General features: G+C 39.4%; 3 protein-coding genes across 6 annotated transcripts in view; 2 read left to right on the top strand and 1 right to left on the bottom strand.

The window, feature by feature from the left end:
- kcnj19a (potassium inwardly rectifying channel subfamily J member 19a) overlaps positions 1-22,505 on the bottom strand; it is a 24,809-nt gene extending 2,304 nt beyond the window's left edge. Inside the window, exons 1-3 of the mRNA XM_085157245.1 lie at positions 21,287-22,505; positions 6,588-6,804; positions 1-3,711 (exon numbers count right to left, since the gene is read on the bottom strand). The exon at positions 1-3,711 is cut by the window's left edge and continues 2,304 nt beyond it. Of these exons, the coding sequence (XP_085013371.1) occupies positions 3,047-3,711; positions 6,588-6,804; positions 21,287-21,952 (1,548 nt within the window). The 5' untranslated portion in view covers positions 21,953-22,505 and the 3' untranslated portion in view covers positions 1-3,046. The remainder of the gene's footprint in view (positions 3,712-6,587; positions 6,805-21,286) is intronic.
- Positions 22,506-29,515: 7,010 nt separating this feature from the next.
- On the top strand, positions 29,516-42,080 carry znf281a (zinc finger protein 281a). Of its 3 annotated transcripts, none has more exons than XM_085157232.1 (7): positions 29,516-29,669; positions 31,444-31,897; positions 33,521-33,622; positions 34,130-34,253; positions 36,148-36,231; positions 36,356-36,474; positions 36,588-42,080. In XM_085157232.1, the coding sequence occupies exons 2-7, from the start codon at positions 31,493-31,495 to the stop codon at positions 38,172-38,174; spliced, it is 2,421 nt and encodes an 806-aa protein (XP_085013358.1). In that variant the 5' UTR covers positions 29,516-29,669; positions 31,444-31,492; the 3' UTR covers positions 38,175-42,080. The 3 variants fall into 3 exon arrangements, with proteins under 3 accessions (XP_085013358.1, XP_085013356.1, XP_085013357.1); XM_085157230.1 differs by having other exon boundaries at positions 34,127-34,253; XM_085157231.1 differs by lacking the exon at positions 29,516-29,669 and adding an exon at positions 29,688-29,954 and having other exon boundaries at positions 34,127-34,253.
- A 6,651-nt stretch (positions 42,081-48,731) lies between these two features.
- On the top strand, positions 48,732-70,300 carry LOC146519666 (uncharacterized). 2 transcript variants are annotated; one of them, XM_085157224.1, is made up of 14 exons: positions 48,732-48,961; positions 59,859-61,583; positions 61,834-62,013; positions 62,274-62,372; positions 62,497-62,606; positions 62,690-62,748; positions 62,846-62,976; positions 63,069-63,203; positions 63,904-63,946; positions 64,106-64,143; positions 65,605-65,692; positions 66,350-66,545; positions 67,225-67,257; positions 67,603-70,300. In XM_085157224.1, the coding sequence occupies exons 1-14, from the start codon at positions 48,910-48,912 to the stop codon at positions 67,729-67,731; spliced, it is 3,018 nt and encodes a 1,005-aa protein (XP_085013350.1). In that variant the 5' UTR covers positions 48,732-48,909; the 3' UTR covers positions 67,732-70,300. The 2 variants fall into 2 exon arrangements, with proteins under 2 accessions (XP_085013350.1, XP_085013351.1); XM_085157225.1 differs by lacking the exon at positions 67,225-67,257 and having other exon boundaries at positions 48,733-48,961.
- The last annotated feature ends 1,789 nt before the right edge of the window (positions 70,301-72,089 follow it).

The following is a 72,089-nucleotide window of genomic DNA, read 5'->3' as shown; positions in this document are numbered from 1 at the left end:
TGAGCCTCTCATTGCTTCGTCTTGTTATTAAATATTAATGTTCCTGTTATTTTTAACACGTGGAGACATCAATTTTGGGGGTCATTATAGCAGAGGCTCAGACCCTCACAAAACACCTCTGACTGTCTAAAACTGTGTGCCCAGATGTTACTTTAAATAACCAGAGGAGGTGGCAGCGATGACAGTGCCACTGCTGGAAGGTTTTTACATTGGCCTGTGGCTGTGATAAAAAGCCTGTTGATCTATGCGTGTGTTAAGAAGGTTATATATATTTAACTATATTATTCCCTTCTCTTTTTATCCTGTGGAACATTCTTTTGTTTTATTTGTTGACTTCATTTTGGTTTTATATTTTTCTTATATTTCTTATTGCTTTTGTAGGAGCTCTTCATCTTCCCCGGTATAAATGTTAATTTCCAGTATACTGACGAATCAGGATTCAAGACGTGAACCATACTTGTGACTTTAGCAGTGCTGGGGAATTTGGACTGCTTATTTAAAACACGGTCATTTTGATTTTTTCACCCCTCCTCCTCATCGTGTTGTGACACAGAAAACTAAAATAAATCAAATTTTCTGCTTAGTGACATGCTGTAACAGTTGTCAGGCCACAATACACGTATCAGCTGTTTAATCGGCAAAATTCAGGTAAGCTTCAGTTTGTTGGACTCAGATGTTATTCTCTGCTGTTTGATTTGGGATAACAAAATAAATAAACCGCCATCCAAACAAGATGTCAGAATTGATCACTTTTTCCACTATTGATGGGCGATCTGTTGCCTACCATAAATCTATGGTCGTTAACTGGCAGGTTTGAAACCATAAGCGTCTGATGAAACTTTGATGAAGCATTTTGGCAAATGAACTTGTTTATTCTTCCAGTTAGCAGCTTATGACACTCTATTTATTAGTAAATAGAGTGTCACTTTTGGTTTTGGCCTTGGCTCGGTGCTGAATTTGTTGGTTTTCAGATTTGTTGCTATATAAATATAATTGAATTCCCCTGAATTAACTTATGGAGCACAAAGAGAAGTAGTAAACCAGCACATAACGCTGCGTAATAAAAGCAGTCTGTCACTTTTGGACATTTCTGGTCTAGTCGCACTTCGTATGGTATTTATCTGTAACCAGACTAAAACCAGCTCAATGTGGTAAATGTTGTTTATCTTTTTGTTATTTATCTGTCAACCTGTCTTATATTTTCTTTTTTTATTTGTTAGGGAAAATGTTGACTGGAAGTTCTAGCCAGACTTTCCAAATGTAAAAGTGACGATATCATGGTGTATTATTGCTAACCCACGTTTGTTCTATGCAGAAACATTGATAAGGTGTTAATAATCCCTTAAAAGTCAGAAACTGGATTAGTTCATTTGAGTTTGACTATTTTTCTCAAACTCGCACATAAAACTATAAATGGTCTTTCAATTACCCCCTTCCAAATTTCAGTAATAATTGCACTATGGGTGGCTCTCAGCTGTTGGTGGAAAAATGATTGCTAAAGAATGCATGAATACGATATGAGGTTATTAATATTTATTAGCCTATTACATAAAAAACCATAATACTTCAACTTTATTGATCATTCAATCAATAGATTGTGAAATAAAATGTAAAAAATGAACCACAGCTAGCTACATAAAACTGTCTCACTCTCATCAGAACTTTCTTCTTTCTCCTAACTTATCACACTCTTTCTTTCAGTAAAGCTATTATTATCCACTTCTGGCAAATCATACACAGCATGAGAAGAGTGGCAAAGCACATGCGTAGTTAGCAAACATACAAGCGCACTCAAAGCTCTCAGTGCAGCTATATTACAGGAATAGAGTGTGTGAAGCATATGTAGGCTCTGTGTAAAGTGAGTGGGTGGTCGAAGCTGCAGATTGATGGGGGACCCCGTGCGTGCTGTTAAAGCCAGTCAAAAATCCTTTTCCCTCCCTTCCTTCCTCGCAATAGGAAATTTGAGGTCTTCTCTGGATATGCTGACTCTGAATTTAAAGATGATGATTTTGTTTTTGTTCTTTAATTGCATCCATGCTGTGTTGTGTGTTTGTACTTGGATTTCATTAAGCCCTATGTGTTCAGGGTTGTCCTACACTTTCAATCTACTATTTCACCTGCTTTTGGTACAAATGCTGACCACATGCAGAACAACAGTTCAATAAATCTATTGTGTTGGCATAAGTTGATAAAAAACAATGAGCCCCACTAACCAAATTGGTGTAGTCGTGTGTTCTGACATATACTGGCGTTAAGACGGTACACTGCGTTTGGATATGCTTGTTAAACAGGAGGCCTCAGCTGACCACATTCCTCCTCAGTCTGCAATAACAAGTCATCTATAATCAGCTTCCATTCTCCAATAAACACATATTTATATTTTCCATCTTAACAGCAGTGTATCTCATTATCATCTCCCTCTCTCTGATATCCACTTACTGCACCACGGAGTTATGGGATTGTTCCTGCATAGTGTCGCTTGCCAATGTGGTAAAATTAGGGGCATTAACAACAGCCTATTAAAGCTACAATTGCATCGCACTGCTGGATTACTTATTGATATTTGGCAGAATTGCAGCACTAAAAAATTTAATGTAAACATAATAAATTCTGGGGGGACGGTAATAAAAACGCAATAAAGAGAAAGATCAAACGGCATTTATTATCATCGTAATATAATTTATATTTAGATAAAACTAAGATTGACAGTTAAGTGTAGTGGTGCATACATTAAACAATGGATTTAGTGTATACATGCACAACTCTCGCAGAATAATCAAGTTTGCTTTAAGCTCAAGGTTTGTGTTTTCTGGTTGTGTGTGTACCAAAGCGTAAATTAATAATAGCATAGCCTCTGCTAAGCACAAAATCACAGTAATTCCAGTAAAGATTTAGTCTCAAGAAATAAAAATGAATAAACCTCTTGGGTTTTTTTTTGTTTTAATCAAAGCCTCCAAGGGTAAAGTACATCTTTGACTCCTGTTTTCATGTGTTTGTGGTCACTGTCACTGTCTGTATGTTGTTATAGTCCAGGACTGTCTGGATTTCAGCGGTCGGCATTCATCTTCCTTAGCTTTGGTGGCAAGTTATCCTCCAACCTCCCACTGGCTGAAAGAAGTGGGCTGTGCATGGGAATCGGAGCAGGGGACAGCGTGGATGGCAGGCTGTGTTGGTACAGGTCTCCAGTTGACTGGGTCATGGGTTCAAAGCCCACCTTGAGAGACTTTAGCCCTAGACGATTTGCTGCCTCGGGACCAGGTGAGGAACTGAGACGTTGCAGCTTTAGGGGGAGGTCTCCGGTGCTGCAGGCCTTCTCTGAGTGCTGGGAGCTAAGCATAAGCACTTTCCTCTGAAGGTCCTCCTTCCCCGACGAACTCATCCTCTGCAATTTGCTTGGAAGTCGAACCCCAGTCCCTACATGATGGCCCCTCTCCTCAGTAGTGTTAATACAATCCACAGAAAACACGCGGTCACGTCGGGCACCGTGGCTCTCAGTCAGTGCGGGGGTGGGAGTGGACAGAGGCGAGGGGAGAGAATTCTTCTCTTCATGCTCCTTGACACTGTACGGTGGTGTCGGCACCTCGAACGTGCTGTGGAACTGAGAGTAGTCGACCCTGAAAAAACCCTCTTCCAGGGACATTACTGGCAGGAAACGATGGCCCCATAAAACCTCATCCTCAGTGTATGACGTTCTTGCCTGGCATGTCATACCTAGAAGAAAGTGATGGCAGAAATAATTTTAATAACTGCTATTAAATGGGGTTTCAGCAAAACAATTACAGGCTGATAACGAGGAATCTGTAGGATCGGCATCACTGCATGCTATCTCTTTTCTCTCTCGTTTATTTCTTGTGATGACAGCTTCATGCTTTGCTCTGTGTGATTATCCAGTTAAGTTTAGTCACGTACTAGAAGATTTAAAATAAACCCACATGAAAGGGCTATTGCATTTTCCAGTTCATAAAAGTAACAAGAGGCTTTTACACCCTAATGTTTTTATTTTCAAAGCATGCCACGTTCCATTACTGATGTACTGTAATGAAATATGTGAGATCATTATATATATATATGCATATATTTCTTTCCTGGATTTCATAAGCTTTGTAAGTTTATCTTTCCTTGATCTGGTAAATTATTTTCACATTTTCTTCCATTAATGGTGACTAAAGTTGGCAGATGGTTTTAGGCAAAGCTGGTTGTGATAATTGCTAATTTAAATCTGATCATCGTGATGCTCTTACATCAAAACAACATGGCATGTGTTCTGTCTTTGTCTTTATTTAACTCTCTGCGTTGATTGCAGCTTCAGTCTTCGGCCAGCTAGAAGAAAATCATCTGTTGGCAAACTGGGATCAGTTTTCATCATGCTCTGGTGGAGGCCCTAAATTATAGATGATGTATTAAGCAAAGATTTCTAGTAATGGGGGTGCCCGTGTGTCTGCTTTGTGTACACGTTTTCCATTTGACCTGAAGCTTGTAAAGTAATTTTCTTGACATTTGGATGTTTGTTGGAGGTCATTCGCGATCAATAATCACTTAGTTTGAGTTTTTTTTCTGATCCAATGGCTTTGCTACAACCTGAGCTCTTCTATGAAACACTACAGGCTAAAGAGTAGGAGTCTGATCCAGTCCCTCTGAGGGATGATATGTTCTGTGTTATGTCATAACCTGATGCTATTCCAGGCACACGACTCATCTTCATCCACAGAAACTCTTCACCATTTCTGTATTTTTTTTTCCTAATTGCTTTAAGGCTCAGCTTTAATTGCAGTTGCAAGTTTAGGATAATTTTCCAGCATTTTCTCCTCTCTTACCAGTAAATAACTGAACTTCTGTTGATTATAGTTGCACAAGACGACAGTAATATCAATGCAATGGAAGCTTTTGGATCGAGTTTGACAGGCATGCTAGTTAAGGTTCATCACTTAAGCATACTTTAGGTATTCTGGTTAATGTCTACTGCTTTTTGCATAAAAATAAAAGCCCTCGGCACATCAAGACTTTATGTAAAATTCCTGACACTGGCAGAGGTTAGAGATTACATCAACATCATTCGCCGAGTGTTATGTTAGGGTCAGTGAATTTACATAGTTGCACATCATCTGCATATTGTCAAGGGGCAGCCTAAAGATGGAGTCAATATACCATTAAAAGGACAAAAAAAATCTTATGCCATGTTGACTGCCCTTTAGTTTTAAAGTTTCTTTTTTATATAGAGCTAACAAATTCTGCCATTCTTAGTTTTCATCTCATTAGGTTGCCAGAAGTCAGCACCAGCATGGATCTTGTGTGATGCTGGGTTCAAGCGACAACCCATGTGATCCTGTTCTATTGCCACACAGAAGAAACTAACTATAACTCGTTGTTTAAAATCAGATCTAAATGAGAGCTTGGAATTGATTTTAGCTGTCAGAATTTTTTTTTATCAGCAATGAAATTAAGTAGTTTTGTCACATTGTTGAAAACAGAAAAAAAAATGCCTTGAAGACACAAACTAAAACTGACAAGAATTAGAGCCACTGCACGGTAATCTGTCAAGTCTGGTTGAAATAAAGTGAATGAGTAGGAGAGACGATCAACAAGCTGAACAGCTGTGTTAGCAGCAGCTGGATGTACCGGGAAGCTGTTAATGTGTTTGGGGTAATAGGATGTGGGTTAGTGTGAAGATGCACATACGGAAATGACATTTTAAAAAATATGCTTATTTTTTATTATTGTTATTATTTTTAAGCATTCCTTTTCCATACAGTTGGCAGCATATTGTGGACAATTGTAGGTGACACTTCCGGGGCTTTCCTCTTCTACTCCTCAGCTGCGAGTGCTGTGCACTGCGACACTAGACTTCTAGCCGCACCCTGATTTAATGGTGTTATCAACAGAGCACAGCCGTGTTGCCTGCCTGGCTTCTCGCTTCCCGCTGATCCTTCCCTTCTGCTCTAAGCCTATTCAGCTCCATGGTTTCTCCTACAACAGTGACACAGGCAGGGTTATGAGGGGATGCCTAGAAGCACGGCTGAAAAGAAAAGAGGAGGATGGATTTATTTGTATTGGACTTTTGGGATGAATCATTGTGTTAAATATGCAACAGAGAGATCTGTGTTGTTGCTGAGGGTACTCCAGCATGGCTGCCTGTAGCGTACATCAGCGGCTTTATACCAGTGTCTCACACCCTCTGAATTACTTCTGCCCTCAGCTGTCATGTGAAAAATAGAGTGAAACTTCAACTAAAACCTCATTCATCAAAGTGACACACGCATCTATGACCACAGGGTTTTATTATGCATAGAGTAGACGTAAACTAATTCTGCAGAAATAAAATATCCCTTAAATTCAATCAGTGCGTCATCCTCATGTGTTGATGTCATCCTTGGTTTCTCCAGTTCTCGTGCTGTTCAAATATGCAAAACTGGGAAGATGGGGAAATTAGATTCCAGATTATGAGCATCTATTTGATAGGAGCGTTACGTGGCTTGTTATTAATGTCGGACTTTACATTTAGATTGGGAGTGAGTAAAGCGGGGAGATAAAACAAACAATGGGAATGGGGGAGGACACAGTTTAAAGAAATGATATGTAAGATTGCTCACCGGTAGTTTCAACGATGCCCTCGAGGATAACGACAATTTCAAACTGTTCACTCATGAGAGAGCGCTGGGATAGGTCGAAAAAGGGGCTCTTGGGATTAATTTCATGACAAATGGTGAGAGGGGATACCAGAAAGAGCTGGTCTGCACCCGTTCCAAAGCCTACATCCAATTCGCACTGGTCCAGAGGCAGGAACTCGCCCTCAGGTGTCTGACGAGACTGAAAGATAAAAGTCACACATAAGTAGACGGAGACAGAGGAAAGTGTAAAGGAAGCGAAATAAAAAGGTACAAAAATAAAAGAAAGAGACAGGGAAGTGATAATTACATTCATGTAGTCTTTAAAAAGTCAATTCAATTCTTCTGTCCACCTGTAAATGAAATATTTTTCTGTTCTACTTGGATATAAGTACTTTATGACATTGTTAAAATGGCCAGTATTACAAGTCCAATGGAAAAGTGTCCTTTGTGGCAAGTTAAGTACCTCATTTGTAATTAGTCCCCTGGAGCTGTATGTGAAAAGCTATTTAAGCTGCTTTAGCCCATCTGCAAACTGCTTTGCAACCCACTTCTGCTCCAACTACTCCTTTCATGCTGTTCTCAATGCTGCCTGCTTTCTCCTGTGCTGGGTGTTGTAGTTGATGTCTACCTTCAAATCTAAAGGACAGCAGATTTAAATAACATCAATTAATTCAAGTATAGTGGTATTTTAAAAGCAGACTGATAGAATATAGAAATATTATTACTTTCATCTAATTAATAAGTGTTCCAAATTTTCACGAGTCAAAAGGGGAGAAAATGCGTTTCTCTTAAAATATATAACTCGTGAAAAAATGATGAAAGAGATTTCTCTCTCACTCTCTCTGTGTCTTGTTTGCCATGTCCACAGACTTTGCGCTTCACATTGATTTCTAGGAGAACTTGCAGGCAGACGTATGAGACAGCTGTGTTTGGACAGGACTTGCCCACAGAGCGTTAACTGGTGCGGAAGCATTTAATTGCCCAGATGATGTTAGAGCTCAGCACCGGGGTCCTGGATGTGTTTTCTTCTTTCCTGTCTTATTCTGTCTAATCAATCTGTTCACCTTTTCTCTTCACATTTTCTCAATTAGCCGTCTGTTTCACCTGTTATTACAAAGTCTTTTAAATTTCAAGACATTTTCTGACATCCTGCTGCAAAAAAAGGCTTTCCGACTTTCAAAAGCTTCAATATATAATTAATGTGAAATATTTTCATAGCTATAAAAATGTAGGAAGGGAAGATAAAAACAGGTGTGGGTGGGGAAAAAAAGTCTTGAGAATGGCAAAAATCCACATTTAAGATAACAATATCTTCTTTGGCATCGTAGAGCTCAGTTAAAGTCAGTTATCAAAAAAGATGCTTAAAGTAAACTCCTTTTAAAGTAAATTAATGTCATTAACTCCAAAGAAAATAATCTGCAAAAAGATGATTTTACTCTTAACAGATTAATTTTTAGATTCTTTAATATGACACCCTGCCTTCTCTACTCTTCTCTCTTTTTTTGGGTCATTTTTTTTTTTTTTTTTACCTCAAACCAATTATTTGGATGCGTCACTCACCAGCCACCCACCTAACAGCACACACTACTCCTCCACCTCAGCTCCACGCAGCTTCATAATGAACTCCCACACAGACTACCACACAGCCTCACCAGCTTCTCTGTAATGCTTTCTGCCATTTCTGGATCTTTTGTTCTTGTTGTGAATCTTAATAATAATCAACACACTATTCCCTAAAACACAGTCCCCTCTTTCACCCCTGTCCAATGAAACTGGAAACTGGCCATTTGTAGGCTGCTTAACACACCCCTAACCTAGCTGCGTCATCTGTTTACTGATCTAAGCCATTCTGTTTTACTCTGACCCAAATGAGTAACCACTAATTTTGCTCTGGCTAGAATAGAAATTATCCACTGGAGTTAACTAGTTAAGCAGATGCTTGCTCCATGATTTGGTTAAAAAGCCAGTCTGCAGACTCATTGTTGATGTTTTCAGCCCACTGGTCACCAGCTGATTGAAGAGAGCACATTAAATGAAAGACACAGCTTTTGAAATATATTTGCATGCTTAGCCTAAGCACTTATCTAAGAGAAAGCTTTCTGCTTTCAACTTGCAATAGAAAAGGAGTGAGAGATGAAGAGGGGCTGTAGTGTTTGGAATGTAGCTAAAAGTAGCTGAAGTTGCAGATATCTAAACCTAAGCCCTAAATCTGAGAGCAGACAGCTGCTGAAAGTTTCAGCGTTCAGGGAATACTTCTGGTAAATGGACTGGTTCGTATATAACGCTTTTCTGCTCTATCTGATCACTCAAAGTGCTTTATACAACTAATTCATTCACCCATTCACACGAGCGTTTTTTCTAAGCTGTTAAGTGCTCCCTATCTAACATTCATACACATTCACACTGGATTGGAGAGCAACATGGGGTTAGTATCTTGCCCAAGGATATTTTTGATCGAACCACCAACCTTCCGGTTAGTAGCTGACCTGCTCTACCATCTGAGCTACAGCCACCCCACTTCTTAACAATAGGGAAATAAATAATGATGTGCTATTTGGCCTTGAAATAAACCAGACCAGGTGATGTGCTGATGCCGGTTTTGCTACAGGGGCTCGACAGAAAACAGCAGTTGGAGACCACAGCACAAACAACCTTTATTGTGACTCTGTGCAATGAACTTGCAGTCATGTTTCCTTTGAAATGGTTGCTTCAAAAATGGGGTCTATGACCACTTAGAGAAGAGTTGCCATATTTAAAGCGACTGTGGTGCATTAAAATGGCAATAAAGTGGTAATAAGAGACTCTGCCTCCTGATTGAAGGAGTCGAGTTTGCAATTCCATTCAGTTTTTTTGTGATAACAGTGATAAATCGGTGGAAATTTACAAATCTCTTGCTGTTTGTTGCAATTTTGTTGCCGTTTGCATACGCATTGACTACTTACATTCAGAGTCCAGCCAGAATCTCAAAGATTTGAAACAGAAATAAGTGATGTCATTGCCCCAGGACATCATTTTAACAGCAGAATCAGACAGGAACTCAAGCAGCTTTGCTTTCATGTAAGAATATAACTAGAATACGACCAGTTGAGTGGAGTCCCCATATTACATATATTGATTGCAGAGTGTTTGCAGTCTGTTATAAATCAGCAATTACTAGCAGACCTTCATTAGTCTAAAGGTGACTACAATCAGGCCCAATCCAACCACGACTGTTTGGAGACAGTCTACCTTTTACCAGGGGACCTATGCTACCACACTGCGACTGAAAGTGGTTGCTATAGTACTTTTAGATTGCTAAATGTGAAGAAATTAATTGGAATCATCTAAAAACTACAAAGGAAATTTCTGTCCTCTTTTTTTTATTCTCCTGTGTCTGGGCCTTTAGATGAACATGTCTTCAAGAGAGCTTAAACACATAAGCACACTTTTTTCATGTATAGTATAAAGTTTATGGAATAAAATACACTTTGCTTGAGCGTTTCTCTTGGTTTTTGGTACCTTCTTTAAATGTGATGAAGTTTAAAGTTAACTAGGCTATTTTTAGGCTAGCTAAGCTATAACTGAGCATGACATGAATTAGGGATGCACGGATACCGATACTGGTATCGGGTATCGGGGCCGATACTGTAAAATGTTTGTACTCATACTCGTAAAAGTTTACAGATACCATGAACCGATACTAACTTATTTCATTAATCAAAGGGTGGCTTGTCATTTCTGTTGTAGTTTTTTAGATTGGCCACTAGGGGGACATCCCGCGCTAAACAGGCACAGGGTTAGGCGAGTGAGACTGGCGGCTCCAGATAAAAAAGAGAAACTGGAGGCTGCTGTAGCTAGGCTAAGCAAAATGTCAGCAGTGTGGACCGGAACAGCCAACTTTAACTCAGGTTTTGGAAAAGCGGTGAAAAATGGTCCTTAGTCCTTAGTTTAACGGCACAGTGGACTGATGATCCACAGGCAGATGAGGAGTTCGTTCGTCAATGCCAAATACTTTCGTTATTTTGTTTGTTTGTTTACAATATGGACACTCTGCAACAATTTAAAAGTTTATTTTATTCTCAAACCTAATTTGTATTTATTTTATTCCAAACAGAAGTGTTTATTTATTATTCTGAAAGCTCGAGACAGTGCCAATACTTCAGTGATATTTTGTTAAATTACAATGTGGAGACTCTGCAATAATTTAACAGAAGTGCTTATTTTTCACTTGAAATTTTTTTGAGGACATTTTTATTAAGATTTTATTTTTTATCGACAGAGAATAAAATAAAACCTGTCTTCCAATTCATTGCATTTGTGTGTGTGTGTGTGGTAGAAGTATCGGTTTTTGTACTCTGTATCGGCAAGTACTCAGATCCAAGTATCGGTATCGTATCGGTTTGAAAAAATTGGTATCGTTGCATCCCTAACGTGAATGTAGGTAATCAAGGCATTATACCGAATGGGAAAACGAAAAGTAAACGCAGAAACTGTTTATAAAATAATCCAAAGACGATACATCGGCCATCATATTTATATGAAACACTGATGCTGACTAGTTTAACAAAATGTCATCAGGTAATTTTTCTGATACATGCACACAGACTGCATATTAGTCTGAGCTAATGTGACGGTGCACAGAGGTGGTTCTGCATTTTTTTCCCTCGTGTAAATTATCTCAAAATGTTGCAGCAGGTAATCATTAATCCGAACTCCAAACAACCGTGCATATTAAACAGCACGTCTATAAACATGATTTATTGTTAGAATCTGTATTTGTTTTACTAGATAATAAAGTAGCTACCGCTGAGTTTGAAGTGCTGCATAAATAAGTTTAATTAATGAAAATTTTCTTTTAGTGTGCTTCTTTGTACTTCCCGCGCTACAGTTACTAGTCCAAGTCCGATTTCATCCTGACCTGCAGGTGATATTGTCCTATCTCCCAGATGCAAACTGTGAATAAGGTGCGAGTAAACAGGTTTTGCATTGCCAGAAAACACTGCATTCTATTTCTATCTCCTGTGAATATCAATGAGATGCTCGTCTGGATTTATGTCGGGGAATGACTTTCGTGTCGAGCGGGCATTGTTCACTTGTCAGGTGCTTACAGGCTACTGAATACTATTTGGCATTGTTCCTCCTTTGAGGGTTATCTCATGTTAGCTTAGGGAAATTCTTCTTTTCACTTTCTGTCTTGGTCGCTTAAGATTAAAAAGATGGATGACTGTATGCAAACATTGACAGGCAAAGCTTCTTACAAAGGCCCCCTGGCACTCTCCTAGACTCCTTCTTGCACAAAGATCCCGAGATAGCTGAGCGTGTCTGCTTTTTTTTTCTCTCCTGTAAATCTGACATGCTGTTTCAACCAATCAACAGATTTTTCTCTCCAAGCTCTCACATAGTCAGACAGGAACTGTTTTTATTTCTTCTCCGCAATATTTTTGGGGAGCAGAAGCACTGGATGAGCACACAAACATCTCTCTTTGAATTTTTACCTGTCACGTCTGATTGCTCACCATGCCCATCAACGACTCAGCTACTCATTATCATTAGAAAAGCGAGGCGTCTTTTCTTTTTTCCCCCTCTGTGCTTGCAGTGGAAGTGTCTCAGTGGTGTGAATGATGCTCATGGATAAAGACAGGTGATAAATAAAACTGATTAGACCTAAAGGGTTCTGGTCTTCCTACTCAACTCCACTCCTGCTCGGCCAGACCCTCATCAATCAGCAGCCTCGGTGGAGATGGGGGTGGAGGTGCTTATAGGCAATCAGCTCGACCGGCCGACAGTCCGACCAAATCACGCGCGCTTTCAGGCTGCAAGTTATGCACAGCCTAGTCATTAGATTTAGAAAAGATAGCCTTGGTTAACATTTCATCCAAGCCAATCCAGCCAAGACTGAGTGAGATTAATTAGAAAAGTTAAATAACAAGTTCAATTAATTGGGAAAAACAACCCGAGGTAGACTGCATGGTGTTCTTCTGCTCTTACAAACGAGACCGCAACTGCAAACAACTGCTTGTGTTTACTGCTTATGGTTTAAAATGAATGTCTGCATCTTCCTACACTTTCAGCAGTTGAAAGGCAGAATCGCTTAATGTAGCCAGCCTCTGGTAAAAACATAAAAGACGGCTCTGTTTCTCTGCAGCACCTTTGTTGCACCATCGTCACCAAGATGTGTTCCTACCACAGCAACTCAAGATTTCATTTTCCCCATTTAAATGTGTTACTTTTTCTCCTTTTATATAACCGAACAACACTTACATAGAGCTTTCATTGCTTCGCCTAAAAGCTCCCTTTAAGCAGTCAAGCAGCCATTTCTGCTTTACTGTAAATCGCTTTTTACATCATAATCAAATACAGATTAATACACCTCTGCACGATCTGTTAATGAAAGAGCTCAGAGGGGAAACCTCACTGAGCTGAGCAGGCACACAATTACACAATTGAATTGTGAGACCAGCATTTGGTGGATTTATCCACTTTAGAGAGCGTTTGTCTAAAGGTGCTCTTTTATGAGTGTGGAAATGTCAACTGAGAAGAGGCGAGTTTACCTATTTAACATGTTTTACCGAGGGTAAGGTCCAGGTTACTTTTCTTTGAGACTGCATATTTTTGTTGTTGGTGTACTTTTTACATAATAGAACTGAAAGAAAGCTATTCAAACACACATGGGCGCATTAATCGGACACACATAATTGAGTCTTGAGGCACAAGAAAAATGCGGCTCATCCTGATAACGTGAGAGGGGGCCAATGGCGCGATATGGCACAGATATTGTGCACAGATCAACTGAAAGCTTCCAAAGATGACACCTACTCAGGGCTGTACAACAAAGTTATTCATTATAACCAGACTTTGCTTTCTTTAGCTGATTCAACAAAACTTGAAGTTGTTTTTTTTTTTTGTTAATAGAGGCTCTCTTAATAATAATGGATTGGATTTATATAGCGCTTTTCAAGGCACCCAAAGCGCTTTACAATGCCACTATTCATTCACTCTCACATTCACACACTAGTGGAGGCAAGCTACGGTTGTAGCCACAGCTGCCCTGGGGCAGACTGACAGAAGCAAGGCTGCCATATCGCGCCATCGGCCCCTCTGGCCAACACCAGTAGGCGGTAGGGTAAAGTGTCTTGCCCAAGGACACAACGACCAGGACAGAGAGCCCAGGGATCGAACAGGGGACCTTCCAGTTACAGATGCGCTTCCCAACCCCCTGAGCCACAGTCACCCCGCCCCTCTTCTACACAACAGGGGGGAGATAAATGATGGCAGAAAGATGTTAATCTTGAAATTTCGTAAATGAATGGTCTTATTTTTACATCTTTATGCTGCCGTTCATTTCTAACGTGCACATTAGCGCCCAAAAACTTTAAGCTCGGGCCAGTTAAACATGAAACTTAAAGAAGCATATTTAGGTCTAACACTATCCTTTAATGAAGGAGACGTGGGAATCCATTTAGTTTTGGACGAGATCAAAGTAAAATTAATTTTATTGACTGGAAATTCTCTGCAGTACATACTAATAGACTAATCAATCTTCTAATCTGTGTTCTGTTAGTTGCAGCAGTGCAAGATGGGCTTTGCTGCTAATTGTGAATCCATGTAAATTCCCATGACAACATAAGCAGTGCGTTTGCTCTGCTCTAACTTTACTGCACAGCTTCATTCGTGGCATAATTAACATGCAGCTTAACGGGCTCTGCATACAAGCATGAGAAATTATATTGTTAGGAAATTAATTCCTTTTAGTTATTGAAAATGTGGCGCTTACACCTGATTTTAATCTGGTTAGAGGTGCACGTTGGTTAAGCCAAATTAAGAAAGAGCCACTTTTGTGACTCATGTAACCCATCAATGTTGAACTGCATGGGTGTACTACAATTCAACATTGTAGTACACCCATGCAGTCCCTCAAAAACCAAAAATCTTCTGAGAGTTGAGATTAATTTTGGGCGATTGTTGAAACATGTTCACGTTTTTGAACATTCCCTGCAAAAAAAGTGGTATTTATATTTTTACGCTGCATCTGCATGTGGCTGCTCCACTGTACACTGTGCACCGTTTAACAAATAGCTCACTTTAATTAGTTTTGGGATCCAATCTCAAGCCTCTGGCAGTGAAGTCAGACACAGCGAGACAACATGACCTCCACTGCTCCAACACTTCGCCTCTTCTCCAACTTCCCACACTAGACTCGGCACACGGCTTCATAATTTGTTTATTGCTAAATCTTAACGTGGAGATAATACCAAAGGATGCTTTTGCTGCTTTCTCGGTGCGTGAAAATATGCAGTAGTAGTAGTAGAGAGCGTACTGGAAAGTAACAACCTGCCACATTTGCCTGAGTACAGAGGCATGTAAAGTCATACTGATGAGGTCGCTGTAGAGGCTTACGCTCCGCTAAAATTAAAATGAGACAAGATTAGGTGTAGCTTGAAACGCCGAGACCAGGTTGGAAAGCGATTCAATTCTCCATGTGGCAACTTTGTGACTTTGGCAGATATGGTGTCACAATGTTCTTGGCCAAACTGTGTGTTTGTTGTCAGCGTGCACCCTGTGAGTTCTTCTTGTGTGGAAAATTCTTTAACGAGGCTCATGCTTTTAGGATTGTTAGGAGCCTAAAGATGCTGTATTTATGCAAAAATAATGACCCGGTGCTTCACCCCTGATAGAAGAAAGAAAAACTTCACATTACAGATCCGGAGCCATAACAAATACCTCAGAAAGAAACCTTAGGAATCCAAGCTGTACATCTATATGTTCTTATGTATATTTGAGTGAGTGATATGTTTTTATTGATTAGCATTCAAATATCTCAGTGAAGACAGAACAAAGATTTACCACAAAGCAAGAAAGCATGAGACAAGGCTAATCAAAAGGTATTGGCTGAAGCATTTGCTTATTACGCCAACCCTTTTAACAAAAGATCTTTTAGCATGCAGCTCCTGTACACAGGGCTCGAAGCAAATAATAAAATTCAATTCAATTCAATTCAATTTCATTTATATAGCGCCAAATCACAACAAATGTCGCCTCAAGGCGCTTCATAGATACAGAGAAAAGCCCAACAATCATATGACCCCCTATGAGCAAGCACTTTGGCGACAGTGGGAAGGAAAAACTCCCTTTTAACAGGAAGAAACCTCCGGCAGAACCAGGCTCAGGGAGGGGCGGCCATCTGCTGCGACTGGTTGGGGTGAGAGAAGGCAAACAAAGCAAAAACAAAACAAACAAACAAACAAACAAACAAGAAAAAAAAAAAAAAAAAAAAACTTTCCACCTTAGTAAGTAACTACATCAAAGCAAAAGAATCAAGAGGTTTTTTTGTTTTTTGTTTTTGTTTTTTTTCTGCTCTTTTCATTCTTGATATATATATTTTTCTAATACTCTATTTTTAAACATATTTTTAAACAAGGAAAATGAACTACACCTTTTTAAATCACTGTCATAACTATTCCACAGGTTAACTCCTCTAACAGAAACACATCTCTGCTTTATATTTGTCCTTATCTTGTTTTTTTTAAAGAAATCTGTTCCCCTTAAGTCATATTGACTCTCTCTGACTTTGAACAGCTTCTGAGTACTGGGGCAAAGCAAGTTATTTTGTGCTTTATACATTATCTGTGCCATTTTATATTCAACTAAATCATAAAATTTCAGGGTATTCAGATTAATAAACAAAATGTTAGTTGGTTCTATATAGTTTGATTGGTTTATAATTCTTATAGCTCTTTTTTGCAACTTGAAAATAGGAAGAGTGTTCGTTTTATATGCATTACCCCATATCTCCAGACAGTAAGTCATATATGGAAGCAACAGAGTACAATAGAGTGTGTATAATGATTTTTTGTTCAGGACATGCTTTGTTTTATAGAGAATAGCAATGGTTTTTGACATTTTTGACATTCACGTATTTGAGAATGCACACTCCTACATCAGAATGTTCTGTCCTGTGTGGACTGAATTATTTAAGTATAGAATACAAACACAAGAGAAACATGAACAGAGCAGACTTTCCAGCTCTTGGACTCGCTCATCAATACATGCAGGGATTCCAGGTCTTTTTTTCCAGCCCTCTGCAGCCTGATAGTATAATTGAGTCTTTTCTTATTAGAAAAAAAAAATGAAAATCAATTCCAGTCCTAGTGCCTGTGTAACCTGCTGTGCAATCCTCTGAGGAGATATACAGCCACGACTATTTTACTCCCTTGTATATCTCTGAAATAGAAGGCACCATTCAGACAGTGAAAATATTAAGAAAAAAAATCTGCCAGGCTCTACCCAGCTGTTTCTCTGCTCTCCATCTCTTTCAATCAATGTCCTACACACTCACACCCGCCTCCCGCTCTCACAGCTACAGCAGAGTCATATTTTCAGCTTGGATGTTCCACCAGGATGCCCTCTGAAGCTGCCGTGGATGCCTTCCAAAGCTGCATTTCAGCTGCTTATGGTGGGACTTTAAATGTTGGCTGTCACTGGTCAGTCTTTTCCTTATTTCTTTTATAATGCAGGGATTCAAGGCCTTTTTCCATGTCCAGTGATCATCCACAGCAGTACTGCAGGGCTCTTTCCAAACACAGCAGCAACAGCAAGAACTTTTTGCAAGTTGAGCTGAATCCCTTAAATTCTCATTTTTAAGAGATGAGAAACAGCATACGTGGCACAGGATAATCACAAGGCTGCTTCCTGTCTGAACATCACAAACACACTGTGTTAAATGTTGATTTTTGACTTTATCTAACAAAGATTATGCTAGATTGTCCCTCAGTGCGGTGCAGATTTCTTCTTGGCTTAAGAAAGCAGCGAGCAGTGTTCCCCTCAGCTAATACGAGCCACAAACCTCTCTTTGGCTTCTTAGGCACGACCAAAATGAGAGGGAAAACCAAAGATTTTGCATGTAGGTGTGAGCTGATGGCCCAAGGCGCTTTTCAAATGAAGGCTCAGTGTGTCCATGAATTCCAGTAGGAGGTGAGACAGACTGATATGCGATTTTTCTGTGTGGTATTTAGTGTGTTTTAGTTGGCAGAGTACAAAAGGACAAACAAATAAAGCAGAAATAAGGTTACTTATTACTTTACGTTTGTTCTTTGACAACTGGGGAGTCTGACAACAGGCTACTCTACCTTTCTTTTTACATATGCATGAGGGGTACAGCCCAATTCCCTTGATTGTACCCGTGTTTCAGTCAATTGCGTCATTCTCTTGCATCTTATTTCCTCTTGTGAAAACACAAGGCGGGAAAAAAAGGAACTGTCTTTTTGTCTGAGCCTTCATCTCAAGGGACGTCCATTTTTTATTTTATTTTTTTACAGTTTTGTCTAGTGACAGGGACACAGCTGGTCTGTCCGTCACTCTGATTTTAAAGTACAATGGCGGCTTTTGTTCGTTTAGAGTTTGCACAAATAATGTTGCGGTGCACAGATGCTACTATCAGCGCAGCGGCCACAGCACACGATATTTGAATGTGTTACCTGCACTGCATTTATATTGTGTTTATCTCTGTCAGACTTCACTGGTAGCATAAATAATGGCGACAAATAACTAATTTGAATTTTAAATATATTCTCTTTATTATTTCATATTAATCCCAGTTGTAACCTTAATATTCTTTCATTTTTGGGCTAATAAATCAGTTCCACCAACTGTCTGTGTAATATTTATGGTAAGTGATTAAAAGCATTACATAAGAACACTAGGGTAAAAAAATCTTTATTAAAATGTATGGTTCTTTTGACAGTCAGACCTGCAGTTGCATGGTTCTAAATTTAAATGATGAAGTAAATAAAAAATGTTATTGATGCTGACTTTTCTCTTATTCTTCTATTTTCTCATTTTAATGAGCTGACAAAAGCACTTTCAATGTGGAACGATTTAAGAGTAAAGTGAAGACTGAGTCTGTGGATTTCCCTAAATTCTCTTATTTAATTGTTCTCCAAACACTACAAACACGAGAAGATGCTATTTAATATAATAGAAACCTTGAGAAATGTGCTGGTACAACCCACCACTGTTTAAAGACATTAAAAAAAATGCCTCGCAGCGCTGGATGAAGGAGTTGGTTCAGCTTTGTGCAAATCTCGTTTGATGCTTGTTTTGATTCCCACAGGAAACGGAGCTGCGCAGGTGTTTTCAAATTCAATTCGGCTAAAGTGCTTCATGCAGAGCGGAGGGAAAGCTGATCGTTGTCATCTGTGGTGTCCCACTTCTTTTTTTGTTTTAATGAGTTCGGTAAGAAATACTGCGCAATGAAAAGATTTAGTAAGGAAATGAACTTCTTTAACCACACTGGTGGCAGTGGGAGAAAATACCCGCTCAATTACATCTGTGCATGGAAATGAGGCGTTGAATGCTTTATAAGTTTGCAAGTTACAGTTTATGAGAAGCAAGAGGAAACGCCTCAGTTAGAAAGACTGACGAGTAACGAACATCGTATTGCAGGCACAAACTTTCTGGGTTGATTTATATAGATGTCCAAAGCTTATCCAGATAAATCTGCAATAGTTTTTAGTATTTGAACCCCACTGATACAACTATGTTTCCGCTTGCAGTTCAAATGATAGAGATTTACAGTTGAAGTTGAATTTTGATGCAGTGTAAAAACATTTGTTTTGATTTCTGTTCGCGTATTCCACTTTAGTTTCTTAAACTCTGCCTCTCTTTTAAACTCTTTCTAAACAAGTTAAATGCTTCCACTGCCACTAATGTCTTTGGGTATCTTATGATGAGGCAAGACTTTAAAAAAAGGCTGTAGTTCAACAGCACCACCAACATTTCTATACAGGGACTGCACTAAAAGGCATCCAACTTAAAACAATACAACTATGGCAGTAGTTTAATTCAGCATCGTATTTGATGATAAATATTTACACGTATGTAAATCCTAAACAAGGCTTGTGGTCTGTGCAATGACTCACCAGACTGTTATTTTTTTCTTTGTGTGTGTGTACTCTGGCAGGGCTGCTACAAATATTCTGTCTTGGTAAGAGAGTCTTTGAAGCGAAAGAATAAGGTTAGACCAGAAAGCCCTTGAGCAAAAAAAATCTAAGAAGCACACAGTGGATGCTGTGTTTATTGTATTTCACAGAGAGGGGGAGTGTAAAGAGGATGTGGGGTTGGCATAGGTCTTGGAATATATACTGATTGTATTTCTGGCAGTCCGGAAAGGAAGCAAATGGGTTTTACCTCAGCTCCATTTAAAAAAAATAACATTAAAAAAGGAGTTTCCATTATTTTTAGTGATTTCATGTCTGTTCAAATCGCATTGACACTCCTGTTTGTTAAGTTTTGGATACCCATGTTATTAAAAAAAACTGCCTTCAGTTTCAACTTGCTTAATTTAACACTGAGCTCCAGTGTACTGATGTACTGCAGTTCACACTACCACTGGTGTATTACGCAGGTGGAGAGAAGCCTATGGTTCAGTCTTACAAGGGAGGCGAGTGAAATCATCGCAAACATGTGCAATTTTACTTTCTGCCTATGGGGTTGTTCACCTTCTCCATGCTTGTAACTGTGGAATAGCACAGTCCTCCCTGCCTCCCTCTTTGCCTGCATGCATCATTAAGCTGACCAATGCTGTGCTTGATGTAGCTGTGCGGAGGAGAACACACATATAAACAAGCTCCAAGCACCTCTCTAATGCTGTTTGTCTTCTTTATGGCCCATTTTGCACATTGAACATGGATGTGGCTGAATGGAGCTCTATTACGATAATTAACACAGGGGGGGCCTGTCAGCCTTGGTGCTGTTTGTGGCAATTTTCTGCACTGCTGCCTGTTTTTAGAGTTTGAGGTTTATTAGCTGTATTCTCCCAAAATCTGCTAAGTTGAAGCCATAATGGCACAAACCCACTTCAACAATGCATAGGCTTCTTCTTCTTCTTTTTTGCAGCTAAATTCAAACACTGCAGTGCTTTCTAACTATTTTTAAATTTCAGAAAGGAAATTTAAAAATAAATGCATCACCTTAAATACTTTTTATGTCTTAACACTCTCTCTCCAGAGCATTGTTTTACTGAGTCCAGTGATCTGCTGTGGTGTGTCAATCTCAGCTCCCTACTGATTCACTGAGCCTAACTTTCTATTAAAACAAGGGGGAGGGGCATCTGTCTGTCACATCTGCTTACTGATACACTTCTATCTGCCCATGTGTCACCAGTTGAAGCGGAGCTGATGCTGGGCACAGTAGGGACCATGCACACTGCAGCCCTCCCCACAAAGACAACACAGTCTTTTCTCTCTTATTTCAGCGGTTTGTGAGGCACCCATCTGGCTGCTGCTCAGCTTCACCATATATACTTGACATATACTTGAGCAATTTGCAGCTTGTCTTTGGCCTCGTGGGCTTAGGTTAGAGATTCAGCGATGCAAGCTGTCATTCAAGTGTGCAGTCATGCTTAAAATAAATGACCGTGGAAGCTTAAGGAAAGTAAAAAAACAAACAAAACACGGGATGCCAGCCTTCAAAGAAAGTGCTCCACGCTGATGAGATAAGGCAGTGCTGCTGAAGCTCCAGTGTATCAGCAGGGAGTCTAATAAGTTAGTGTAAGTTAACTACATTGCATCTATTTCAAAGTCATGATTTGCTTTACTGATGAAAGGAGATGTGGTTTAAAACGAACTGCTCTTACTCTTGCAGATTTAGCTTCTTTTTAAATTTATTTTAATGTTATTAGCTGAGTGTATCGATATTAAGCTTACCTTTATAAGCTTGCACCTGATCTGTGCGGACACCATGTGGCTGTTCCGTAGGTTGCCCACACGGAACATGAGGCACAGTTTGCCGTCTCGCAGAGAAATCACCGCGTCCTGACTGAACATGAGCGTTTCTGCGCGTTTCTTGGGTTGGGACATTTTTATGAACATACAACCGATGAGAAAAGCGTCCACTATGGAGCCCAGCAGCGATTGGAACAAGAAAAGGATTATGCCCTCCGGACACTTCTCCGTAATGTACCGGTAGCCGTAACCAATTGTGGCCTCAGTCTCGATGAAGAACAGAAAAGCTGAGGGGAAGTTGTAAACATTGGCCACACAGGGGGTGTAGGATGAGTCGTGGCCATGATTTAAATCTCCTCTGATGTACGCAATGACCCACCACATCGATGCCATGACCAGCCATGCGATGGTGTAAGTTAGGATGAAGATCAGTAGGTTCCATCGCCACTTTAAGTCTACCAAAGTGGTGAACAGGTCAGAGAGGTATCTGCTGGTCTCTCCACCGAGGTTTCCGTGCTGCACGTTGCAGCGACCGTTCTTCTCCACGAAACGCTGGCGTTTTTTCTTGACCGGAGCAGAAAAAGATGAAGCCCGATTTGTGTTAACCACCTGATAGTCTTCGCCAAATTTTCTACGAAGTGCCGCCATTTCAGCTCTGCTGAAGAAAGTGGGGGAAAATACTTGCAGTTTAATCCATGCTTTTGGTTGTTTTAGCCTCCAAAACACTGGTTACCTGTAGTGCGTAAAATGCGCCATGGCCACTTTAGCGCGCACATGAAATCCTATGAATAAAAAAAAGAATCGTGCGTATTTCAGTGCTTTTAAAGCACAGTCATCATCCTCTCAGATAAAAAATTCCCACTGTTCTGCCAGTTACTTTACATGATATCTGAGGATCGCTGACTGTAGCTGTGCGCTCTGCTCAGCCTCCCCACACTCTGACTGGTGTGATACTCGCCAGTGGAACGAAATACGATGAGTTGTCTACCATTCACAGCCTCTGGTGGGCTGTAAAGAATTGGAAAAAAAACGGAAGAGGGAGAGATGTGAAGAGAGGGAGGGAAGGGGGCAGGGAGAGAGGAGGATAGAGTTACACAAGAAGGCGTTTGTGTGTAAGAGAGAGATGGAGGGAGGCGTTCAGTTTGACTCTTTTCTGTCCAGTTCATTCATACAGGTAGTCAGTGTGATATATTCATCAAAGCTTTGGTTAATTTATTCATTGATTCCCTTTGAGTAGTCATATTGCCTTTATATTACAGCTGCTTATCCTGGTCTGCACTGAGACACACAGCCACACAAAGTAAAGAGACTGGAGACATTTTGTGCTTTAAAGTTAGATTGTGCCATCTACTGGATAGATAACATACATGCATATTTATTTTAGTGGACTGGGCAACATGGGGGCTAGGGTATCACTAACATAGCTGCTGATAAAACTTGGTCTTCTGCTAGCCTGTGCCAAATTGCTAAAAACCTAATAATCTGAGATATAATTAGTAAATTAAGAGCAACTTAGCGGTTTATGTGTTAAATATTCTTCTTGATGGTCAGTTTTTATACTGAAGACATTGCATGGGTTTGAGAGATGACCATTCTTGGTTCCCTTTTGGCCTCAATCAAAGCCACAAAAGGTCTGCACTTCATGCAAGTGCCATTTTCATTATTAACTAATGCATAATCACACTTTGAGTCACACAGATAGCATAGTCCTCCAACCAACCCTCACCTCAAGTGTTTTTGTTCAGCCCTTTCATTCGTGTTGAGACCCCAGTAGGAGTATTTCTGATATAAAAGAGCCGTGCCCTCTGAAAAACAAGATCTATAATCACTTTGTTCCTCTTTCAATGTATTTTTAGCACTTAATCAATAAATGATGTAATGGCCTGATTTTTCTGGAACTTGATTTTTTTGTTTTTTGATCCCTGTGGACTTTTTAGTTGTTGCTTCGGGTAGGCATGGCAGCAGAACAAAAAAGATTTTTTAAAAATATATGGCACCAGACAAAAAGTGCAATTTTAAGTAGCTAAAATGAATCCAGTCTAAGGAAACCGTCGAACAAGAAATCCTGCTTTAAATATTGTAAGTTTTCAAGTAGATGTAAGTGTGTAGCATGGAACAGAGGGGTGTTTTGTGATTTTTCCCTTCAATTATTTTGAGAAAATTGGATAGAAAAAAGCACAACCTGCTCTTGCTCTGACAGTTCAAAGATTTCTGTTCAGCCATAATCAGTAGAAACAAGTACTCGGAGCAGAAATCTGACTGCTCAAGTTATCATTCATCACAACCTCAATAAGAGACTGAGATAGCATAGATGCGCTTGTTCTAGCTCATTTGAAATTACTGTGTCACTGTAACATGAGTATATTTTTGCCCAACACATGTTCTGTATCTGTTGTTTGTCTTTGTATAAGTCAATCCCCTTTAATGATTTGTTAGGTAACAGCTTCTACAGCTTCATTTTTCTTTTATGATCTGTTCTTTTGTACTACGGGTTTACCTGATGGCTGCTGTTTTTTTGTGGTTTGTCAAAAGCACCTCTATTGTCCCTTTGGTGACAATAAAAGTTCTCTCATTTTGAAAGCAAAGGTAAGAAAAGCTGAGGGGTTTTATTATGCCAAGTTTAGACAAACACAATATCAGCTCGATAATGGCCCAACTTGAGAGATGTAGGGCCCTCGGCAAGACGCAAGACAATTCTTCCCACTATTCTCACCTCACAGCACACTGACAAATAGACTCACTTTTTTTCTACCTTTCCCTGCCCTATAAAACAACATCTGCAATGTTGAAATGCAAATTACTATCCCAGATGCTAATATACATGGAAAAGTAAAAGATAAGCTGATGAAATTAGGATCATGCTGACAGCCCACAGCTATTCTTTATTTTCTATTACTTTTAGATTGTTTTTCAATTTTAAGGCAGCCAATACTTACTTTGAACATCATTCTGTATTTACTCTTTTGGTGAAATAAGTCGGTTTTCACCCCTGCTCCAAGACATCGTCATGCCTGGTTAAAGTGCACTTAGTTGCGGACCAAAGTAACTGCATCATGTCTCACAGGCAAAAATTTGTAACATATAATTTTAAATATTATAGTTATTTAATATCTATAGTCAGAATATCCGATAGTTTGGTTCTATAGCACAGGTAGCATAAAAAGTACAGACAAACACAAGTCATTTTAGGGTACTTCATGTTGCAAGTTAAAGATCCTACAATATTAGAGAGAGCCAAGCACTTTGTTACTGTGGAAAGGAAAATTTCCTTTGAACAGGAAGGAAGAGAAGACATATAAACAATCAAGACAAAGCAGGAACAGACAAAAGTTAGTGACATGCAGTAATGGCAAACAAAAGCACAGCATGTACAGAGTGAAAACAGCTATGTGACGGAGAAATGTTCAGTGCATCACGGAAAATCCCCACACCTAAGGGATGGTTCAGGGTCACCCGACCCAGCCCAAACTATAAACCTTATCAAAAAGGAAAGTTTTAAGGCTAATCTTAAAAAGTAAGAGGGTGCCTGTCTCCTGAACTTAACCTGGGAAGAAGGGCCTGAATGTTCTGCCTCACATTCTCCTTTTAGAAACGTTTTGAAATACAAGTAAGCCTGCAGTCTGACACAGAAGTGTTTTATTTGGACGCTGAGATACTCAGTAAGATACACAATTTGGGACTTGTAAGTGATTTCAATTCAATTTTGCATTTTGCAGAAAGGAAATGAGCTACATATTACAGCCCTCATGTTAGGTACACCCGAGTAGTGAGTTTCAGAGATGCACAAGTGCTCTTTCTAGCACCTGTCAGTACTCTCGCTGTGGCATTTTGGATCCAATTAAGGAGTTTTAAGGAGCATTTTCGAACAACCAAATAATAAGGCATTACAATATTCCAGGCTGCACATAGCAAATGAACACCAAACAGGATGTACCCAATTTTGACAAAAATCACATAATGACAGAAACGAATCCAAGAAATTTTGCAAAATGTGCAGGTTAAAGGAAACACTCTGTTCACAAATGTTGAAGTAAGTACTGAAATTTGTACGGTCAAATACGATGACTGAATGTTGTCTGAATTTGCAGGCATGAAACTGCACATAATCCAGGCTGTTATGTTTTAAGACATGCCTATAGATTTGTGCTGTTCTGTGAAGTGAGCCATAATGATAAAGGCTTTATATTCACCACATCAAGAATTTCACTTGTAGTGTCAGTTCTTCAGCGTTTTTACTCAGAGTGACTATTGTGCAGTATTAGAGTCTGCTTTATATTACGTTGAGATTAGTCCTAATGGAAAAATCTAACAGAATTTGAGGAGAATTAATGGTAAACTGAAAGCTTAATCATTTGAACACAGAAACAGACGACTCTGCACTATCTTCAGGTCACAAATGCAAGAAAGGGATGAGAGAGAAGGCAGACCAGGATGAACAAAAGAGCAGTTATCAAAAGCACTTGGGAGTACTTCTGGAACACTCTGAAATATTTCTTGTGATAAAGGCAAATTCTTGTAGACATTAAATTGCCTGGTATGTTAAAGTGTATCACCTCTTATAGTAAAAGGCAAACCTGCTCCACAGTCCCAGCTGTGGGTGATAAAACTGGCTTGATGCAACAAAATGGAATTTAAACTGCAATTTTCCAACTGATATTTGTTTTGAAAGGTACATTTTTATTAGAATAATAACAATTATTCTCATTATGACAGCGTTAGCTTGGAAACTAAAAGTGGGAAAAGTTTGTACACGTCACAGGTGTTGCATTTTATCTTTACATCAAAGCACATGAACAAACCAGGACAATAGAAACTCCTTCAAACAGATTTCTGACGAGATGAAAAACAAAAACAGAATGGCTCATTTATGATCAGTTAAAAGTAGCGCCGTGCTGACTTGCACTGTTGAAAGAAGCAGCTGTTCTGGGTGAGTCAGAAAAAAAGCTTTTGAAACAACTTTAAATGACTCCAGTCAACACGGAGCCTTTGAAAAGAAGTTATTATGGCCCTGCCTGATAATGTTGTGCTAAGCAAATGTTTATCGTAAACCAAAATGTTTGCTTGCTCATATTTGTGCTGCGAGTTAAATGAAAAGATTGATAGCACTTGCTGTGATTAATGAGATGCTACTGGCAGCAAATGTTTTACTCAGCTTAATGTTAAGAATGAAAATTAAAAGAAAGCAGCCAGCACCAGTCTCTATTAAGGTAACAAAGATGCCTGTTGGTGACCATCCCCAGGCAGCCTCTGCAGCTGCTGAGCTGAGCTGTCCTCGTACACCTTGAAAATAACAACACCTACATTAGAAAGCTATTGCTCTCGGCTCTATATTCAATGCTGCCACACTGATTAGCATTCTGAGCTTGAGTGCTACTCCCTGGAATTGGTTATTGGTCTTCCTTATAAACAGACCGCACACACTTTGGGTTGGCAATCACATCTTCCCCACTCAACACCAGAGCCCCGTGCTTTAGGTGCTCAGCTACCTCCTGTTCACGCTGCACATCAATGACTGCATGCCCAGACATGGAGAGAACACTGGGAAGTTTGTAGAAAGCTTCATTATCAGTGATCTTTCTGTGCGATGCTGCTTAACATCAACAAAACTAAGCAGGCAATCAATAAAAGGCAAAGACGGTGAAGCTGAGATGGACAGTTTTAGATTCTTGGGAATTAATTTCATAGAAAACTTGTCATGTGATCGTACATCTCCACCCTGATCGAGAAAACTCAGAATAGATAGATCATAATAGATATAAATAGAAATTATGGGTTTTATATTATATCTGTCTGCTTGGATTGGCTGGTTAAAATCTTTATCTTAACAAGCATAAATTTATACTGGAGTCTGTAACACATAATAGTGTGGGTTTAGTATTGATAGTGTTTTCTGATTTGTTTCAAATGAGCAAATATATCTCTTTTAAAATCAATATATAATATAGCAGCTGCACAGATTAACTAATGAGGGACTTGTTTCAATAGGGTGAATTCATATACAGCTGTGACCCTCGTGACAATGGAGGATTAGAGTGCAGACAGCCAGGATCGCCATCTGTTATGTGAAGGCATCAGGCTTTCGCAGTGAGAGGAATTGAAATCAGCACAACAAAGGAAATCTCCAAACCTTGGCCCTTAGCTCTGCACTTCTTCTTTTTGGCTTCCATCATTAGAATAGAGGCGATATTGGTGATAACATCCAAACCGTGTGCATATGTGTTCAGGGCTGAGGTACATGCTGCAGAGAACGAAGGAAACAAAGACGTGCAGCACAGGATGAATTATTAATGAGCAGTTAGAAGTGCTAACCATCTGTGTCATAAGATACACAAATTGCCTGAGATGAAAATGTCAGATTGGTTGTTTTTTTTTTCTCGTGTTCCACCCTTCTTCAGGTTCAGACACGCTCACTCTTGTGTCTCCTCCACAACGAGGGCATTCATTGAACAGGAGACCTAATGTCTCTGACCTTAATGTCCCAAACACTCAGCTGATAGTAGACACTGAGGGAAAGTTGAGCCATACATTGATGTTTCCAAACATTAGCTGAGACTGACATTGAAGATTCAAAACATGACTTTGTATTTACACCATATAGTTCCAGGGTGTCTCCTCACTGTCTGCGAGCTTGTGCGGACCATTTTAGATGTGTTTACATAACTTTTGTTTTGGGGTTAATGAGACTTTATGGCAAATCTAAGCAGACTAGAGTGAAGTATAGTTTAAAGGAATAGTTCAAAATTTTTAGAATGAGACATAAATTAATGTTAAACTTATTATGAAGTTATAAATCCAAGGCAACCTTCAATATACCTAACAGTATATCTGACCATTGTATTTATAATTTTTGCATTGCCCCCATAATTCTTTTATTTTTATTTTTTTTGCTTTAATCATATGGTTGTCACTACTTAACACTGTATGCTTAAATAATCAAATTAATTTATTATTCATTTAATTATCTGGTTTGAAACAAATGCAAATTCTCACATTCTAATGACTAATTTTCCACTAGACTGGGCTCATCGGGCCGACATCACCGCCATGCATATTTAAACACTCTGAGATGAGAGTGATTTCAAAGATATCACTGTCAGCCGTGTGGGTTGTCAATTTTGATATATGTAAAGATCAGAGACATCAAAAATCCATTCCCTGACCTTTTTTGCATTTTTCCACTCTCTGCATTTTCATTGTACCCCACTCTCTGAATTAATTTGTTTGTTAGTGAAGGCAATTAGGAGCAGAGGGTGCAAGGACAAACTCTGATGTCCTTTTAGATGTATACAAAATCATTCATCCAGCAGATCTGAGAGCTTCCAAGCACATCTGTCATGCTCCCTTTAAAACGCTGAGCTGAGCATCTGAGACTCGCTGCGTGAAAGAGCAGCCTCCGATATGTGAACCTAAGGAAGATTTATTGAAAACAAAAATTGAATACTGATGGGTGTTCTACCACTTTTCCACTTTAGTGCTCAATATTTTCAGAAGCTGAGGTAGAAAATTTATTGATATGTACTGACACACTTGTTCCTCTACCTACTAGTTAATGTCACTCCACTACATGTCATATGTAAATTCTGTACCTATACTTAAGGTACTGAGAGAGTAGTGTTTAAGATTTTGTTTACTAGATATTAATATACTGTATTAACAGTATTCTGCTGTAAGGAGAGTCCTATTGTCTAATCACAGTCTACTGGTTTGAAATTTTAAGAAAGGGCTGCTATTTATCTTAGTGCATTTAACTGTGTATACGTTACTTCATACCATGTATTTTTACATACCCTAATGGCAGTCTGAAGTCAGTACTCTTGCTTACAGTCAGTGCTTTAGCATTTGTTCTGAACACATATTTTGCAATTGCTTATTTATTTAGTGCTTTTTTAGAAAGAAAACTCCAGTAGATTTTCTACTTGCTTTTGAAAACATTACTCTGAACTGTTTTTGGTAACTGTGGCACTTTACCAAAATATGTTCTTCTGTCCTATCTGGCTATTTTGTAATACCTTCAGAATTTAAAGGTGTTAAAACAAAGGCTTATACAGAAGTTGAAATGGTGTCTGTTTGATACTTTGCATAAAATACATTAATTATAGCAGATTCTCAAAAACTAAGACAATGAGTGATGTGAAAGTGAAAACCGAAATACTAGTACGGTAGGCTGTACGTGAACATAGGAGGTGGTTTGTTTTGTCTGTGTTTAGGACGCGTCCGCCTGCGAGACCCAGAATGCTCCGCGCCGAGCAAAGATGGAAGAACCCAGCAGCTGCGGGAGAACAATGTTTTGGCTCTAGATATTAAAAAACGGACAGCTGAGGGTAAACCACGCGAGCCAAAGCAGCAGGGTCATGGTCCTGCACCGGTAAGATACATTTATAAAATCCAACTTTGGTTACGGGGTCGGCGGGAGCTGTGTTTGAACTCCTCGTACGGGACAGACAACAAAGCGGAGCGCAGCAACGTTACCGCTAGTTAGCGGCTAAGTTAGCCGTCTCGGCTAGTCGGACGAGCATCATTGTTCGCTGGGGTTGTGTGGGCCGTTTGTTATGGGTCATGCCCGTGTTGTCGCTCCCATCGTTTACAATCGCTTAACTGTCCGGGAAACAAAGCCAACATTTAAAGAAGCCCGTCAATAATAGCACACGATGTAAGTTGTAGTCATTTATTTCATGTTCCCACTCAAAACAGCTTTCGTCCTTGATCATTTCTCCACCTCACAGATTTAGTTTGGCTTGTGTGTACCTCTGTGGTGATACCTGCCTCTAATTCAAATATTCAAACCCAGCGTTAAGAAAAAGTGCTTAACTAACTTTGTTCAGATGCTTTGAAAGAAGTGTCTCTCTTCGTATTACAGTCGTTTTCCTGTTCGTATTCGCGTCATTCGGCGTTTTTCTCATCGTAAATCTGCTTGCTGTTATTGCATGGCGATATTAATTATTGCCTGCTCCTGCATCACAAAGAAGGGCCCCGCAAGAGTCGTTAGCCAGATGGTTAGCCAGGGAGCTAATTTCATAGAAGACGAACGGTAGTTTTCCTAAATGTCCATATGGGAGCACACAGTTTATCTGCTTTAGCGCATTAAAAAAGCCATAGTTAAGTACTTCGACTAAGTTTTATTTACTTATTTATTTATTTTATTTACAAAGTTGGATTTTTGCTAGCTGAGTTGGTTATTTCTGCTAGCGTACCCCAAGAGGCTGCAGGCAGAAAGCACTCGCGGAGGGGTGAGAGACATGTTCAACATATAATTGTAGTTTTTTCCGGTTGTATTATTATCCTGGGAATCATAATGTAAACAGACATCTTAGCAAATATTGGTAAAATTAGATTTGGATGTAAATAATGACGTTTTAACTCCTAATCTTGTTCAGATGCGTGCATTTGGCTCCAGCCTGAGTATGTTTACATGCACACTAATATCTTGGTTATGTGTTGGATGTAAACATCCCATTCTGGTTTCAGAAACTTGAAATACTACCTTGAGCTCTCTGTGATGGAACATGCTTTGTGGTCTAGTACACGGTGGGTCAGATAATAAACGGGTCCTGTGTTCATGCATTATCCTCACTATGATCAAAACTGGCATACTAGCATGTGCTCTGATCTGTTCCCCTTGGTTGCTGTTGTTTATGTAGCAGCCACGTAATTACACCATCAGCCTTTCTAATACAGCCCGTGTGAGCTCTCGTTGGCAGATAAGCTCATTCAAATAGGATGACTGGGTCAGACAGCACCATCAAACAGATTAACATACAAGTACAATCCTGTCCCCTCATGTTGTGGCCAGAACAGCTCTGGCTGTCACCTTTTTGTCCTGTAAAATATCGAGCACGCACACGGTAATTGGGAAAAGAATTTTGCACACTGTACCACCAGCTTATTTGCACTTGTCATTGTTCCAGACTGTAGCCTTTTGTTGACCCACACATCGTCACTTTAATCCGACTAAGCATCTAGTTGTGAGATCAGAGACCGTGACACCGATTCCTGTAGGCTAAGCTTAACCGGCTCCATAACTGTTGTCTATTGACTATTATTTGTATGTCCTCACATCCTGATAGCTAGTTATAGTTATCCTTTAAAGTTTATTGTGATTATGTAATATTATAGTCGTGCTGTCATTCTTTTCCTCACAGGATCACATTGATTTTCACCACATAGTTTTCCTGTCCACCAGCCTTCACCATGAGCATCATTCAAGACAAACTAGGGAATGAATTCCTGCGCTGCAACGGGAGCATGGACTCCAGTTTTGGAGCAGGCATGATTATGTTCAGCCATCTCCCACCTGTCACCAGCTTCACACGGCTGGCTGCCCATTCCGTAATGCAGGACCTTCCACCTCAAGAAATGATCCTGAAGAAGGAGCGTGACTCCCCTGATTGCACCATGGACAACCAGGCTGGCAGCCTGGGATGTGCAGGTGTGGGAGACTATGTTCACACTATAGGTATCAAGCAGGAGAAGCTGACAGAGCACGATTATCGCTTGCCTCTCTACCCTGGTGGCCTGGTAAAGAGCACAGAGCTGCTGGAGGTGAATGTCGGTAACAACCAAGATTTATTGGTGCACGATCTCAACATGGGCAGTGTAAGTATTTCTGAGAGGATTGCAGACTGTGATTCATTTCTAGCAATTTTGTAAGGGAATCATACATGTGTATGATTTTTTTAAAAGTTGAATTTCTTCCCATTATCAGGTTACAGATACAAATATTTTAAAAAAAGTCATTTAATTTATTAAAGTAATCAATGGTTTTTCTTGAAGCATTTTTGAGCCTTCGCTAGACAAAATAAGAGAACAATCACTTGCGTTATTTTCTGAACTAATTACCCCCGAATGTACCAAAACAAAGATTTGCAATAACATTTAGAAATATTGAATTTTACACCATATATAACAAGGAAATTGAGCATAAAATCCTTAATTGTTTGTGCTCTAATCATAAGATGGCCTCCTTGTGGTTTTGATGAGTAAATAATATAATATTAGGAACGTACATTAGAGAAAATTGGTAATATGCATTTGATCATGAGTGTGTTTTTAGGTCTTGGATAGTCTGATCCCCAAGTAGCGCTGCTGTGTGGTCAAGCACGTCATAAGCTGAAAAACCTGAGGTGGAGGAGCCTGACGGAAACTAGTTATATGGCGATAAATCTACTGACGGCATGAAATGCAAAGTAGTTTCTCTTTCTGGTTAGAAGGTTGACGTCATCCAGCCTCAGCATGAATGAGAACGTCGTGGCGAGGACACAGCTGTCTTGTTTGAGCACGCGCTTCATTTCAGATCTCCTTTGTGTTCATTCAGATACAAATATACACATCCATGTTCTCCTAACAATAGCAAGCCGTCAGAGTTCACCAGTGTTGTTTATGGAAAAACAGCCAATTATTGTCTTCATTGAGCAGCATTCATTTAAAATTGATGTTTAACATTTTTTGTTACACAACATTGGGAGCCTTTAGAATCCACAGATTTTCATAGCAAGTTGCAATAAAAGACTGTTTTATAAATGTACTGCTTAAAAAAAAAAAGAAATTGCTTAATAATTATCATAAGATAGTGAAAAATATTTACTTTTTACCAGATGTTTTTTCCTTTTTTGGTAATAAACCAATGCCTACAAAATGCTGTCTTTTAAATACTCCATAGTCTAGACAAAATTGGACCCTTTTTATTTTGGTTGGACTTTCCCCAGATTGACCTAAAGACTGGGCTGATTTGAAAACAGCAGGTGCACCCACATTTGTCCCGTCAGCCTCCATATGGCAGCGAGGAGAGTAGTGTGCTTACTGGGAAAGAAATTGCAGGGCAGGAAGGCAAACAAATCGAAGAAAAGGCGCTCATTTTCCTGCTCTCTGAATTAATGCCATTCGTTGCAGTGAAGTTTACTAAGAAGTTGTCATTTTGAATGTTTAGTTTGCAAAGTGTGCAGTTTCGTAAGAATAGTAGATGAAAAGTGGTGAGTTAGAGGCTGCTAAACCATAAAAGAACAATAAATTCTGCCCACTAGAACCACATCTTGCGCAATCACTTTCCAAGAGACAATTACAAGAGATTGTCCAAGCGTTTTGTTTGTTTGCATGAGCAGCAAACGTGGATCTGTTTGCGTGATAGTTTGAGACTGCAGGCCTTTAACCTTCAATCAAGTGATTTTTCTTGTCATGGCTCGCTCTCACGGCCCTCTCCCTCTCCTATTGTCATCCTCACAGCTGCCAAGTCAGTTAGAAAAGGAGCCCACTGGGAAAAAAGGTCGAAGGTCAAATGGTGATGGACAGGAGGGTAAACCAAGAAAGAGGAGAAGTGACGCAAAGGTTTGTCTTGTATTTATAAAACTGAATGCAACCATATTTTAGTTAGTCCTCATCACATCAATAATTATCACAAAGAGCATACAAGTGTGCTAATTTGCTTTTGGCAGAAACAAACAAACAAAAAAATTGTCGGGGGGGCATAAAAAGATGATTGGCATAAATTGATGATTGCTTTGATTAAAATTAATCAATTTTAATCAAAGCAATGCAAAGTGAAGTAATACAATCACTTTACATTTAATACAGTTTTGTTACTGGACCAGAGATTTAAATGTATTTACAAACATCTGTTTCATTTCAATTCTGTTGTGAGTTACATGGAGCTTTAAGTGCAAGTCAGACTTGAGTTTAATGTTGAAAAAATAGATTATGCATTTTGAGTTAGAAGACTTTACCAATTGCAAAAAAGTGCAATATTTTTCAGACAGTGATATTTTAGATACATCCTGTAGAGAAAGATGGCTAATTGTTACCCATCCCCCTCTCTCTTGTATTGTTCTATAACAGTCAGTGATGCTGGATGCAGATGGAGGTAACCTGTCTCCAGGATCCAGGCCTCACATGTGTGAACATTGCAATGCATCCTTCAGAAGCTCCTATCATCTACGCAGACACGTTCTCATTCACACAGGTATTGTAGTGTGTCGATTTCACCACAGTGCTTAGATTTTTCTGCTCTGTGCATTTCCTCGTGGGTTATCTCAGTGGTTAGCACAATAAATACAAGGAAGGAAATGATGATGTCATTTGGCAGATGCTGCATTGGCCCATGCATCGTAGCTTATTGCTTTTCTACTGTAATATTATCTTCAGATAGTTCTTTGTCCAGTATTTAATAAGTGCTTTGGATTAATCAAATCTATTGAATTTGCTTCATTTAATAGAGGTTATCCCAGGCCATGAGCTTCACTGCTATCCTAACATTTAGGTTGTTTTAGATGCTCTTTGTTCGTGACAATTTTGTGAAAGGCAAACACAAATATGATGCGAGGCCTATCCTCTACCTGTACAGCCTTTTATCACTACTCATCATAGGGGAACCCATGCCTTTTTTCTATAATTAAGCTTAATTGTAAATGTGTTGTTTGCTGCTTACAAGGGCACGTGATCGCACTAGCTGCCACTTCTAAATTAAATCCATCTTCTTTTAAGGTTTTGTATTACAGTTTCTGGTTACAATAAAGCTTAATCCACTTGCTGATTGAAGTTCCTGTAAATAAAAATAAAATCCCTGTATGTGTGCATAAGTGCACATGCTGGTTAATCTTTCTGTCTCGTTATCAAGTAAAATATAATTTGGCTCCTCCAGACCTTGTCTGAGAAATGTTTTATTTCCTTTGTTTGCTCTTTGTCTGAATGTTTAGCTGTGGTGTGATAAATGTATTGTTATAGACTATAGAAAATTGATTAAAAGAGCAGGCCAGGAGCTAGTGTTAATGTGCCAGATCTCCTTTGGGGTGTACAGAGAGAAAACCCACATTTCTATTGTAGAATTTGATGTGGAAGATCATCCCTGAAGTGCCAAGTGCAGAAGGGGCAGATTTTAGGAGTTTTCTGTTGAGGAGTCCAGGCTTTAAGGTGGCACATTTGATGAGGAGCATACCATAAGCATTATGTCATTAATGGGATTTTTGCTTCGTGAGTTAATCTACAGAGGTAAGGCTGACAATGCAGAGTTCTACTACGCACTAAGGTGTACCTTACATATCTCCCCATCCGTCCACTTTGTGTTACTTAATTGTGTCCGTATCATGTGGGTAGCAGCCTAAGCAGAGACTATTATTCATTGCAAACGACCTGGATTGTGTGTACCAACATGAGGTGGGTCTAAAGCGCAGAAGTTTTTGACCTGCACAAACATCCAGCTGATTCTCCAAATTTTCCTCCTTCCTTGAAAATGAAAATGAAATTCACATTTAATGTTTTGGCTTAATGGAGGTACACTAGTGGAGATTGCAGAGGCATAAGTACAAGAGGCCAGATCAGGACTTCCACAGCACTTTCTAAAAGCGGCAGGTGTGCTGAAAGTCACTCTGTATTTTCAGGAAGAGGATTTTTAAGTTGAGATTTGTCATACTTGAATAAATTTAAATTGAGAATAGTCTTGGATTTTTGTGCGCTGCTTCCTTTTTAATAAACAGACCTCATACATGCCTTTTATAAAAAGAAAAGTTAGAGAAGACGGGTTTTTTTTCTCCTCCTTAAAACAATGAGCTTTACTCTAAGAGGCAAAATTGAGAGAATAAAACATGGTAAGCACCTCTGAAATCCAATGCCGTGTGTTGCAATAGCAGTGACACACCCACACGCACACATTTTGTGTTGAGTGAGCCAGGTATTTGTTCAAGCTGCCAGACTGCCAAAGTTGAATAAACACCTTTATGACACACAGACGGCTTGTAAATACTGTCCTCAATTGCGTAAGTTGTGCATGGGTACGTGTTATGTGTATATATATCCTGCTTTAAAGAACTATATCACATGAGTTATTATAACATCACAGTGATCATGTGATCTTATTTCAGGTGAAAGACCCTTTAGATGCACTCAGTGCAACATGAGTTTCATTCAGAAGTACCTTCTCCAGCGACACGAGAAAATCCACAGTGGTGAGTAATTTATGACAACTTAATCATATGACCCAGGGGCCTAATGCAAACTCAAGAGTCATTATGTGTTTTTTACCACACTAAAGGATGACTAATTTATAGAGTGGCTGTTTTTATGTAACAGGAGAGAAGCCATTTAGCTGTGACCAGTGCAACATGCGGTTTATTCAGAAATACCACATGGAAAGACACAAAAGGACGCACAGTGGAGAAAAGCCGTACAGATGTGAGACCTGCCAACAGGTTTGTGAACTAATTAAAGCCTCCTCTTTGCTATCCATCAAAAGGGTTTATTGGTACTGTTGTTATTTTAAAATAAGTTCAGTCATTTTTAAATGCAATTCGTGTTGTTTCAGTATTTTTCTCGGACAGACCGACTGCTTAAGCACAAGCGAACCTGTGGAGAAGCCATAAAGAAGGGGCTGGATCCTGGGATGATGGACTTGAGTTGTGTAGAAATGGGTAATGGCAGCTATGGGATCACTCAGGGAAATGCTGGGAGTGGCGGTAGGAAGAGGGGAAGGTCTAAAAATTCTGGAGAGGGAGGGGAGCGCAAAAAGAAGAAGGGAGATGCAGGGGGGTTGAGGGCATCCCACATGCATGGGGCTGTATCTGGAGGCTATACTATCCATGAATACTCACTGGAGAATCAAGCGGTTTCTTCCTCTACTGAGCCAGACCCTAGAATGCAACAAGGCCACAACGGCCAAGCTCCAAAGATGGCATTCAAAAAGGCCAATCGTAAGGGCTTGGATAAAGCGGGTCTGGGACAGGTCAAAGCAGGTACATTGGAGCAGGGTGGGGGTATGGATGGCCTTGGGCTCCTGCAGGGTAATGGGGCTAAAGTCGGACCCGCCAGCAGCAATTACGATGACGCCATGCAGTTTCTGAAGAAGCGTCGCTACCTTCAAGCAGCGAACAATGCAAATGCCTCGGGACCTCCTGTAGCTGGAGGGTCTAGCACTGAGTATGATGTAAGCATCCACTTGTCTTCCCAGCCTTCTGTAATCCAGGGTGGCATTTCTGGTGTAATGGACAGCGATGCTTCTCTTAGTCTTGACAAGTCAGGCATCCCTGATGAAGTGTTGCAGAGTCTGCTGGACCATTATGCCCAGAAACCTGATAACTCACACCAGGATGTTCACTTTGACATCAATGACCAACATGTGGCACTGAACCCTACCACATCTGATGGTGCTGACATCAGCCACAACACCAACACACCCAGCCCATCCGGAGACAAGACTGTGATGATGCACGAATACTCCCGCTTCCTGCTGCAAGCTTTGGAGCGCACCAGCCACAGTGCAGGCTTCCCTCTGGGGCCTCTTGCCTCAGGACCCTTCACTGGTTCCCACCCAGGAAATCCCATCTACGCTGACAAGAACATCTACACTACGTCCCCACTGGAGTGCGGGTTTGGCCAGTCGCTGCCTTCGCTGTCCTCCTCTGTGCCAAAGTCTCACTTTGCGATGCTGACAGGCTCCTCACCACAGCACAGCTTCCACCTGGGCAGCCTGGAGGCCTCCACACACCAGCAGCTCACCCCTTCTCAGGAGCTCACCGAACAGATGGAGAAACAGCACTCCTCCACTCCCCCTTCATCCTACCAGATCAGCCCATCTGACCTGAGTAGCCAGAAGGACCACCCGCCTGTCAAAAATGGTACAGCGGCAGCCTACCCTCTGGCCCCCTCGCAGGATCTGGCCTCTCTGGACTCCTCTAAGCCTTCCTACCAGATTGAAAACTTTGCCCAGGCCTTTGGCGCCCAGTTTAAGTCAGATGGCAGAGGCTTGTCTTACGGCACTGACTCTGGCGGGGAGGTGGATCACAGGATACGGACACCTGTGTCTGAATTCTCAGGGTATAGTAGTTTGTTATCTGATGTCAATGAGCCAGTAAGTACAGGTTCCAAAACTCCGACAAGCCAAAGCTACAGATGAGAGCCTGAGAACGAGTAAATGCTCTGTTGTTAAAGTTGATGTCCTTATTTTAATTTTTCAGTGCTCCTATTTTATTATTATTGTTATTTTTTTAAGTGACATCTATATTTTAATTATACTGATGCTTTGTCTTTGTGCCCACTCCTCTTCCTGCAATGAGCCTGGAAGGCTTCCTGCAAATGCAAGTTTTTTTATTATTTTTTTTTAAGTATCTGTAATTTTAAGTTAAATATGTACTTTACTGTTTATTCTGGTCACATTAGTGACATTAGGTTTGGTCATTAATTATGAACTTTTTCAGTAAGTGTAGGGTAAGAGCCAGACGTATTTCCTTTTCAACGAGCTGAAGTGTTTGAGCAATCAACTTTACAACATAGAAATAACCACGATGGCAGGGATTAGCCCAGAATAAAACTAGCAAAAAAAACAAAACAAAATAAAACATGTTTGTCTGTTACAAGGTTAAAGTATTACTCAGGAAAAAAGTGAGAAAGGAGAGGCTTACAAGGTGCAGTGAGCACTCTTTTCAGAAGTGTAAATTTGCGACTTCAAAGATGATATTTCTTATGTTTTATTACTTGTTGAATGAGTGTGACATAAACTGACTGCTGCCAGCTCACTTGAACACTGAGAACACTTTCTACTTGGCTATATAGAGATTATGGTACTTTAATGTCAATGTGAAACTCATGTTTGCTTCAATAAGGGCCATATATAAATACATATATCTATATATATATATTTATAAAAATATATATTATGTAAAAGAACAGTTTTAATCATTCTGGGCATCTCCAGTCCAAATTGAGGAAGAAAGGGGGCTGGTTCAGGGGTCAAACGTTGTCCTTGGTGTATTTTTGGAGAACAAAAATGATGTTAAGGCTTTTCTTTGGCCAATAGAGGTTGCTGTTGGACAGCGATAGAATGGCCTTCCCCTTTTCCTCTTCTGTTCTTCCTCTTATTTCAATTAGCACTTTGAACCGATTTCTTACATTGAGTAAAGTACCACGTCGGATCAAAGAAGCTCAAACATCAGACATGTTGTATGCAGATGGGGGTTCTCGGGGCTGAGCATATGGGATGAGGGGAGGGTTGATATGGGAAAATCTTTCTCCTCCTGTTTTTAGGGAGGGGTTAGAAATGCTAATATTTAATTGGGATAATGTAAATGTAATTCAAACCCCCTAGTTTTAGTTTGACTTGTTACTCGAGTTTATCAGCTTTGCTTTCATATTGACTTTAATGACAAAATGTGATAGTGATCAAGTATTTCTTCAGCTCAGAAACATGTATACACATAGAGAAATGTGTTGTATACATTTAGAGCTTTTGCTTGTGCTGGCAGTACCAAGCCTGTTTGTCCTGTTAGAAATTGGGTGCCTATTCCTTAGAAGTACAGCAACAAAATATTGTCTCGTAAATGTTTAATGTAATTTCTCGCTGGTTTGAAAATGTACTTTATGTAAAGACAACAATATAACAATAATTGCGCTGTCTTCCATAGAAACGACGGGCCCCGAATGCTGGAAATTATATCACTTTGCTGACCGAGTCGCTGAACCCCTTTGTGCCCTAATGGCCTCATTTAAGCAATCATCAAACATGGCAGACTGAATGCAATGCTGTAATATCTGAAATAATATGTTGCCATGTTGAGGCAAGAATTTGCCTCACGTATACCTCATATCACAGCAATCCAGGGACAAAAGGAGTGACGGTTTGACGTATGTAGCAGAAATGCTGTTGTGTGTGGAAAAACGTCATGATTCTGTGCGACTGTTTTAAAACATTTGTGTACATGACATTTGTACATGTTACCCATTAAGATGCTGTTTCTGTAAATGTCTCTTGCCAACCAGTGTTCAGTCTCTTAAGTTCAACCTCCTCTCGCCCTCACATCTTATATTTGCCATATTGTTTCGGTGTTCTTGTTTACAAAAAATGTACGAAACACTACACATTACTGAATTGTTACCCCTGTATAAAATTTATTTTGCTACCCTTTTTCTTTTTTAATAACAGCCGGATGTTTGCAGCTGATATCTTTCACTTTTCTGTTCAAGTTCATGTGACACATTTTGCGAGGCTGATTGTCCAACGAATTAAGAACTGACAGTAGGAGAAAAATAATAAAAACTGTTACCAAGAAAACTGATTTGTTTCAAAGTTTTTATCAAATGTGTAGTTACTCATAATGAAGATCTTGTCACATTAGTGTAGTGTAAAGAAAGATAGACATCACCATCTAGTGACAGCAAGCAGTTCTTTAACTAATTTTTTGGGAAGGGGTGGGGCGGGAGTTGCATAAACAGCACGGACTCTAAAATGAGTTTGATAGATCATGTGTTTGTGATTATGATTGTCATTTTTGACAAAGCATATAATAATTAAGGCTGGATCAGGTGACCCTGAATCGTCCCTTAGTTATGCTGCAGTAGTCCTGGGCAACTGGGGCCTTCCAATGATGCCCTTATTTACTCACTGTGTTTATACACCACTCTGCTTTTTAATCATTAGTTATTATTAATCACTGGCTCTCTTCCACAGCAGCTCTTTTGTCGAGGATTGTCCCTCCCAAAGGTTTCTTCCTGTTGAAGGGGAGTTTTTCCTTTCCACTGTCAACAAAATACTTGTTCATAGGGGGTCGTCTGATTGTTGGGCTTTTCTCTTTATTATTGTAGTGTCTTTACAATACAAAGCACCTTGAGGCCACTGTTGCTGTGACTTGGCACTACATAAATAAAATTGAATTAAATTGTATTCAGGAAACAGATTTGTAACCAGTGAGTTCCTAAGGAGGCCTAATGGGAAGATTAGTTTGCTATTTGTTAATGAAAGATGAATCAAATTACATTCGATACACTGGTGTACATACAGTCACGGGACACAGGTTGCCAGTAAATGGACTGATTCTTATGTAGCACTTTTCTACTCTCCCAGAGTAATCAAAGCGCTGTATACAACATGCCCCGTTCACACAAGCACAAACATTCACACTCCGATGAACACATCGGAGGGCAACTTGGGGTTAATATCTTGCCCAAGGATGTTTGGAATGCAGACTGGAATCGAACCACAAACCTTCCACTCAGTAGCTGATCTGCTCTAACACCTGAGCCACACTCACCCCAGTACCAGGTTGGACCCACTTTTGCCTTCAGAACTTTTTTTAATTCTTTGTGGTGTAGATTCAACAAGGTGCAGCTTTAATCTGAGATGTTGGTCCAGGCTGACATGATGGTATCACAGTCCATTCATGATGGAACGCAGGTTTTCATGTTTATGCAACATCCTGACCTTTTAATCCAAATCCTGCATCAGGCTGAGAAACAACAGACCAGCCAACATTTTTCCAGTCTTCTGTTGTTCAGTTTTGGTGAGCCTGTGGAAACCACAGCCTCAGCTATCTGTTCTTAGCTGACAGGAGTGGCACCCATGTGGTCTGATGCTGGAGCCCATCTACTTTAAGGTTCAAAATGCTCTTCTGCATATGTTGGTTTTAATGTTTGAGTTACTTTTACCTTACTAACAGCTTAAAATGGTCTGGCCATTCTTGTCTGACATCAGCAAAGTGTTTTCAACTAGAGAACTGCCGCTTACTGGATATTTTATTTTTTGGACCCTTCTCTATAAACCGTAGAAATGTTTGTTTGAGTAAATCCCCAAAATATCGTCAATTTCTCAAATACACAGACCATTCCATCTGATAACAACAACATCAAAGTCACTTTTATGACCTTTCTTTTCCATTTTGTTGCTCGCTTTGAACTTCGGCAGGTTGTGTTGACCATGGCTATATGCCTAAATCCACTCAGCTGCTGCCATGTGATTGGCTGATTACACATTTGAGGTAACAAGAAGTTGAACAGGTGTACTTAACAAAGTAGCTGGTGAGCATATATGACAAACAGCAGTAAATGTAAATCGTGTTTTGTGGACAATTGAAGAATCCTTTTACCGCTGCTCTTCCACATTTGTCACTTTCCGTGACGACTTAAATGACATGGCACGGATTGTTTTAAATGCCACGAACATTCAAAACTTTACTTACTTTGACTGGGTTACAAACATCTGTGTGTTATTGATGATAGCCTACTACTGTGGAAGTAAACGGATTCGAGGCACTGTGTGCTTCAGATGAGAATAACCTTTAACTTTACCTCAGGGGAGGGTGATACTTCTCATTTCCCCCTTATTACCTATGAGGGGAATTAAACTGCTTCCTTATATAGAAATGGGAACCAGACTGTTTTTCTGTCAACACAAACAAACCTTAGCTGACTTCTAGGTGAAGTTTACTTAGGTTATGTCGTCCACACCCAGACTTACTACCTAATCTTGTTAATAAATTACTGGATTTTCTATCAAACAATGACAGATGTTCCCATTCAGTTGATTTATTTCAATCTTTGATGTTACCATGAAGTCATTATTGATGCTGAATTGTTGAAAGGAAGACCTAAATGTTGAAGCAATGAATTTGTGGGCAGAAGTGATGAAATTTTATTAGTAAAGTCATGTGTTGCTCGGAAAAGCAGTGACCTACAGCATCGTTGCGTTTGGCTGAACAGTTGTTAACCCTGTGGGAAGGTTGGCAAACAGGCTGTGAACTCTGCCCTATGTGCTCTTGTTGACTCCTCCTGCTTTCAGAGGATGCAGATCTGTTGGAAGGGTGGATGAGAGAGTGACGTGGATGATGTTCTTATCTGTAGAGCTGAGAAATGGCCACCTATTGCATTGTGTACTCAGTGAGATAGCGTATGGGGAAATACAGCAATAAAGAGAGGGAGTGAGTTTTAAAGAGGCTGTCTGTTCTGTGGCTGTCTCCTTCACAGTGACAGATCATAATGACTTTCGGGACTCAGATTTTCCTCGTGTCCATATTTCAGGTTTGAGAATAGGATGAACAGATCCCTACAAAGAAAAGAAAGAAAACAAATAGTCACTGTACAAATCTGACATTTGTTTTGTAAAGACAAATACACCAAATTATGTTAGAAAGCAAGCAACGCTACATGAAAGCTAGAGTTTGATTTTAGGGTATAACTGTTTTTGTGAAAGTACTACTTCAGCTCGTGTTCTGTAAAATAATCGTGTGTGTGATTATTGGGGCTGCATTGACAGATCAGTGAATGTCCTCATGTTTCTTGTGAGACTCACGTGTTGATGTAAATCACAATGTAGGAGGGATGCCAATTCAGTGTGTCCCCACATAAAGAGGGACACCTAGTCGCCATATGAAGACACTGCGGTGAACGTCCTTGTGAGGAGAGTCGTGGTGCTGGATGCCAGTCACTGTTGAATTTCTTGTGGTTCTAGCTTTTGTTTGGTAGTTTTGTGCCTGCTGCTTTTTGATCTCACCACTTGTTTTTAGATTGGGCTCCTGCACAGGAAGTATATTCTAAAATGCAATATATTTCCCCTCTTTGCTGTGTGAATGACCTAATTGCTTCTTCTGCCTCTCTGCTTTGTCAGTTTTAATCATTTGCATCAGGACTAGAATAAAAATGAAACGTGGTTAATGTGTAAACACAGTTAAGGGTTGACAATGATATGCTTTGATACCAGCTCTTCAAATGTTTTCTTCTTTTCGGGAACCCTAGAGGAAATCTTCAACCGGAAAATTAAAAGAAGGATAAATAAGTCAATCATTGCACGCTATTAAGAAAGGCTCACCTTTTACCAGAATCCAGCTCTGAAATAAGACACACTTGTGTCAACTCTAAAAGTCTACGCATGCCAGGCTGAAAATTAACATAAGGTACTGGAAAATGTTGCAATGTGAGTATTTGCATGAGATAAGAATAAGGTCGTTAAGGTGTGTGTGTTTATGCACTGCTGGATATTTGGTATGGCTTTCGAGGAGTGTTTGAGAGCAGAAGCATATAAACCGAGCATGAAGAATATGAAGGAAAATGTGAATCTAACTGGAAAACTAACCATCTTAAGGTCTGATAAAGGCATTTTCTTTTCAGACAAAACAAAATTACTGCCTCAATAAAGTGTAAGCATTTAAATACGGTCATTGAAACTCGTAACATGAGCAATAGTAGTGCTACACACTTATTAATCTCGTAACTGAAATTATGGCACCATCGTTCACACTTTACAACTACAGAAGACAATAAAATGTTCCTGCTCAGTTTCCTTAAGATAGAAACTTAAGGAATTTTTTTTTTATCTTTATAGTTGATCTGTCTGCTTCCATAGTTCAGCAGTGTGTCATCCACAATTACCCAACAGTAGTAACGGCATCGCTGGTGTAATATAACGGTATCGATGCACGTCTCATGGCTCACTTTCGGAACAAAAAATGAAAAGCTGCGATAAATGTTCCAACGATGAGCTTTTTCATGGCGGTATAAATTAGCAGCCGTGGCCTTGATACTGTAAAATGTGAAAATCAGTGTAGGCTCAGAATGAGAAAGGTCAAGCTGTTCCAGATCTCTTTGTAGGTGTTATACAGGGATCCTTGACCGCAACTGTTTTCAGCCATTAAAAGTTAGCAGAGTTGTGGAGTTCTTGTGACAGAGCTATGGAAACGTGGTTCTGTGGAAGGAGAATGTTATTTATGTAGTGTGGTTTGGTTTTTTTTTAATGTTGTAAATTTGAATGCACAGGCTTCCTGGAACGTTAGCATTTTATTAGAGACACGTCAACAGGTAATTATGTTGTTTGTGTCTGTGAAGGTTCTCAGTCATCCAGGTCATCGTAGTCAAAGGAGCTTGCAAAGAAAAGTGTCTGGACTTCTTTAAGTTGCTTGAAGACGTTTCACCTTCAGTTCTAAGGTCAAATGGTGGAGAGTCCCAGATATAAACCTAGTGGGAGTATCCCCCCACAGAGGGACAAAAGGACCCCCTGATGATCCTCTAATCGCCTGAGCCAAGGTGTGAAACTGGGTGTGGGTCCTCTGTGCCACATGTTGTTTGTGGCACAGAGGACTTTATGGCCACCCGAAGAAGGATTTATTGATCAAGATTCTTAATTAGTTGGTATCGGTCTGAATTTCACGTCAATAACAGATCAAAGGATGAGCCTTTGGTACTTGCAACTCAAGATTTCCACATAAAATAAAAGCAGTGGATTTTCTGTAGTCATCACATAAGCAGCCCATGTTAAGGATTACATATAATAGTCAGTGACAGTCACAGAAATCACTTTTGAAATTTTCACTTAAATAGAGTTTTCGTCGCTCTGTCTTATGACATCCAGTCATCACTTTAAATGCGTGTTCTTTCTGATAGTTAAAGAATAATTCTCCGTCAGCCTGTCAGCAGGAGATGACAGGGATCTGTGTTTAAATCTGCATTATCATTATTTTCTCATTATGTTTGATTAGGTTTGATTGAGTTTTGTGGTGACACAGAGAGCTCATTACACTGCATCTTGTTTGATTTGATGTTTTCTCACACTCGTTTTTTTGTAACTGCACATGTCAAATTAGTGATGTTGTTTACTTGTGGTTTTTTTCTTTCTAAATGTGTTTTCTTAAGATGGTGCGCACACTGAGCTCCTCATGCGTTTGACCATTATGTTTGAAATTCAAGTGAAGCTTTAGCTTTAGTATCTGTTCACTTCCTTTCTGCCTTTACTCGTTTTTGGCTGAATATTATTCCTGCTGTAAGAATCCTTTCAAAAACTATTCCAATATCTTCGCTCTTATGAATGGTAATCTTTCTGGCTGTGTTCTTTGAGTCATGTAGTCCCTCTGCTTTAAATACAATTGCAATCATGTATTTCTAGCTTGCATAACTAGCATTATATGACCCTTCCCTCCCCCTCTTCTCCACCTCATCCTCATGGATGTTCACAGTCTGAGCCCTTTCATTGAGCAATCCTGCACCACTCCCTGGGCCTAGACTCCAGGGGATCCTGTCCTGTCTCCTACCTTTGTTTGAGTCCTTAAAGCTACTTTTCATCTCTTATTCACTAAACACTGAAATGTACTTCGAAATGATTTCCCCAAGTTAAAGATTTTCTTTGCTACAAATGAGTTGTTGGTAACGTAGATCTGAAAAAACTAAAGATAAGTGGTAATAAAAGCAATTTGTTGAAGGAAACTTTTAGGCCTTTAACTTTGGGGAAAATAGCAAAGGTCTGGGCAGAATTCCTTGTTTTGTTTACTAGCTTCATTGGATTGTCTGAGTGGTTACATAACAACTGCAAATATAATAGAATGCTGTACAGAACATCGCTTCTTTTCATATCCTGACAGGACCAATTTAGCCTGAATAGTCAAACCCATTTCGAAGTGCATAACAGCATGAAAGAAAGAGAGGATACTGTGCAGACTTTATGTTTTCATCCAGAGGACTCGGTACTCTCGTGTTCTAATTCTTTGAACGATGGGTCTCTTTAAAGGAAAAAAACCCAAACAACTAAACATATTAAAACAAAACAACACAAAAAGAACACCACAAAACATAATGAAGAACTTAAATAGACACATCTCTCATTCAGGTTTTTCCTGCACATCCCATCACTCCATCTCATGTGCTAGTTTCACATTACTTGTTTGCCACTGAGATCACAGAACTCTCATTCTTTTCAAAGTCAGCGTGACCTGATCCTGATGCTGGTCCAGGCCTGTAGAGGCCAGAGTTTGATCCAAACCGGCTGAACTAAATGTGAGACAGTGCATCTCAATGGGAGGACAAAGAGAGTGGATTATCAAATTAAAAAGCAACTGTACCAAAGGGAAATATTAGGATACTTTGAAAATCCATCGTGAGGTCAAGGTTTGCAGCTGAAGCACTTTTGGCTTCCATGTACTGTATGTGTCATATTCTTTCATATTCAAGATAAGACTGGTGCTTTTTTTAGAAACAGTCAGTGAGGCTGTAAAGCATCCACCTGATATTTGTATTGTGGGTTGGTCACTGAGTCACATTGTAAGAGAGATTTATAGTCAGTTGATACAATTGGTTAAATATGAGTGGAATTTCTTCAGTGTGTATTATTGTTATCTTACAAGTGTGTAGTTGAGATTTCAGTGGGTATATTCATTCTTGTAGGACTTTTAATCTTCTACTTTTATGGTTCTGGCAATTGGTCTATCAGCCTACCATAAAATTGTTACTAGGATAAAAGACTGAGTTTTCCTCTAGTTACATCCTGAAGTTCATCTAGTAATAGGTGATTTAAAAAAATCCTATCTGCCTTAATTCTTAAGTTTAAATCCAACAAACTGCTGGAAACATTCCTGAGAGACTTTGGTCCATGTTGACATGATGACATCACACAGTTGCTGTGGATTTGTCAGCTCCATGATGCATATTTCCCATTTCACCAGGTGCTGCTCTATTGGATTGTGGTTGTGATTCTGGTACCTGTGGAGGCTAAGAAATCAGTTTGAGATGATTTGGATTTTCCACTTATGTTACGCCCCACTTAAAAATAAAGTGTTGACTGGGGTGGGTGGTAACACAAAGTGAAAAAAGAAAACATAAACTACTGAAAAATAGATGTCATTAAACACGATTTATTGCACAAAACTACTAAAGTAAAAATGGTATAGAACATAGGTGTCAAACTCTGGCCCGCGGGCCAAATTTGGCCTGCAGCCTAATTACATTTGGCCCGCGAAGCCATACCAAATTACTATCAGAGCTGGCCTACTGGTATTATACAGCTAATATATATATTGTTTAGTATTAAGCTTTGCTTGTTCCATATTCAGTTTTTCAGCAAAACGTGTTTGAGTCCATAAGAAAAGATTCATTCTTATATCTGGAGGAATAAATATATTTCAATAAATATTAACGTTAGCCCGCGACTTTGTTCCAGTTTTGAATTTTGGCCCACTGTGTATTTGAGTTTGACACCCCCTGGTATAGAAGATGGTGCTGGAAGCAGCCATCAGACGATGGCTACACTGTGGTCGAAAAGGGATTGGCATGGTCAGCAACAACACCCTGGTTGGCTGTGGCATGTAAACAATGTTCAGTTGGTACTAAATGGCTCAAAGTGTGCTAAGAAAACACACCTCACATCCTTAAACTCCTCTTCTATCTACTACAATTTATAGTAAGCAGGATGGATACATGCTTCCATGTTCTGCCACTAACATCTGCATGCTGCACCTGAAATTGCTAACCTGATCAGTGTTTTTAAGGTTAATACATACCACCTCATTATACTATAAAATCCCCTATAACTAATACTGAAATGAATGAAAGTTAAACGAATGTAAACGCTACCAAACTGAAATCAGCAAACCCCCCAGTGGAAAATAACTGAAACTGAGGATTTGTCTCAGAGCCTCTGAGGGGGGCAGCCCTAATTAATATCGTCACCGTGACCCCTTTGTTGTTTGATGAATTTTTCTTTGCGACTCTTTCGTCATTGATAAGGCGCTATTTGCTCTTTTTCAACTTTCACGTCAATGCAGAGCTAAAATTAGACTTGCACACTCTACCAAAGTCTTCTTCTGTGTTGTTGCTGGCATAATTACAACCAAAGCCCTGGTCCGTGGGTGGAGGCAGAGCCATTGCAGCTTCGGTACAGTAATGATAAGTGACAGGACAGGCAGCCAATCAGAGGAGGGGATAAAGCTTTTAACCGTGTCAAAGTCTGCAGCTCCCAGTCTGAGATCCCCAGCCACCTGTAGCAGACCAGAGGAGACAGCGTCTGAAGTGAACCGTTATACACTGTTACGCCCGCCGGACACGAACTTCAAAACCGGCTAACCACCTCTCTGAAGAGCGGCTTTACAAACTGTCAGAACAACTTAAAGATGTTTCTCATTTGTCTGCTTGCGGTGTTTCTCTTTGGTTCTGCAGCCAAAGGTGAGTGAAGTTTACTTCCTACGGCGTTAGACACCGTGTAGTTACTGTTTATTGTTCTGTAGTTGGGATTAAATCTCCACGTGAAGCCTTAAATTGTGATCAACGAAATGTAATTTGAAGTACTTTTAGTTCAAATTAACACACAGTAAAGGTAAAATGTTCCAAATTGTACTTTAATCCGTACAAGCCAAGCAGCAACAATATTAGAATTTATTTTAGGGTCAAAGTAAATATAGCCCCTCTTTAAATTTAGTGTTGAAATGTATACATTATAGAATATTTCGCCTATTTCTAACAAGAAGAAATCTCATTTTACTGTGCACACTGTATGCAGCTATAGTTAGATATTTTTATTATAAAATGCAAAGTGGATTTATCATTATTGGCCCCATGATTACATTTACAGGACCTGTAGGACAATAAAAGGGATTATTCATACAGTATGGATGAATCCTTTTTTTTTAAATGTACAAAGATACAAATATCCCAACTTCCCCAAAACGACAGTCATTTAAAATACAAGATGTCAGATTTAAACTAAAGTAAATCCTTAACATATTCATACTGCAGTGGATAAGTGGAAGAAAAATGGGTGGATGGATATTTATACTGTTACAGTATACAATGTAGCTGCTACTTAAAAGGATGTTTCTCTTTCTTAATTAGGTTGTTACATTGTTTTTTCAACAGTGTTAATGCAAACAGCTTCATTACTTAATTTCAATTAGAATACGTCATTTATATAAGTTTTTAGTTATATTGAGTTATATTTTACTTATATTGAGGCAAGAAGAATGTAATTGGGCATTCTTGTTTAATTTAATGGTTTGATAATTTTCTAAGCACAGAAAGCTCATGGGGCCGTTGGTGTTGTGTTTAAATCCTTAATAGTGCCATTACTTCAGCTATGATTTAGTTAGACTTTGATTTTTCTGGATGGGTAATGTGGTTTCCAGCGCTTGTGTGGCCAGGAAAAGTGTAAATGTTTAGCTATTTAGCTATTAACAGGCCATTATGACTGAGACTGGTGATTAATGACTCATGGTCAGTGTTCGTGTTCGCCTTTGTTGTACAAATGTTAATAAATCCAGTCTTCGTGTGCAGTAACCGAACTCACCTTCTAAAGAGTTTAAGGCCATTTATTTTGAGTTTGTTTAATAGTCAATTTAGGAAATTAAGGTTGAATAAAGTGCATAAACTTTTTTTCTTGGGTATACTATAATCAAACCGCGTGACTTATCCCCAGTAAGTGCTGCACACTCAACTTTTTGTTTTTTAACTAGACTTTTATTGGTGGGGATTTTCCCCAAATAGTTTTGAACCTGACTCAACTCCTTCAGTGTGACTCAAAGCTCTCTGGGGGTGGACTCATGCCAGGGAGAAGGCAACGTTCAAACACCAGGCGACCCCCTGAAGCGCAACACACTCCACACACAGAGTTTACTCTGTGCACCCTCCAAACTGTAGTGAAGCCGCTCAAGGAATTCTGAGAAAAATCTTCACTAGAGCCTTTGTCACTAAACTTAACTGCAGTTAAATAAATCTGTCGCTCTTTCTATTATCTTGCCTCTCAAGTGGATCTTTGTGTTTTAAGCTCCCCGTATGATGACTGAGAGTAATTGTCGCTGTCATGTGCCGGAGTCTCACTTGAAGCCTGCGGGCTGCGCGTTTCTCTTTTCATGTCATGTGTTTACTTCTATAGCGACGCAGTTAAGCAGGCAGGGAGAAAACTGCGGGGAGCTGACGCACTTTAGCGAGTGTGACAGAAGCGGCAGTAAAGAGTCCAGATGAAAAGACCTCCTGAAGGTTGTGCTCCTCCTCCTCTGAAGCTGCCGCCTCATGTTTTTGAGCCTCCTGTAAGAAAGCAGCAGAGCACATTCAGTGCCTGTCTCTCCTCTTCCCGCTACTGCTTCCTCTCACGCCATGTGCTGTGTCTTGTCTGGTCCACGTGTCGTGTTTTCAGGCCAGTCATCATTAGGTCAGCATGGCAGACTCAGCAGTTAAGGAACAGATGTGGAAGTTAAAAAAAAGGAGTATTTTGCTATTGAGTTTCTCTTGTGGACAGTTTTTGATTCACACATTACTAACCCTGCTTTTGCAACAATCATTTGTCCTACAACACAATTGCCTCTAAGTTATTCTTTGCTTCTGAATAATGGTAATTGTTCTGCCATATTAAACATTCCTATCTGTGCTACTATCTGCTTCACTTTCTCATTTCCCTCCATCCTACCTCTTGGCACCTGGTTTTATATCCACTTCTCATCACGTTTTCGCTGCTGTTTCTTCTCCTTCTTTCCCTCCTCTGTCACAGTGTCCCTGCTGTATCCAGATGGATTAGACCTGCTTCAGGGCAGTAAATCTCACTCTGTAATTGGAAAGCATGTGCTGGCGGAGCTTTAATTGGATATGATATGTGCAGAAGCCCTGCAAGTGAGCTCTTGCTCCAGGGAGCCATCTGTTACTCCCAAGTTGCAGTAAAAGAGCCCTGTTTGCTCACATACAGAGAATAGAGAACTCGTGTCTGTCTGGCTCCTCCCACTGTGGATACCACAAATTGGACTGTCTGATGAGGAAGGGGCCAAAGAAAAGACTATAGAGTATGACATAATCAGCTGGAATGAATAGAAACCCAGATTAGATATCAGGTCAGGTTCATATATTCATTTATTTAACTCCCACCTCTGCAGTAAATATGTGTCTATGCGTGATGGCCAGCACATGTGGGTGTCAGGCATCAAGCAGCAGGAAGAGCTACCGTTCTGACCAAGATTATGTTTATATGATAATCCAGATGTAAGTAAGTAAAGATTTAGTAATAGACTCTATAACCTGTTTTTGGAACATAAAAAAATAAAATGTGTGATAAACAATTTAAGAGTTTAATGAAAGGATTTCAAACAATAATGACATACAATAATATACACACTCCAGTGCTAGCCTTTTAGATAGCATTTATTCAAGACATCCAAAATATAAAGATATTTAATATATTCATATATAAGTCAATTAAAAATATTAAAGCCTTGCACCTTTATTAACCTACTGATAACAAACCAATAAGAAAAATGCATATTCTTGACTGTGAGCGGATGTTAGAGGATGCTGCCTCCAGGTGGGGAATCTACATTTTTCCTTAGCATCCCAAGCCTGTGTGATTGAAGCTATAGCAACAGATTTTATATCAAGTGACAGCAACAACAACCAGTCGCTAATTTAAGCTGTCTGGGAATCGACATGTTTTCTTAGAGACGTGTGGTTGTCAGGAGCTCAACAACTGATCTCTAGGCCTGTGTGATTAATGATTCCAATCAAATTAAATTTAATAATAATTTTTTTTTACAACTTTTGCATTTGGGGCACTTTTGCTTTCATCACAGTAATGCGTCAAAATGATTCAGCATCATGCCCTTCTATGATTTAGGCTATCAGCTGCATAAATATTAGGTACACCAAGCTTGAACTACTGTAGTTTTCTATCTGAACCAAAAAATTCTGGTTTTAAAGTATTGACGAAAAAGTGCAGTAATCCTGGGTGCTGATAGACTGGATTTATTATATAACTTGGGAAAAAAATACTCGCAGTCGTTAAAAAGCTGTAAATGCAAATTGTTTGTTGCTACTAACAAAAAGTTGTCTGTTAATTTACTGTTTGCTACTCTTATCAGTTCTGTGTATATACTGTACATAATTATATGCATATGATTAACGACTCGATCCAGCTTCTGAGGCATCTGTGTGCATCCTCTTATCAGAACTGTTAACATGTGACAGTTAGCTGCATGACTGACTGTCAGTTAATGAATATTAAAAGTCTCTCTGTGTCCTGTAAGGATGCTCCTGCTCAAGTGGCATCAGCTGTGTAGCTTTGATGTGGCCTCCCTCAGTCCTGGTTTTACCCGTCTGTGGATACAGCAAGAAACTGACCTGTGTGTGTATCTGTCAGTGCTCCATGACATTTAAAACTGCCTTTAAATACCACGAGGTCATAAAACAGCATGCAAGGCTTGTTCGCTCTCATTAACCTACAAAGTGTGCGTGGTAATTAGCTGCGAGCCATGGTCCAGTATGCCTGTAGCATTTTTGCCTTGGAACAGGATGTTTCAGATGTCATTTTAGATGATTTTAGGCGCATGACCACTGCACACACTATTGGCCAGACTCTTCTTTCTCCTTAATGAGATCCTGCCTTCTGGCTTCGGGCTCTTCCTGTCTATTGGGTCACAACCTGTCAGTTCATCTCCTGCTCTGTGTGCAGTCTTTGATCAGCTGGTCCAGCTCTGTGCTGCTGGACGTAATAGACAATTATTTCAAGACTGCAGTTTGCACTAATGAACTGAACGAACAGTTTCATAGCAACACAGAAAAGAGGAGATTCTTTGTCTGCAGCGCTGTACTGCTCCTTCTAGATTCCACTGGCCCTCGCCCAGTGTTATCGGCAATGACGACCACGTATTATCTGGGAGTGGCAGCATTGAGAGGAAGTTAAGGATGTGTGTTTGGGGAACAGGATCTAACGGTCTGTTCGTGAGCAGGTACTTTATAGAAATTCTACTGTGTCACTAAAGTAAATCCCTGAACTGAAACATGAGCATCAGTGCCAAAGTCTTGTTCTGTCTCTTTCTATTTCTGTGAGTAAATTGAAGTCTGGCGAAGCTTTGGCAGCTAGAAACAAACATCTCCTTGACTACAGATAAACTTCCCCATTGTGCTTGTTTGATGTTAGCATTGAGAAATAAAGGTGGACAGTCACAGGAGCTTTTAACGATAGTTTATTAAACATCCTTATTGGAATCGGAGCAAAGCCGGACCTTCTTATCCATATCCTCCTGAGTGTGTGTTCACAGGTCGACCTTAACCCCACTTGTCATCCTGCCTGTCCCAGTCATCTCTTTTATATTTGCAGGGGATTACCCGGCTGTAGGCTAAATCCTTAGACACAAGGCTGCCTGTTAGGCTTGCAACACAGAGTGTGCTCTTAATTACTCTTCTTTCAACAATACTACTTACTGATTGTCTGTTTGGACTGGGTCTTGGGTTTTTGGTAACCTTTTCCAGTATGGCAACTTGCCAACTGAAAAATAAAGGCCTTAGGCTGGGCCTTACTACACGTAGTTTGGAAATAATGTGGTCTGTGGTCGGGCGGGCGCTATTTGTTGCTATTGTGCCATCAGTCTTCAGCCAGGACGTCATCGAAGTGTACTGTTCTGTACGGACTTTTTGAGACGATGTTTCCACGTGAATGGAATTGGAGAAGCGGCAATAAACAAACAATAATATGAAAATGAGGACAAAAAGAGAAGCATTATATTTGTGTTTCTCACGACATATGCATTCGTATCCGTGACACCCTATTGTCTGTTACTTCCCTCTTGTCCATAAACAAACTGTTGTTTTTATGATGTGACGGTAGCATGCACTAATCTTCATTCAGATAAATATCTGAACACTCAGTGTATCAGCAACGCTTTTAGATATTACCGTCCCTGCATTTTGGTTCCAGCTTCTTTCCAAGTATTAAGCTGTAAGCAAGAGATAAGCTGAGACAGAGCTCTGACAAATCACAATTTTTGCTTCTGAAAGCAAGACATTTTTTTTGTTCCCTTGTCATAAAAGCGAGAATGAATAACAGAAAATAAACAATAAATCAAACATTTGCGTTGGTATCTGCTGTTTGCCAAATCATTATGTTAAACTTAAATATCGACCCAGAATTTCACAATCAGTACAACCCTACTTTGAATGGCTGTTCAAGTACACCGCTAAATTCAATTACTTTTTACTGCTGCCAAGACATTTATCTATAACTAATCCTCAAACGGACAAAGTGCTTTCATGTCTTGGTAATTAAATCTGCATTTCATTTAGTTATTGCCACATCAGTGTTTGTAAACAATATGTCCCACAGACAAAGCCAGATGTCTTTCACTGCCTGAGTTATTTTGTGGCAGATAGTTATTAAATAACATGCAGTAATGAACCTCTTGGTTTGTTTATGTGATTATGGCATTGCATGTGAACATACTTCCCACTTAAGTACAGTGGTTATATTGCATTTATATGTATATATCCTTCTCCTCTGCAGCTCATGGTGTCAGTATTCGGTGATTTAAATTAAGATTAGATATAAGTTGTGATTTGATTTGTAAGATTTTGTATTAACCCAATCAAAATATTACAGCTTTGTTACAACAATGCCAGAAACCTGACCCCAGTGACCTTAAAATGAATAACCATTAATCATTGATAGTTAAGTACTGTTAACTAGAAACAGGCCTCTGGTTGTGAAAAGGGAAGAGACAAATTTGACAAAGAGAGAGGCAGTCAATTGATTTGGACTGTGATGTTAAAACTCCAAATGTCCAACTCCATCTTAAAATTGACAGACTAAAAAAGCAGTTTTTGTGTCTATAGTTGATTTGTCGCATCGTAAAAGGAAGCGGTGCATTTTGTTTTAACTCATCCATCTCTCCAACAAGACTATTCGAGCATTATTGGCAGTGACCAAAATGCTAAAGTCGATGTTTCAAAAGTCAGAGCTGAGGAACAAATGGGTGATGTCACGGTGGTTTAATATACAGTCTGTGACTAACACTTACCATTACTTTGACAGTAAAAAGAAAAATCACTTCCCAATTGATGACTATTGACACATCAAATACAGCTAAAATAAACAAAATAAAATACATATTGTACTTTTTAATGCTTTCTTTCTGGCGGCAGTGTAAGGCCAAGAGATTTCACATCTGTTAAAAATGGTTTTAAAGATTGTATGTTGTGACGCTGTGGTTGGGATACTGCGGTGGGTACTATTTAGGGCTGGGTATCGTCACTGATTTCTAGAATCGATTCAATTCCGATTCACAAGGTCCCGAATCGATTCGATCCACGATTTGATTAAATCCGATTCGATTCAATTCGATTTGAATATGGGAAATTTTGACAGTCAGAAATATTATAATTCAGATCAGTAAATTTACATATTTTTGTATCTATAAAAAGGAAGCTGACACACGCAAGATCAAAGGTGTGAGCATCACAGCAGAGGCCTTTGTGTCAAAGTAGCTGAAGATAAAACACAGAAAAACATGAAGGTTTTCCTGGCCTGGGATTTTATAAAAATATTCTGCAGTACATCAAAAACGAAAGAAAACCATTAATGAACATATGAACTGACGTTCCAGCGGTTTTATTAGAGACATGGCTAAGCGTTTTGCATTTTGCATAATTTTAAAAAGTTTAAATTTGTTCAGTATTGAACGGCAGAAATTAGGTTTTCTTTTCAGAAGTATGTAAAGTGGCCGACAGCGCTGTAACCAACGGTAGACTTGTGTGTAACAAGCAAGCGAATAATGAATTGAACAGTACAGAGAGAAAGAGAGAGAGAGAGAGAGAGCTGTGCATGAAATGTGGTGGAAGCAAAACAGGAAAAGTCAGTGGGAATTCATGACAATGTTTATGTGAAGCGTAGTTTGGATCTTCTTTTGCTGCTGCTTCAGTCAGTTTTATTTTTATTGTTTGAAGAGAGATAAAACTGACAGCTTTAGAATCGGCTCAAAAAGGGCTAAACACAAAGCGCGGAGCCGCCGACAGATCAGAATAAGCGAGCTGTCATCTTTCAGCCCCGACCGCGAGAAAGGCGACATCTAACTGATTCTGATCCGCGGGTCCCGCTGTGTGTTTACGTCTTTGTGCAGAATCCGTGTTCCTGCTCTCATTTACTGTCTTAGCTGTTTGGTGGTTGTTGAAATTTTGTGAGATTTCACCTGAGATTCTGTCATTTCGGGCAAAATAAATTTATATTAAAAAATCGATTCAGGATTTTAATGAATCGATTTCACGTTATCCAAGCCAGAATCGATTTTGATCGATAAATCGATTATAAAAACCCACCCCTAGTACTATTATCTCTCCATATCTCAAAATTTGGAAACTTATTTGAGATTTGAGAGCATTGGGTTAGCGTACCTTTGCTTGCCAATTAGCTCTCAGCACAACTGTAGCTAATGTCAGGAGTGACTTTAGTTCCTTATTTTAAATGACATTAATACATATTTACCAAGGCGATACTTAAAAGCTACTGCAACTCATGGAGGCTGCCTGTAAACTTTCCATTCTGTCCAGTATATAGAAATACTGATAACAAACGATAAGGCTCTTTGACAAAGTTTATTATGACTCCTTATACTTAGAATAAGTGCTACTATTTATTTTATTTTTTTGCTACTTCTATGGGGTCAACAAGATTAATTGCAATTGTAGAATAATGCTGTGTGCTAAATTGGCACTGCTACTAAAATGTTCAGAATTTGCAGTGCCTCAAATCAGCACGAAAATGCACCTGCTGCTGGCAGTGACATTAACTCGGCTGTAGTGGAGTCACACACCTGACAGGATGGTGTGCTTAGCTGAAACTGGCTGTTTAGTTTCAGTTAAAGCAAAACAGTTTTTAAAAAATGATTAAAAACTTTAAGTATTTTTGATAATAAATATTATTAATAAATATTTTTGACATAAATTTGATGTTGATTGTAGAGAGTTGAAGATATGCAGGAATGATGTAAAAAGGTACAAATTGAACCTTCATCTTTAGTTGTTCTTGGAAACACGTCTGCATTATATCTTATTAAAATTTCACTGAGAATGTAACGTCACTGCGTGACTGGCTGGATCTGATTTAAGAGGTTTTTCCATTAATCTAAATCTCTGGTTATCCAGTAAGATTAATAAAATGTATTTAAGCCATAATCTTGAATATCCAGGAACTGATATGCATTTCCTAGCAATGATTTCATGCTCTGTTGCCTCATATATCAATATCTAGTTGTGCCACTCCTTTAATTTATGATCACTGAAAACGTCAACTGTGACAGTTGAATTTCAACTATAATTAGTTACTTCTTTATCTATTTAACTGCTCAATGTCTTATTTTTATCTTCCAGTACATGACTTTTGAGGTTGGGTATAGGCGTGTGCTCACTGAATGCATCACGGGGTGTGTCATGTTGGAGCCTCTGGTTTTTCATCTTTAAATGAGTCTCGGTTACTAAGTGATAAAGACATTAGGTCACACACTGGCCTTGTGCACACAGTGTAATCAAATCAAGCTCAGGATCTGATATTACTCTTGATTTTTTTCACCACTGGAGAAAACTATTTGTGTAAGGCGTCCACCCACCTGACTCCTGGCAGTAGACTATCTATCCTCTCTGGCTGCTGAAAAAACATGCTTTGAATGTAATCACTCATTATCAACGACCGCCTACTGTTTGTACTGTTCCTAAAGAATGGGAACAATCTAAATGAGAACAGGCGTCAGAACAGCACAGTGAACAAACAGAAGGCAGCTCGTTAACGGTAGTTCTTATCAACAAATTCGGTATTTTTTTCAACTGTTCTACGTGCTGTGTTTTAGATTTTTATTTAAGTCATGACCTCGTGTGATTACAGCTTAAAGTCCTTGTCCATCAAAGTAACAGGGTCAACTGTTGCTGTGGTGGAGAGTCCTGTCGACTTTACTGTTTAGGTTGGCTTTCATTGTGTGATTTTCAGCAGGATCATTCTGCAAATTTCAGTTAATAAGGATCTCTGTACAAGTCTGAGATGGTTTTGACATATGCAGAGGAGGGGTAGTGGATATGTTGTAAAGATGTTTAGCATGGAGCTACCAGGCAGGAGGAAAAGAGGAAGACAACAGATGAGCTTTATGGATGTAGTGAAGAAGGACAAGCAGAAGGCTGGTATGACAGAAGAGGATGCTAGGGATGGGGTTTGGTTGAGATGGAGGTAGATGATGTGCTATTGGAGCAGCAACTAGCTGGTGAAAGTAGTGGAGTATTTACGACGTAAAGAAGGACATGTCCCCCAAGAAATGCTAGAAAGAAAAAAACACACACACTTTAGTCACACACTAGTCAGTAGACATACCTGTTGGACAAAAACACAACATCAAATTTTATTTGTGACTGAATACTCTTGAACATTCATTTATATATTGTTGATAAAATTGTACATAAGTAACACATTTTTGTTTTAAAACCTCATCAACTATTTTACTAAAAGGTGATGCAATTTGGTGTTTTCAGCATACTTATCTAGACACCACAGCAGCAGAAGCCCTTTCATTTTTAATCTAGAGTAAAGGGCATCTGGATTTGATAAGCGTTGATAACATTTTCAGGTCAATTTAATTCAGTCCACGAGTAAACAACTACCCGCTCCACTGCACGTGGGATTGATTTAAATAGGAGAGTATCTTTTCTTGTAGACATTGGATGTTTAGCATTAAAATTTGGACTAAACACTTATGCCTGAATTATACCTGAATCTATGTTGTAATTTGGGGCATAACCGATAACCCCTATTAAGCTTACACCACAACCTTCCACGCCATTCAGTCAGTGCGGACTTCATTGGTCCAATATGTAGTTACATTTCTTGGAAGGGGCACTTCAGGTTACGTGGAAGGTTATGGCAGATTTAAGAAGGCTTCTCGGTTACATTGTAAGTTATGACGTAGATTTCCCACTAAAGAATAGTTAAGATAAGAGATAAGATAAGATAAAACTTTATTAATCCCTTGGGTGGGTTCCTCTGGGAAATTCGGTTTCCAATAAAAGCACAGCACCGACAGAAGTTACAGAGTTACAGAATATTATATATATATATATATATATATACACACACACACACACACACACATATATAAATACAAAGACATATGTAGATAAAATATACAAAGGGGATAAATAGATAGATAGATAGATAGTTGAGGCAGTATATATATATCTGTCCTATACATGCCCTTTTTAAAAAAAATCATTTTACTGTGGCAAGCTTTGGACTTGAAGAGAAGGTAAAAATCGGATTATTTTTGTGCTTTTGTGTTCATTCTAGGAGCAATAACTGAATCAAATCCAAGCAGTGCCCTCACAGACAGCGGCTTGACAACTGCTTCAGAAGTGACTAGAGCAACAGAAAGTACTACTCGAGAATTCACAACTGTGCACACAACTCTCACCAATGCAGAGACAATTAATCTGAGCACTCAGTCCACGATCACTACTAATGCTACGGTTACTGAGAACGGTACTGTGACCACTGGCAGCCCAGCTCCCTCTCCATCACCTCCAACCACTGACGCAAGCATGTCGACTGCAAGGCCAGGGACGAGCAATGCTACCAGCGATAGCGAGACTACAAATACAACCACGGTTCCTGTTCCAGCCACGAATCAAACAATGAGCACAAGTACATTGATCCCACACACAACCACCAACATATCTCTAAGTACACCACACTCCACCAATGGCACAACTGGAAGTACATCAATCACACAGACTAACAATGACACCACTAGTAGCACAGCAGTTACAGACACTGGGAATGGCACAATGATGACACATTCAACCACATACACACCTCATAGTACACCGTACACCAACAATGACACATCTGCGAGCACAACAGTGACACACATTGCCAATGACACATCTACAAGTGCACCAGTGACAAACTCAACCTCTCACACAATTGCAAGTACGCCTGTGACCAAGACTAGCAACGACACCACTGTTAGCACACCAATGACCAACACCAGCAATGACACAACTACAGTTATGCCAATCACAAACTCAACTACCCACACAATTGCAAGTACACCAGTCACCCAGACTAACAACGGCACCACTGGTAGCACACCAATGACCAACACCAGCAATAACACATCTACAAGTGCACCAGTGACAAACTCAACCTCTCACACAATTGCAAGTACACCTGTGACCCAGACTAACAACGGCACCACTGTTAGCACACCAATGACCAACACCAGTAATGACACATCTACAATTATGCCAGTCACAAACACAACCATCAACATAACTGCAAGTACACCAGTCTCCCAGACTAACAACGACACCACTGTTAGCACACCAATGACCAATACCAGCAATAACACATCTACAAGTGCACCAGTGACAAACTCAACCTCTCACACAATTGCAAGTACACCTGTGACCCAGACTAACAACGGCACCACTGTTAGCACACCAATGACCAACACCAGTAATGACACATCTACAGTTATGCCAGTCACAAACACAACCATCAACATAACTGCAAGTACACCAGTCACCCAGACTAACAACGACACCACTGCCAGTACGCCATTTACACACACAAGCAACAGCACGGCTATGGTTACATCTCCCACAAGCAACCATTCAACTAACATTACTCCAGTCAAACCCACAAGCAACAACACAACTTTTATTACAGCAACTACACCACTAAGCAACATCACAACTTCAACTACTGAAGAAACCAGCAACAGCACAGCAATTACAACAACACTCACCCCAGTAAGCTCTACAGCTGCGTTAACTCCAACTACTCAACCAAACACTACTAACACCTCTCCTGAGACTGCTGCATCTACTACCGCACCCTTGTCCTCAACTGCTGCCATAAACACAACACTCACAGCTGGACCCTCACCCTCTTCACCCACCACCATCTCCAACTCCAGCTCTTTCCCTCCAAGCACCTCCCCAGGCAATAGCACCGTACCCCCCAGTGGAAATGCCACCACCCTTAGTCCCTCAACAGCAAGCTCAGGAGGTAATACTAACAGCATGATACATGTTGATGTGTGTTCTTGTAAATAATATACTATAACATGGAGGTGAGAAGGAAATTCACGACAATCTATCCAGTATTTCATGAGAGTGCATACTACGATATAGGTTAAAGTAAGGTATTGTGTTTATTAAATGCATATTCACACAGTACCGTACTTTAATACCCATATCCATGTATTTTCTATTGAAGAGTCCCTGATCTGATTGTTTCTCTTTTTTTGATGATATAGTGACAAATCACACTGCAGTAACCGCAACTACAACTCTTTCAACTGAAGCTAGTGGCATTACAACTGCCATTCCAACCACCATCTCTTACATCACAACCACCACCCTGCAACCAACACAGATCACTACCAGCAGCCAAACCACTCCAGCTCCACCCACCACCACGCAGAGTCCAGTCATAGGTTTGTATCTTTAAATTGCTTTTCCATAGACTAGAATACACATTATGAAATTAGACATGCACCTTGACATGAATAATAATGTTCCCACATATCCTGGAGATATAAAGAAGCAACTGTTAGCTTGCAAAAAAAATGTTATTTAAAAGCTGTCTATAACTTCTTTTTGTGCTCACGCCATGTGGCCAAAAAAGGTATTTTGTAATTAACAAAACAGAAATAACATTTGTTTATGGGATACATTTTCTTTTCTTGCTTGCCAGTGTGTCCAGCTGTCCCATGTCCACTTGACAGCGTCTGTCTTAATGGCACTTGCCAGTGTCTCTCTGGTACCTACCTGCTGAATGGACATTGTGTACCTGGTAAAAAAAATTAAAACATTTTATGTCTGTTCAGACAAAAAAGTCTAATGCGTAAATGAAAGTGTAATTGGGTGTTAATAGTGAATTTGTCGCCTTATATTCTCTTTTCCTCTTCATCACGCAGCCCATGTGTTCCCAGGGAGGCTTCATCTTACCACCTTAACATTTCAAAATGAAATGTTCAACAGGTCTTCAAAGATATTCCAGATGACGGCTGCTAACATTTCAGCAGCAGTAGGTTATGAAGACAGAAACATGTTGGGTAGCTCTACAATCTGTCAACTTAATCGATAAACTGTGTTTATTCTGTTTCACAGCTTAGCAATATCCTCAAGAATCAGCCAGGGTATATCCGGTCTGATGTTGTGCAACTTGAGTGAGTACATGTTTCACTTTCCTGTTATACAAAGATGCAATGCCACATGTTAAAAAAGGTGATTAACCTCTGTTGGTTGTTTTCTATAAATCTCCAGACCAGGTAGCGTGCAAGCAACTGTAAATAATGTGTTTAGTGACACCACTGAAAATCAAACTACCGTTTCTAACGCCATAAATGAAGCTATAAAAACTTCCACTGGACTTCTGGCTCGAGCTGAATATACAAGTAAATGCTGACTACATTCTATACAAGTCAAGTGATCAGTTAATAACGTATCTTTGATTTACATAGCCTGTTCTGTTCTCGCCCCTTCTTAGGTGTAAACCTGTGTGAGCAGAAACCATTACCTTGTGATGTCTCCACTACAGTATGCACAAATACAAATGGCCAGGCTGCATGTGCCTGTAAAGATGGCTACATCTCCAATGTGTACTCAAACACTAGTTGCAAAGGTAAAAGTGACTATTTCGGATTATTACTTTTTCCGTAATCCAGACCTGTGTTGGATTTAAATGAGGAAATTACCACATGCTCTAGTCTTTAATGTTTTTTTTGCCTTCACAACATCCTGCTGCAATAGTATTATACATTAAAGGCTCATGCATGGACCACTAAAGCTGACCACCTGCAGCTTTTAAGACTAAGCTCAAGTGAAATTTCCCGAGCTCGTCTACAGTCACGAGAACTGTAACAAAACCTTCTTATCCTTGCAAAAAAAAATTCTGTGTGGGAATGAGAAGGAGAATCAACAGGGAGTGAGACTCACGTACAAGGTCAAGAGCTGTAGCCTTTTCTCCATGCCGACCCCTGACACGTCCTTCATTTATCTCTCTAATTCATTTCTTTTTAATGGGGATGTTTCCCTGGAAACATGTGGAAGAATTGCAGCTTTGCCTCTGTGTGTAGGGTTGTGACCAAGGAGATCGGCTATAGGAAATACTGTTAAAGAATAAGACCGTAGGCCTCAAACAAATCCAGCATACAACTCGTAAACTGTTTAACAGCAAGCCTTTAAGTGAAGAGACTCCCAGAGTGCTCCTATTTTTGGATGTGCCATCATGAGCGCTAAATGTTTCTGTCCAGCCAATCTGAAACATTCATTGGCTGGACAAAACATTATCTCTATGTTACAATTGCTATTTCTTTTTGCAGCGTGTCCAAGCGGACAGAGGGCAGTGGGAGAAGTGTGTGAAGCGTAAGTACACACAGTTTTTAAAATTCTGTCTACTGGTTTTGCACGTCTTCCCGGTGGAGCACAGTGTTTAAATATGGCTCCCCCATGTGGATTTATTGTTGAACTCCATTATGGTTCTGGGGAGTTCTGAAATGTGAATGTCACTGTGCTTTCTTTCAGATGTCCCTTTGGGTACGCTGGATTCAACTGCAATGACTGTGAGTATAACATCAGTATTACAAAGGGGAAATGCTAAAGAAGCAGAACTCATAGACTGCACAGTATATGAACTGGTTCCTATATAGCGATTTTCTGCTTTCCCAGAGTACTCAAAGAGCTCTATACAACATGCCACATTCACCCATTCAATTAAATTTTTTCAATTCAATTCAATTTTATTTATATAGCGCCAAATCACAACAAAAGTCGCCTCAAGGCGCTTCATAGATACAGAGAAAAACCCAACAATCATATGACCCCCTATGAGCAAGCACTTTGACGACAGTGGGAAGGAAAAACTCCCTTTTAACAGGAAGAAACCTCCGGCAGAACCAGGCTCAGGGAGGGGCGGCCATCTGCTGCGACCGGTTGGGGTGAAGCACAAGCACTGTCTTCTATGTTTGTTTTAGTGCTTAGTTAGTGCTTTCTAACTACCATTCACACACATTCATACTCCGATGGATGCATCGGAGAACATCTTTGGGGCTAGTATCTTGCCCAAGGATATTTGGCATGCAGGCTAGTGGGAGCCAGGGATCAAACTACCAACCTTCCGATCAGTAGATGATTTAAATATATATCTGAGAGAGACTAAGGGAATACTTCTGAAGTAGCCACAGGGATATGTTAAAAGTTCTACTGTTTAGTTGAATAACTAAGTGGCTCTAAATATGTTAGACAGCCAAAGGTTATACATAAGGGATTAAAATAAAGGGCTGTCAAAATGTATTTACCCGCTTCCTGATTTCTTTTTTTTTTTTTTACATCTTTGTCACACATGTTTCAACTCATCAAACTGATTGTAATATTGGACAAATATCACCAGAGTAAATGCAAAATGCTGTTTTTAAAAGGTGATTTCATTTGCCATATTAAATCTTTGTGTTCCCCAAGACTTTTGGGAAAATATTCTTTGGACTGATGAGACAAAAGTTTAACCTTTCAGAAGGTTACTAGAGCTATTGTCCTAGTCAAATTCGGGTCCATGGCGTGAATTAAACTGGCTGGAAAAACACCTAATGTGGCTGAATAAAAACAATTCTGCAAAGAAGAGTGAGCCAACATTTCTCCACAGTGAAGTAAAAGACTCATTGTCTGTTTCTGCAAATGCTCGATTGAAGCACTTGCTCCCAGTGGTGTTACTACCAATTATTAGCTGTTGTTTTCTTTATGTAGGGCTAGGTACAGTACGTTTGGTTAGTCCTTTTCCCTTAATAAATAAAATAATCTTTTAAAACTGCACTTTGAATTTTCTCGGGTTATGATTAGCTAATATTACAATTCGTTTGGTGATCTGAAAGTTACACAGTAGTCAAATCGATGAATGGTTTTGTAAGATGAAAGTAGAATACATTCAGTTTAAAATGAGTTTCAATAAGTACAAAATGATGAATGGTGTTGATGAAGGTGTTCTTGGGTCCATCTGACAGGGCACAATGTTTTCAATTGTGTCTTCACAGCGGCCCTGCTGGCAGTGGTGATCATTTCCTGTGTACTAGGAGGAATTCTACTCATTCTTATCCTGGCTTTGCTCATATACTGCTGCTGGTAAGAATATTATAGATCACTTATACCCCCCCAAACATTGCTCATATGTACTGATTGCTCTGCATCTTACAGCTCCACTTATCTGTGTAAATGGTCGTTTGTAGCTTGGACTAGATTAGCTGGAAATGGGCAAGTTGTCATATGCCCAGAATAAATAAAATGGCTATTAAAAATCTTTAGGACTCGAGGCCAAAGTTGTGATTATATTCTGCACTCCTGTGAAAAACAAAGGCCTCAATCATGTTAATTTTTCTCTATGAAAAACTATACTTAACTAAAGACTTAGTGTGTCTGCAGAACTGAATCCAAAACTGTTGGACCAGCAGACGGAATAGTTTTTAAAAACTGACACAAATTTTAAGATTTAAAAGAAAAAACCTCAGGACTTTGTGTATATGCGGCAACTATAGCATTAGCAAACACAAGTAGCAAAATTGCTCAGCTGCAGTTAATAATAAACGATTGTTGCTGTGTCTGTGGGAGTTCACTGCTTGAATTTAACCCTGGAGAACCCATGGGGTCAGAGCCGACCCCATTGGTTTTCTAGGGAAACCATGGGGTCAAATTTGACCCCATTTGTTCTCCAGGGTTATAAAATAAAGCAAGATATAAAATAGAACATAAAATGTGACTGTTGTTCTATTTTCTGTATGTCAGGAGGCTGTGCTCTAATAGAAAGCAAGACATTAGCAGCAGCCCTTACTCAACAGAAGACTTAAACCAGCCCTGGCCTACTGGCATCATGCCCATCCCCCGTGCCAACAGTAAATGGGATGGAGCTCCCCCTATAGAGATGACAGAAGGGGGCAACAGTAATACCCTGGTGGACAAAAGGCATCAAAGCAATGGAATGGTGAGTTACCGCAGCTGTTTTTCTGCTGTCTCAGTTATTTACTGCTAATCCTCAGTCGAACAGTCCTGCATATTGTTGCTCACTAACTAAATCAAATGTTTGTTCATTCAGTTGCTTCATTATCTCACATCGAGATTGCATCTGCTTATTAACCCACTCAGTAAACAAGGATTTGCAGGTTGAAAACAAAACAAATTGCATGGAGATGGAACATGAAACAGCACTTATATAAAAAGGTTTTTACTATAAGCCTCATGCACATAAATACATTTAAACAAGTGCTTTTTTCTATGCTTAAGAACTTAAAATATTTACACACTCACATGGATGTACTGGGGACAACTTCAGTAACTTGTCCAAAGATACTTCAACACACAGACTGGGAAAAACCAGGAACTGACCCACCAATCTATTGATTAGTAGGCAACGATCGCTAGCTCTCAACCCACAGCTGCAACTATGTGTGGGTAGAGCTTGCTTTCTGGCAGATTTAGCTAGACTAGACCTTTGTTTTTGACCTGCAAATTAATAACTGGGCACATAACCTTCTTGCATCACTACCCAGATAAATCAGATGCTTTGATGATGCATTTTAACTCCTGTGATCGTAAATAAAGTGCTAGCATGTAGCCCCCTGCCACGCTCCCTGCTTTGCCTGACTCCCAGTATGTTGCTTTAGGGGTTTCAGCGGAAGCAGAAAGGATGGAAAAAGGTAAGGCATGGCTTTGCTTTTAGATTCTTGATTTGCCTTGATACACCCCTGCTGATAACTTAGAGATGCCAGAGTGAGAAGGTGATGGGTTTTCTGGGTGATGGGGAGCATTAACGGGGATTTCTCAGCAGTGCGCTTTCATCTTCACACTAAATCCAGCATATTCAAAGAAATTCATCTGACAATATTTTTGGGAGTAGTGATGAATAATTGTTCAGTCTACACTGGTGACTGGGGTTAGCTTTGTGTGTGGGTCTTGAGTTTTGTGGGTAAAAGTGTGTGAACCTATGAAGTCCCTGCTTCTTTATGAATGTGTCACACTCACTCCTTCTACTGACTTTTCAGACGGGATCGTACGATCTCAACCCAGAAGGAATGATGACCTTCAAAGGTAAAAATACATCTCGTTACTCGTATCTGGTTCAAGGCCATGAAAATCCTTACTTCTTACCTGGAGACGAGAAGAAAAACTGAAACTAAAACACTAAAACCTTCAAATGAGCGAGGAAGACGGGATCAAAAAGAAGCAACTGGTTCGAAACTCTGGGACTACAGATACATATCCTGAGAAGAGTTATTTATGAAGATACTTTACCCTCTGAGCTTATTTGCATTAATGATGAATCACAAATGACATTTTTAAAAAAAAATCTTGAAAATTACCAAAGAGATTCATTTGTGTGCATCATGTCTGCTCTTAATGGTTACAACCAGTGGGTGTCGCTGTTGCTCATTACATTTATATATAGTATAATAACAGTTTTTTTTAACAACAGCTGACTTTTAATCCTTTTTTTATGCTTTGATGAATTCAAATAGAATTTTAAAAATGAAGCATCTTATTTTGCTAATTGCACTAAAGTATATAATAAGTTTACTATTAGTTTTTATATAAATCAGAGGTAAATTGAATGTGGGTTCTTATGGGGTACCTGCTATTTTTCCTAAAAGGATGTGATTTTTTTTTTTTTGTATTAAGCAAATCGTGAATGACTAAAGGGGCTGGATCCCTGTTTGGGAGTATTTAAAGGGATTTATGTTGTAGCAGTCTGTATCTGTTGAAGCTACACTTGCAAAATGTGCCTGTTTAATAGTCTGTTTGATGAATAGGAAACATTGTGCTAAGCTGGCAAAAAAAAAAAAAGAAGCCTGTCTGCTTTTTTTTTCGATGTGCCAAAAATCATTTGTAAACATTTTTTTGAGGATTCTGTATAAATTATATATTTATCTTTGTGCTTCTGAGAGAATGGACTGTTTTATAAGTGTGTGTTTTTGTAAAGAAAAAGACTGTGTGCACACATCCAGCAGAAATAAATTAATTTAAAGAGGCCTGCACTTGGTTTTCATCATTCACATATGTGAGTCAGTGTAACTGTAGATTTTTTGTAAAATTATAAATATATGTAACCAAAACAAAGAATTACCAACTTGGAATATAGAGCTACAAGAATATTATGGCTGCATGCAGCTTGCACTAAACTCCCACTAAAAGCTCACAGTAACTGTTAAATATTATTTTAAACCAGGTGTTTTGTGCACAGTGGAATTAAAAAAAAATGTGGGTTATATTAAATGACTGTAGGTTGTAGTCGATTAACAATAAGTAGCTGTTTTTGTTCAAGAGGACTTCAGTCTTTGGGACCTAGCTGCATCCATTAGTAACTTTTTCCACATGTCACATGTAATGCTTTCTTTTCTTTATTGTAAAAAGAAGAAAAGGTTTGTGGTAATCTCTGTTTTATTTTCACGCATTTGTCAAATGTGCAACCTCTGGTGTTGAGAAAGAATAGCTCCGCACTTTAATAATCTCAACCAAGAACTTCCCTCAAGGCATTCCTAAGAAATCATGTTCAACAGGAAGGCACAGACAAACAGCTGACCTAAAAAACACGTTGCCTCCAGTCATAGTTGTTGTTGCCACTGAGGCAGGAGAATGAGTAATTTACAACAGATATATCAGCGTGGCCTTATAATGAGGAAATAAAACAAATATAGTGACCCAAGGTGTTTTGTTTTTGTATTCTTGATTTTGTTTTTATATCACATATCGACCAAAGTCAATAATAACAGTGATCTAGCCTCTGTTTGTTTGTTTAGAAATGATATGCATAATTAAACAGTTAATTAAAAGTATTGCTTGTGCAAAGATTACCACTGTCATAATTTAAGCTGAATATGCAATAATATTACAGCTGCAGAAGGCTGTGGGATACAATTTAACTGCTATATGAGTCTCAGTGTTGATGGGACTATTCTTGGAGGTAGATGAAGATGCACTTTACCTAGAAACTCTCCGCTCTGTATATTATGCTGCACTATGTCACGCAGATTGACGAGGTGGTTGCTGCTGTGGTGTTGCAGTAAGTCGGCAGTCAGCCAAGCTCTTAAAAACTGGGATTTGGTTTGTTGGTGCTAAATCTGGCTTTGCCAAACCTTAATCTCGGGCACTGGGTCACTTGAACAGACTGTGGCGAGTATACAGGAGAAACAAATCAGATGCACATCCTTGATGATTTGCATGTAAAGATTAAACATGTGTGTAGAATCCTGATCCATTGCTTAATAGCAATGCCACGTACATGGCTGGAACTTAAATAATCTGAGAGTGAAATAAAATTTAAATATACGGTCTGGCCCGATAATTCACAGAAGGTTGGGCCATGTGCTACTAAGAATAAAATGTGGATTTATGAAATTTACAATCATTTAATTCAGTGTTTATCTACATTTTACACTTTTTAAAACTGTGTTTGTATGTTATTGGTGTTTACAAATGTTTACAACCATTTTATTATGGAGCAGTGTCTCCATTTGGTTGCCTTCATTGTCAGTTATGGTAATAAAGATGATTTACTTTTAAGTTGTGCAAAGTAATCTTTTAATACGTTTGATTACTTTGTTGCATTAATAAGAATTTAGGTGCTTGTAGGCTGAGTAACATGTGTCAATTGCAATGATTGCTGAAGTCATGGATTTTGTCTTTTGGCTTCCAGTGTTGGTCAAGTTACTTGAAAATAGTAATCAGTAACTAATTACTGATTACTAATCAGTAACTAATTACTGATTACTTCCCCAAAAAAGTAATCCCGTTACTTTACTGATTACTTATTTTCAAAAGTAATTAATTACTTAGTTACTTAGTTACTTTTTAAAAACACGATTTACAACCTGAATAGGTGATAAAGCGATAGATCTTTCAGCCCAATTCTACTTTTTCTGCATAATCCATCATACAAAATGTAATCAAATGGAAAAGTCTCTTTTTGAAACTTGTTTTATTAGTTTTAATCTTTTAACTTAATGCATCAAGCAAAAATTTAATTATATGCAACATTCTCTGACTGGAAGAAATTTGTTTAATATTTAAACCTATTTTCTGCACATTCCAGCACATAAAATAATTTTTTTGTGTGTTTACACTCAGTCAATCCCTTACTTTACTCGTTACTTGAAAAAAGTAATCGGATTACCACCCATCTCTGTTGGCTTCATTGTCTTCTGTTACTTGCAGCAGTTGAGACTGATGTGTTTTGTCAGAGCTTTTGGGAAAATTGATTGAAATTAGCAGTCTTCACACAACATCACTTTAGTCTGCGAAGCAGCAAAACAACTTAATATTGCTGATATGGTCAATACTTATCTGAAGAGGCAGGAGAGCGAGGGTTCACGAAAATCTCTGACTTTGGGACAAAATTAATGAAAGTTTGTTCACACACATACAGTCGAAATCAAAAGGCTTTATTTCAAATTTTCCACCACTTTTTGAACACAGCCATGGAACTATATACTCTGGTGCTTCTCATCTGTGTAGGAATGCTTTGTATTTTACAGCCATTACCAGCTTGCCAAATCCTGGCCGAGTCTGCTGCAGCACATCCCATCAGCCCACAGGCTCAGCTGACTGATCGATAGACCACTTAGCGGCCGTGAGCTACACATCCCAGTCATTTGACCTGCTGGAGCTGTGGGAATGGGCACGCAATTCAATAAGCATCGAGTCACTGAAACAACTGAACTGGACCGCCAACTTGAGGAACTTCCTCCTCCCAGATAGATCCACATACATCTGCTCTGACTGCAGAGTAGGTGCGTCAAAGCTATGGTCACACACTCATGGTGAGATCAAGACGTGGATTAACATGGAGCTATTGATTCCTTCTTGTTGCATATAAAGAAATAGTTGAATTAACTGAAAGCTTATCTCTTGTATATTTCAGGTTCTGGACTCAGCTTAAATGTGAGTCTGTGAATATATCGTTTTAGGATCAAGAATATTTCTGATATATGTATAATACAGTTTTAGTGCAGTTTTAGTGTTTTAGATACATTTAACATTGCAATGAATCTATTCAGCTTCAAAACTCAAAACATAAAGAGCTAATTCAATCTAATCTAACTTGAGATCACCACCTTCTGCAGCTTTGTCGAATTTTAAGAACAAAATAAGCAACAAAGTGTAGCAGCGTTGTGGTTTTGCGGTATTCCTCACAGATAACCTCCCCTTACAGTAAATGATCCTTTTCATTCGGTCCTTTTGAAAATGAAGGTATTTTATATCAGTTAATAAAAAGACTGACATTTTGAGGTTGCACACTTTTCAAAAGACCGCACAGAGCATCAGATAAAATGAGCCGCTCTTCGTTTGCGGCCAGTTATTCTGTCAGATTCTCAAGGCCCTTAAGTTCAGCTATTTAACATGAAAAAATAATGATGAAAGTTTATTTTCAAGTTCATAAAATATGCAAAAACTGTCTTCTGTGTATAATATATCGCATGAGCAATGCAATTCTAGGACTTCACGCTGAAACAACAGTGGAACTGCAACATATGAA

The sequence above is a fragment of the Neolamprologus multifasciatus genome, chromosome 4, assembly GCF_963576455.1.
Source record: "Neolamprologus multifasciatus chromosome 4, fNeoMul1.2, whole genome shotgun sequence".
Classification (NCBI taxonomy): domain Eukaryota; kingdom Metazoa; phylum Chordata; class Actinopteri; order Cichliformes; family Cichlidae; genus Neolamprologus; species Neolamprologus multifasciatus.
This window is presented reverse-complemented; position numbering and strand designations above follow the sequence as displayed.

Excerpts from the sequence above, each read along its gene's own strand:
- znf281a (XM_085157230.1), top strand. The coding sequence starts at position 31,493 with ATGAGCATCATTCAAGACAAACTAGGGAATGAATTCCTGCGCTGCAAC. Across the intron at positions 33,623-34,126 it reads AGAGGAGAAGTGACGCAAAG|CAGTCAGTGATGCTGGATGC; the intron begins GTTTGTCTTGTA and ends ATTGTTCTATAA. Across the intron at positions 36,475-36,587 it reads GATGTGAGACCTGCCAACAG|TATTTTTCTCGGACAGACCG; the intron begins GTTTGTGAACTA and ends GTGTTGTTTCAG.
- LOC146519666 (XM_085157224.1), top strand. The coding sequence starts at position 48,910 with ATGTTTCTCATTTGTCTGCTTGCGGTGTTTCTCTTTGGTTCTGCAGCC. Across the intron at positions 62,749-62,845 it reads TCTGATGTTGTGCAACTTGA|ACCAGGTAGCGTGCAAGCAA; the intron begins GTGAGTACATGT and ends ATAAATCTCCAG. Across the intron at positions 67,258-67,602 it reads AGCAGAAAGGATGGAAAAAG|ACGGGATCGTACGATCTCAA; the intron begins GTAAGGCATGGC and ends CTGACTTTTCAG.